This window comes from Coturnix japonica, chromosome 1, assembly GCF_054131305.1.
Source record: "Coturnix japonica strain WE chromosome 1, WE-NBRP24, whole genome shotgun sequence".
Classification (NCBI taxonomy): Eukaryota; Metazoa; Chordata; class Aves; order Galliformes; family Phasianidae; genus Coturnix; species Coturnix japonica.
Window position 1 is genome coordinate 32588229 of NC_140663.1, and position 72089 is coordinate 32660317.

A 72089-nucleotide genomic window follows, 5' to 3' on the forward strand; every position below is an offset into this window, starting at 1 on the left:
TTTTGAAAACTACTAAAATTTTTATGTCAGGAGCCACTTCTCCCTTATTTGTAAATCATTAAAGCTGAAAATGGTAAATATGGAGTGTACTTTGTTACTGATGTGACGTTATTGAAAGGAAAATGGGACAAATACATCTGTGTAACTGAGGCAAAAGTAAAGCAGCTAAAGATATGTAGTTATCTTACATCCACAATACATAACTCAACCACACGTGCTTATATTTTGATCAAAATGTAAGCAACAGAATCCTCTTCATAACATCAATTGAAACTGAAAATGTCCCTAAAAATGACCAATGCAACATGGGTGTGCCAATACAAAACAGATCAACGTCAGCTTTCTTTAAACTGTTAAACTTTATTATAAATTAAATTTTCTTTACAAAAAATTGCACATAATTGACCACTCTTAGGTTCTGATGCACTGGCATTTGCAATAGTTTCTTTAATCTTCAAGTTTAATAGTCTCTGCCATGAGTCCAATGCAGAAAAGGGCAGTAAGCAACCCTCTTAGAGCCTTCAAGTGCAACAAGCATACTTGTGGCCACGGCAGTTACACTTTCCTTAAGAGCGGCTGCTTTTGTTTTAAATCCTGTAATGAAAAAGTCTCAAAAAAAGGTTTAAAAAAGGAAAAACCCAAAGTGGACTACTTGCTTTTTACTGTAAACACAGCCCAGTAAATTAATCCCAAACACAGATCTCTCAGGCATCAGTGAGAGTGTCAAGTGAATCAGGAACAGCAAAACAAAGAAAAACACGAAAATAAAAGAAAAACATGGAAAAATAATGTCTGTCATTTTGATTAACTATACTTACGTACATGATGCTATGACAATCTGGCAGAACCCAGAAGCGAGGCCAGACAGGAGTTCATTTTTCCAGAGAGGAGGGTCATGTTAATTGTTTCCAGCTTCATGGAAAGCAGACCGGAGGCTCGATATGCTCAGCAATACTCATCTGCCTTATGCAGATCTTAGGCATAAGTCAGCCTGAAGAATCATTCAACTGATTTTGGCATTTAACAGAACTTATGGCTGACTGTACCCAGCGTTCAGAGATTCTTGCATTCTGTTCTGCAAGTGTTTAAACTTAAAAGCTCATCTAGGCTGACTCCAACCTCTTGGCACTTGGATACTAGTTTTCTCAGGTTATCAGTTTTACCTCCTCCTGACGCTTCAAACAAGAGTTGCTGCAAGAGATGGGGAAGCAGATATAAGATTTAGCCAAAGCTTGAGCATCACCACATCTAAGGATATGGGATATGCAGAAAATTTATAGGAAACCTCAAACTGAATCATAAGGAGAAAACATTACATCTTTCCATAGTGTTGCACATAGAGGTAACTTATGAAGAGCTCTCTGATATAAATGATGGACCTGTAAAATAAAAACAAATATTAAGTCAGCAGAAAGCTGTGTACTCAAATTCACTGCTTTAAAGCTCAACAGTCAAATGTAATACTTTTTATTTTTTAAAATCAGAGTTTTTCAAGCACTACGTTGCTGCCAAATGAAAAGGCAAGTTCACGTCTGACCTTAATTCTGACCCTTGTATGTACACGATTAATCACATGAAGACAACTAGTTTTCTTCACAAGACTCTTGCCTTGTTCATTGCACAGGATGGAACACGCTCAGAGAATAAAGTAGATTACTATGTCCCTTTCACCTTTTAATTCCGTAGGTTTTCTCCTATAACATCTATCATTTACCCATGATTTAAAACTGCTTGGCATTAGCTTATAGGTTTGCAATTCTAGCAAAGTAAAAGGGCTATTTTTTTTTGTTCCTTGTTTTGTTTTTTTTTTACTATGTTTTTTAAAGCCATTTTACATCTGGAAAGAAGAGAACCAAGAAGATTTAACGCAAACCTCCTTCAACTACTGCTATTTCAATACCGACCCTAATCAGAGTGTAATTGGTGGAGGGTTTGTTAGCATTTAAAACTTCCATAACCATTTGTATACCCTCACAGCAATCTTATAAATGAACTGCTGAAGGGAATGACAGGTTCTCCACGGACAGTAAATCCAGAATCTGAAGCATAACCCACTCTTCAAACAATATGTTACTTGTTTGCAATAAATTACAGTTATCTGCAACTGTCACTGGTTTGTGCAGTTGTCAATGTGCTCACTACATCCCTAACTGGGCATTTCTCCCCTCTCTTCCACTCTTCCATCCCTAAAAATAAAAGCAAATAACTGCGCTTTCTGTGCCTGTTTAAGAGATTTTCCTTCACAGTGCAAGGTTAGTCAGGTAGTTGCAGAAGAAAGCCATATGATTTCTTCTGGGTGTAATCCAACTACAATATTTTACATATGCTTTATTTCTAATTGGTTCATCTTTTTTGAGAGCTCTCTTTGGAATTCATTTGAAGTATTTTGCCAACTGAATAACTAAATAAAGCAGTGACCTTCTAAGTCAGTCTGACTGTATGTACATAGTGCCTGAAAATGTAGTCCTCCTAATACAATGACTGAAGCAGGGATCTGTGACTAATTGCAGATGACACAAAATCAATACAGAGACAGAATTAAGGTTGAGTATGCAACCATGCCTTTGATGTCTCCTTATTGAACTATTTGATCTTACCAACCAAATAACTGCCTACTTGGGAGTATTCTTTTTTAATGATGCTAAAAGACAGTAAAAAAAGAAAAAGACTTCGTAACTGAAAGTAACAGGAGCCACACTACCCATTATGTATCAGTTCAAGCTTTGTTTTAAAAGAAAAACTACTGGCAGAAGAGAAGGATGCTGAGAAGCAGGCTCTACAAGAATGACACGTAATGTGAAACCACAGAGAAGCAGCTCAGAAATGCCACAACCAAGTGGTGAATCACAAACCCAGGGCCTCCTGGATCCCCTTAGTACACAGCATCTTTCCACAAGCAGAACATTTTGAGCGACAGCACCAGTATCAGGAAGATCCATGCTGTTTGAGCTGAAAAATGACTCTGTTGCTGTGCCAAAAAACACTTATTTGTGTACAGAGGGATAAAAACACTCTCCACACAAATACTATATATTAATAAACTCATTTTAGGAGGAAAAAAGCAGATGGCTTTCAGGGAGATCGCTACTTCAGCCCTCTACATACATTTGCTTGGCAGAACCACCATTCCAACTCCTGTAAACAGTAGTTGTTAACATCTTCCAGCACGAGAATCCCTCCATTGTATTTGAAATACTAGTCATCCTAACCAGGTTAAACTAAAGAAAGTAGAATACAGTCTCCCCAGTTAAGAAAAGATACAAATAGCATACAGAAATACTAAAATATAATCCTTTCTACTCCAATTGCTAAAGGTATTTCTCACACTTGAAGCAAATGCTTCTGTGTTTATAAACAGAGTATTTCAAGTATCAAGAAACCTTGAGTTTAAGAGGACTGCTGCTTTACATAAAGCAAAGGAACAAAGAAATCTACACAACTTTATAATTATTCATTTTAGTAAAGTGCACTGACTTACTTCTCTTTGTCCCATTAGAAAGCACTCGGCAGCAATGGCTCTGAGAAAAAGAAACAAAAATATTTATTCTTGAATTATTTTAAGCGCCATTATCGGCAAAATACTGATGTGGAATGGATCTACGAATTCCTTGTGAAGAAACTGACTAACTTCCAATGATATTAATCTACAGTGAAAAGATAGGAATAGCCGTTTTTTAAAAACAATCTTACATGAGCAAGACATTTCAGTGGTTCCCCATTACGGACAAACACTGAAGAAAAAGATCAGTTCAGCATCACTGGATAATGGAGATTACTGCTATTGTGATATATAAAGGGGAGGGTAGAGAGGAGGAGACAGAAGTCAATAGTTGAATTTAAAAAGGCAACTTGTAAATACATCATTCATCTTAGCTGCGTAATATCCATTCACACAAGCTTCTCCAAGAGTGAAATTCCATTCACTTGTAACTGTAAAGACATGACGGTACCTTGTCTGTTGCAACAAAGTAACTGTTTAAATAAAGTAATGAGACTTCCAGCACAAGCCCAATTTGAAGGATGTTTCAGATTTACCTTTGTGATGTAAATCTTATAAACAAAAGTAATATCTATGAAAACAGATGTATGACTGTAGCATTACATTTTCCAGATGGCCAGGCATGTTGGGATATTATATGTAAACATCTTGGCTTGCAGTTTCAGAATTTGAACATTGCTCTCCTCCCAGTACTGCAGAAGTAGTCTGTAAAAGGCATTCGTGAGAAAGGAACACTGCTCTAATCACTGGAAGCAGAAAAGCAACGCAAAGATAAAAAACACATTATACCAAATATATTATACCTAATCTAAACCAAGAGCTGCAAGTAAGAAGAAAAGGCAAGACAACACACCAAGTACTGACTGCGAATGTTTTCAGAAAAAGATGCACGTTCATACAGTAACTACACACTATAAAATCAGAGAGATAATACGATCTTGGCACAGTGCAAGACTCGTTTTTAGCAACTGTACATTTGAAGAGAAATTACTTTTGCAGTCATGCGACTACAAGCTACTGTGCAGTCAGTTCTGCTCACCCATTTCATGGTATCAACTAAGGAAGCTGTAAGCTCCACCTAGACAGAGTTACAACTTGGTATAAAGTGCACCCATTCACCTTCCGACACCAAAAGGTAGGTGTGTCACATTCCCTCCCTGAGCCCAAACAAACTTTCTTTAACACCTAGCTTTGAAATCTCAGCAGCCCCTACTGATGACAAGCAGTATGTATGCAGGGTCTTTTCAAACTTATTCAACAGAATGGTTGTGAGTTCACGGCAGCTGAATGCACTGATATGAGTTTTCTAACCCTTGAAGAATACATATCGAAATATTGTTCAGTAACAGTCAGCAAGATGTTTACTTCAATTGCTTTTGTTTCCCTTAAGATCTTACCAAAATGATTTGGAAATCACTTGCTAAAGTGATTTCTCTTCGCTATAAAGCACCAAGCCTAAAGGTAACATTGTTATATACAGGTATATCCATTTAATCTTGCTCGACATTGAAGCTACACTTACAATAAACACAAGATTTTAATATACCACTAACATCTCTCTATACGCTTGAGATTTCGACATTTGGACTCATGTGCAAAATGGATAAATTTATTAAGAGTTCCTACGTCATTATAAACTCTGTAAAAAACTAGAAAGAAATGCAATATGAGGAAGAACTATCACTTTTCTAGTAGAAATCAAACCACACACATCTTGTAATCTTGAACAAAAAGCAGTAATTGTACTAACCAGGTGCTCATGTTGATTACGCGTATTTCTACGTACCTCAGTGCAAGTCCAGGATTAGCAGGCATGGTAGAACAAAACCTTTCCAAAGTTTTGGAATGTTGAGATTTTGGAATACAGCTCAAGTAGAAGAAAACTACCTGTAAAATTAGAATTATAGGTATTAGTCCGCTTTATAGATGTCTAATTTTTGCTAAGAATAATGGAGAAGTAAACGACAAACTTTGTGACCAAAAGAATTTAATGCCTGCAAGTCTTATCCCCTCTGTGGTACAGAAATCAATTCATACAGAAGCTAACACAACTAATACTTTAGTCCTTCCAGCTCATATTTAGTAAGCCAAAAAAAAAAAAAAGAAGCACTGGGTGATAGCAAAACAGGAGAAAGGATTTAAAGATCCAGAATAAAACTAACTGAAGTGCTCACTTTGATCTTTCCCTTACTATCCTACTTGTCAACCACTGTAACAAAAATTGCCAGCCTAAATACTACTTAAATCTTCCAGTATTAGAGCTCTGCATACCCCTCTCACTTAACCATCTCTTCTCACCTTTGCAGTTTCTCTTTTCATAAGGAAAGAATAGTTTGCCATTAATATCTGTATTCACACAATATTGAAACGTGTCACTTATTTAAGCTTCTCTCATCCTCTATTCAAGAAGTCACTGCTGGATACTTCCTTGCTTGGAACACTATACTCTCCTCAGATATATTTTTTATTAATTCTTAGCTGGCAGAGCACATACAGCAACAACTCTGTATTTTGACAATTAGAAATACTTGACAAAGGGGTATCCATCTTTCTGATTAAAAATGCCCACATAAATGTTTTTACCTTGTTGTGAAACTCGTAATTGGTCCAATAATCAGCAGCACTAAAAGGAATTGGGTATCGTGTGGGGACCGTAACCAGACATCTGTTCACTAAGTCAGTAAAAACCTTGAATTCCTGAACTTTGTTGCTGGATCCAACAACCTTGTTATTCATAAAAACAAGGTAACTGGAAGAAAAGAAAAAAAAATAGACAGTTCTGGTGGCCTTCACTGAATAGTTTGGAGATTAAACTACTTTCCCCCCCCAGCAACTTACTCCAGCCAGATGTTCTGAACAATTTCCTGCTGCATCACTGCACCAAGAGCTGCTTCATAAGCATCCAGAGCTTCACTAACAGTCGCATGAAGAGACTGGCACAAACTGTTTATATTAGAAGTTTAAAAAAAAGTTATATGTTATTAACACAAAGCACACACTTGTATACTAAAATGTTAGAAACAAAGAGCTTCCCCCATTCTGAGATAAAAATGAAAACTGCTTTTTGGTTCAACTGCACAATGGACTAATTTTATCAGACAGCATATTAAAACAGCTAAATCTCAACTGCTTACGAGGAATAACACAGCCTATACAGTTTAAAATGCAACTCTCAAACTATCTTCTATTCTTGTAATGTATCTCATATTAGTTCTTTTAGACAGTAAGAGTGCTCTGACAAATCCTGAAGCAACGCGCCCTCAGTTAATGATTAATGTTCTGCAACTGAAAACTCCATTCACCCAGAGCCACTAGCTGTTTTTCAGAGATATCTTAGAAAGCCTCACCAGTAGATCTGCCAAAGATACGGGATTTGCTGGTTTACAATGTCATCTGTAAGATGCTCTTTATAAAGAGGTGCTGTAAATTCAATCGGCATTGGAAAATTCAAGAGATATCTAAAAGAAAAAAAGAGGTAATAAATGGTAACATCACTTTACACTGAAGATTCCTGCATGGACATATCGTTTAGTGTAGAATCTCAATTCAGGAAATGTATTAAAAAGATGCATCTACTGTTAGAGATTAGCTTAGTGCTGCCCAAAAAGATTTATGTAAGAAAGTATTAGATAAAATTATAGAAATAATTTATATAGAAAGCATTTTATTCCATTACATGATGATACGATAAATGTTTCTTTCTCTGGCACAACTATCCCATAAAATACATCAAAACCCAGGATGCAATTACCTACCTACCGTCAGCTACACTGCACTGCCAATATTGAATTCAATGCAAACAAACTCAACCAGGAATAAAACCTAACACCCAACTTGGAGATAAAAACATTTCACAGCCTTATCTACATTTAAGCTTCAGCAAATAAGTTATTCCTTTGAAAGCCTTCAAAGGCAGCTAACTTTCTTTTACAGACTTCCTGAAGTTTTCAAGTATGCAAGCTTCCTATAGTTAAGTAGGTGCCCAAATTTCAACAACAATGAAAAGCATGGACCTCTGGACAGAGGCCTTTTGCAAATGCTCTAAATATCAAGTTTAAGGCATGAAGTTTTATGCTTCCAGCTTTGAAAAAAACAACTTAGGCATACAACACATTTGACTGATGCCCATTTTCCCCACATTCAGATATTAAACTTGCTGTTTCGTCTTTCTTCATCTTATGTCTTTGCAATTTAGTTATGAAAGCACAAACAACTTACACAAACCTTAGAAAATATCAAAGCATAATTCACTGAAGGTTACTACGGTTTGCCAAGCTAAATGCAAAAGAATTCCAGACTATCCTGTTTTTCAAGAAAATGTCACTATTACCAAAACTAGCACAGAAAATAGTATCATAAATGTACCTTAAGAGATCCATGCACTCATGCTGTTGGTAGGTATCCTCAAAGAAAGCTGCCACAAATTCTTGCAACAGTGGAAGAACGCTGCCTGACCTTTCCTGTTTATTGTTGGATTTTTAAATCAGAAAAATTAAATCAGACATAAACCTGAAGCTGACAAGAAAAACTTAAGCACAATAAATATTAAGTACTATCTATCTCTGGGCTATTTTGCCTTCAATCTCTCAATAATGTTTAAGTCAGTCAGCGAGTAGAAGGGAAAAAAGGAAAACTTAATACGGGACTTTACTATTATTGTCTATTACTCTTGGGTAAGGATACTAACAATGGATTAGAACAAATAGTTTGAGGTATAAGTTTATCGATGCATACAATTCCTTTGGTTACATAAAATCTTGTCACTAATTTTGGCAGTTCTATATTAAATTTATATAAAGATGAACAAGACATTACAAAACTATCATCAAGGTTAATCTGATTGATTAAGTGTATGAAATGACATACAACCCCCAAAACTTCCATAAAGCCAACAAAAACAGTTTTGGGGTGGGGTATTACCTGTGAAATAAGGAATTTACACAACTGATAAAAAATTTCTGCATTCTGAGGATTCTTCTCAAACGCTCCAATCCACACTCCACAGGCACTTTCACTCTGTTCCATCTGCAAATATAAGGTGGCCAAACTCTCCAAGAGCAGACAGTTGTTGGGGCAGAGCTCCAATAAAGATCTACAAAGTTCTGCCGCAGACTCCCACCTAAAATAAAAGGTAAAGGTTTAAGTTTAAAAAAGTAGAGTTGAGCACCCCTAACTGGAAGTGCCTGGAAATATCTTACCTCTCAAGAAGCTTCAACAACGCTATCATGTTCCTATAGAGAGGAAAGCATACAGCTATTCTTTTGTCAGCTTCAAGGCTTTCATCAGTACATGTTTTGACTGCATCTTCGAAACAAAAATAGCAGAATTAAGACCTTAGACCTCAAGTAATGTCAAGCGTTACTTAAAGCATCCCAGAAATCATCCCTTAATCACAAAAATACAAAAGTATGGGAAGTGAGAGCAGTGCTATCATGAGTTGTTATACCAGGAAGATGACTATTGTTGGGAAAGTTCAGCTTTTTTCATTAACATATCACAATGAAGAACAGAAAAAAAGTCTTTCAGGAGTTTCATCCCTCATTCATTTAAGGACAACAAAACAAACTCAAATGGAATAGCAAACATTCTACCAGTGAACTACTCAAGCTGACAGTGTATCATCACCTACTTAAAACTACACAGCAGTAACCCCAGTATAGTTGCTGAAATCAGTTCTATTGAGGCAAGAACTAATATGGGTATATTTTTTAACATTAAGAAAAAGCAAGTTACTAAATTCCAATACTAAACAGTACTAAACAATGACTACCTCCACTCCTACAGGAGTTGTATCTACAAGGATTATGCTTGAATATTTACTTGCACACCGTATTATCATCTGCAGCAGTTCAATATTAGCTTCACTAACACACCAAGTACTGTCATTCAAGCAATACCAGTATCAAGTCTCCCTTTGGTAGCACCTAAGGCAATGCCATTTTTTCTACTATCTTCATTAGACATCTTTTAAAAAATTATTACTGCTTACGTATATCCCAAACAAAGACAAACAGAGGCTTTGCTCTGCACCTTCTAAGGAAGCATACTAACCTCCCAGTAAAATAGCTTCCCAACTGATACACCCCACTAGGGATGGGGGGGGACATAGAAAGGTTAATAAGCACAGAAGCCTGACATTTCTAAGTCTACAAGAAGAAGCAATGACAATACTGTCACAAGCTACTGTTCCCTATCTTGGTAGAATATCATAGTTCAGAGAAGAAAAGCTGCAGCTTTCAACCGCAGATGAAAAAGTGCATGTATTAAGTATCTAAACCATGGAGTTTCCTTATTGTTCTGTTCAAATCAAGATGAAATATGCACCGGACTTAATCCCAGTGGTTTAACATATCAGCAATATCACACCACCAAAGAAATTTCAGAAGTTGTATAATATTTTTTCATCTGTAAAAAGTGAGTAATGTATTGAGTAGTTTACCTCCTTAATCTTACCTTCAAACATAGCTAACAGTGTATCAGGATCAGTCTTCACATCTTGAACTGTTTGCCATGGTATTAGAAATGGCTCTTTGTTCATTATCCTTGAGGGACAGACGTTAGCTGGATCATAGAACTTGACTGGGAGAATGCTGAATTCCATTAAATGTATGTAAGACAGCCAAGCCAAGCAACGGTCACTTAAAGTAAGGCGTTCTGATATTATCTTTTCATTTGCTGATTTTAAAGCATTCTGTAAAGGTTAGAAGAAATACAGTGTATGTTTTAACCAGAAAATCTTTTAGATATTAGATTTTTTCCTGTTTCCTTTCCTCATTCTTATGTTCCAAATCTTTCCTGTGGTGAACAGGAAATAATTCATGCCCAATCAAGATTAAATTTAGCTTAGCAAATGTATGACTATATTCAAGAAATATACAACTATATAATTTCTGCTGTTCCAGAGAAACCAATGAAGATCTTTGTTTTTTGCAAAGGCAACTAAACATGATTTTGAAACGCTGCATCTCCCAATGCATTTTCAAGCAGCATTCTGCTTCGCACTAGCATTCCCAATACACCTTTTTAAGCAGTCACGTGCAAAACTAAAACAGCCCAGTTACACTGTGAGATCTCAAAATCGTTAGAGCAAGCAATGAGACGAGATCTGAACACAGCTGGTCCTGAAAATAGAAGTGAATGTCATGGCTAGTGATAGGCCAACCTTTTTTTCTGGAAAAATGTAGTACAAGCAAAGAATGCACTTTCAAAGGAAATAAAAGTACTTAAAAACATAGGCAAAAATCCAAAGTATTTCTTGAGTAAGAGGTGAAAACTAGAGTTTCAACAACATTTCATTTAGCCACTCTTCAAAATATTTTAGAAAATTTTCTTTCCAGTTTCTGAAGAGAATTATCACTACTCAATTTCAAGTAGTATTTTCACTTAGATTTTTTCCTCTTATTTAATAAGGTTAAATAATCTCTCCTCACTGTAGCCTTTTTGAGTGACACATTACAGATGAACATCTACAAAAAAGTGCTTTTGTGTAATACTTTGAGTAAAGGTAAAAGAAACCAATCCATGTGCTCTCCTTGTGTTCTCTAGATTTCCATTTCAGCACAATTCAAACCAAACTACCAATAATACTGCCTTCAGAATAGCTGGTGGAGTGAGTCAACGCAGTATTATACTTTTCTATTTAAAACTGAACAGCCTTAAAACAATCAAGAAAAATGTTATAAGATATAGCAGGCAATAAATGCCCCCTGCTGGCAGGAATGAAAACCTCCTAGTTGAAATTACCACAGCTCCAACTTTTAGAACTTAGATTCTCAACTTTCTCACCTGGTCTGTGGGCTACACGTCAGCAACAGCAACCTGAATTCTCTCTACAGTAATAATAAAAGCCTGTGATAAAACTTTACAGTTCACAGGATCTCCAGCGCCTGAGATAACGGTCCCCAGTTTTTGATGCAGGGGTATAAATGCAAAACAACATGACACTATGATCTTCCAAAAAAAACCTAATTGATTTGACCATTTCTGCAGCAACAAGAAACATCTGAATACCTGAGGCAAGACACAATTCACAGGTCCCTAAAGAAGCACTCTACTGCTAACCAAAAATTAGAAACTAAAGTAATTCCATATAAGTACGATGAAGCATAATGCACACTACAAGCTATTAGCAACCCAATGCAACAGAAAACATGCAAGAAACATATATGCAAACCTGCAATTATATTGTATTTTAAAAGACAAGTCCCTAGGAGACTTCCTCTAACAAATATAAGATGCAACAGCTCTTCTCAAGTTAATACTAACAGAGTCACAGGCATTAGAAAGATGAAGGTATAAAGTTACCTGCAGCAGCAGAAGAGCATTCTGGTATCTTCCTGTAAACAAGCTTAAGTGAACTCTGTACAGAAGAGTCTCCAGCAGCTGGAATGATAAGAGATTGGGATTTTCCTCTCCCTCAGTCATTTCCATTAGGAACTGCAGCATCCTCCCACATACATAGTCTTTTCCATCAAAGGAACTCTCCAAATTCAAGAACTAGAGAAAAATAATTTATATTTAAAAAGAAAAACACTTGCAGAGCTTCATGGTTAAAGTTTAAAACAACATGAATAACATACTTCGAATAACTTATCTTACCACTTTATGAACAATTTTTCACCCTCCCCACAAACCTCAGAGAACACTTAAAATGTTAATGCTCAACTTCCAATGTCCTTCTGAACATTTACATTTTGCAAACTTACATACAGAAAACCCAGCAAATTAAACATCTTGATTTTAAATGATTGATTTTCCTAAGGAAAGGGTGACTATTTCTACAGAAATTCTGCAAACAGAACTTTGAATTACCTCATTGTGAACAGTGCAGAACTTTCACAAAGCTGCTCTAAGATGAATTTTTCCTTTTGCACTTCCCTACTTAACATACACAGTTTCTACAGTAGGAAATCCACACAAGTGACATTTTTTACTTACTGTCCACCAGATCTGATAGGACGGGGCATATTCCACTGCTGTTTCACACATTTCCTGTATCTCCTCCTTCGTGCCTCTTTTGGAGAAGAGTCTGAGGTAATGACACCAAATCTCAGGATTTTCTTTGTTGTTCTCAAGAGCTCGAGACAAAACATTTAGAGTAGAATCCAAACACTCTGACGATGAGCTGTGAAAATTGAAATTATAACATTTAACTAACAGACCTACAGTAGGTATAGTTTTCCCTTAATGTTATTTTCCTTTAGATTTCCTCCCTTTTTTTTTTTTTTTGTTTGGTTGTTTTGGTCTTTTTCTTACTACGGTTATCATTTAGAAAGAGTGTTCTATTCAGACTAGTAGCATTTCCTTTGTAGACAGGCCATTCCATTTCTATCCTATACATTTCAGGTGTCCCACTCCAATTGTCACCACTACTGAAATACATCACCCACCATTTCACTGTGATCACATCCTCTGTTTGGTCCCTGTGAATTCTGCTTTTCAGTAATGAATAATTTGTATCTTCATTGAAGAAAGCTCCTCAGCACCAGAAAAGAAGTTTGATTACAGTTTTATGGGTAAAGCATAAGATTAAAATGTAAAAAGCAGACCTACCCTTCATTCTGGTTCAAGTATTTATACGCAAGTTTAATCCAAAGCTGAACATTGCAGGGGTTTTCTTGGACGCTTGCCTCCAAGTTGGAAATGTCATCAGTCTCACTTGTAAAATATCGGATATCATCTGGAGTCACAACAGTATCAAGAGCTGGAATTCTTTTTTTATGTTCTGCAGGGTGGGCTGCAAATGAAAAAAAACAATCTTCTCAAAACAGAAGTGACTTGTCACTGTACAATTCATACGAGGAGTGACACTTATATATACACTAAGTGTAGCCATAGCAGAGAGCAAAATACAGTTACTTCAGCATCTTTAAACTGTTTAACATGTAGAAAATTGGTTGTATGTAACACATGAAAAAGATACCAACTAAGTGTCAGTTTCTTAATGACATCTATGTCAAATAAAGAACTATCTCAAAAAACATTTATACAGGAATACAGAGAATGCCAAGAAATCCCAAAGCTCCCACTTGAATAATTAGTCATATTTCAGGATGCTGATGCTCAAAGAAACTTCCAAGTCCCAAATCATGTTTAAAAGCAGTTTTGCTTTTTACCTCCAGATCTCAACACTTATGATTCACGCTGTCCAATTTAAGCTAACACACAGTGTGCTACTTTCTACAGGTCTGGGGAATAAAACCCACCAATATCTTTTGGTGAAGCTGTAGCATTTCAGGGATCTCTATGTTCCTTTTCATGAAAAGACAGGTAGGAATCCCATCTAAGCTTCCAGTTACACCTTATACTATAGTTTGTTGACAGTTTTTTTTGTGTGTGTTTTGTTGTTTATGTTTGTGACTTTTTTGGGTTTTTGTTTTTGTTTTTTAATCCCATACATTAAGGTCTACTTTTTGAGAAAAGTTACGTGAAGGAACTTAAGAATATATGCACACAGAGAAAAGGAAGAAGCCAAAACATAGATTTTCTTAAGAATCACTTTAAATACGGGGTGTTGGGAAGCGATTGCTATGTTTTTCTCCCAAGTATTCTTTTTTAATGGCTGCCATGCTTCTCAGTTACCATATTTAATAGGTCCAGACTGCTCCTCCTCACTACTGCTGCTATCTAAAAGAGGTTTTCTCCAGTACTTTGGTCTCCATTTCCTTTTATCTTTCCATGTTGTAAACGGAGGTGCTGTAAACAAGCAAAGCAGAAGAAATTGTCTTTTACCTGTTTCTAGTCAAGATTGAAATATCTTGCCCAGTTTCTGATAAAAAGCATTCTACAACTGCAATACAAATGTACAAGTGTTATAGTACTTAGAGTACTAATAGTATTTAGTTTCTCGAGTGCTTAAGTCAAATTTTTGACATGGAAAAAAAATTCTAACAAAATTAATAAAACTAAAAAACTAATAGAACTTAAGACTATTATATTATGGCCTTAAAACAAGTTCTATTCATTATCTATCAGAAGTATAATTTACCTGAACAAACTGACACACAAAAGGGAGTACTGTTGGTTGAGAAAGTCATAGTGTACCAAATGTAATTTAAAAAAAAAAAAAAAAAACACAAAACATTTTATTTAATTTATCAAGAAAGTTACTTACTATGACTTTTACTCTCGTTGACATTGCTGGCCAGAAGAACAGCCATTTGATCTACTGACATACGGTCTCTGTTTATACCAAAAAGTTTTTCAACGTATTTTTCTGAAACAAGAACAATCACATCTTAGGTAGGTAAGCAAATAGATAGGTAACTTTTCAACAATTTAACACAGTCTATGCTTAACTAATGAAATATGACTGCTTCAAGAGGTAAACTAATTTAACACGTGAAGAAGACGACAGGGCAAGATTTCATCCTAAGTTCTGCCCCCATCCATTGAACCACAGCAATATTTTGAGCAAATCATTCCACAAGCCACTATTGTAATGAGCCTCTACTGAGGACTGAACTGAACAACTACAGAAGTATTTTCCACGTTGTATTACATAATAAGTACTTACTCCCAGAACTTTTAATGGAAACTATCTTCAGAAATAAATCTTTAAATACAAAAGTAAGCAAAAATTTCTTAAAAACCTGTGGCAGTGCTGATTTCTTCATCAGTGCTTTTTTCTGAACAGCCAATCAGTTCTAAATTGTAAGACAGAATGTCCTGAAACAGCTGCTTTCGGCTAAGAGTGCAATCTTTCATGTGCTGCCTAAAATAAAGCAAAAAGGAATTAAAACATTTATCACAGCAACAATTTAATAATGTCCACAATTAGAAAGCTGACACTGGTACACACAAGGGTGAAATATAAAAAAAGGATATCTGTGATTAATAACATAGCCTGATTTGAAATTTCCCTTAAATGTTTCTCTGGGCCTTCTCTGAACTTAAGTCCACATCAGTAACTTAATCCTAGTCTTCATTATTTCAATACAGACATGCTTATTAGAATAAGATTCTATACACTTGCTTTGCACTAATAGAGCATCACTGTGTTTAAAACTTTCCAGTTCAAATAGGTTAGTCATAACAATATCACTTTGGTTTTATAGGATCTGTGGTATGAGTTGATGATAATAGCTGTGAGTTGATCCAAAAAAGCTTTTTTTAACTGCAAAAAGAGTATACTCCTATTGTATTTTTACAGTTTTCAAACTGAAATGGTCAATATGTATCCAGTTGTTCTTCTGCCAATTTCTTACACCACACAGTGTAATGCTGCTTAACAATTTTTAATATGACTTAACACCAAGCTTCAGAGGAGCCAAATAACTTAGTATTTTACCAGAAAACCAGAATGTCTCTACTACAATGTTATTTTCTTGTATAATTACTTAATATTTGCTATGTACTTTATGTCCATTTGCAGCATGATACATTTGTAACATGATTAACACTATCTATTGCCACTAAAGATTCATGATGGTCTAAAGTTACAGCAAAGCACTACGTAAGAGACCTCTATCTGAATTGCAAAGTAATCAAAAGGTAAAACATTCTCTAATAGTCTATGCAGCTCTTTTTAATATAAAAACTTGTACCTAAAAAGCTGTTTTTACTCATGGTTCAGATGCAAGTTTTCAAATTATTTTTACTGCAAACCAGGTATTTACAATACGATATCTAAAACTTTCTTCTCTAAGACTTGCCCTTAAAATCATAAATGGAGACCTTCTGAAAGAAATCTTGCCTATTTTGGTCTTAAATCAGACACCTCTATGGATCAAATGAAAGAGAACTCACCACTGGCAGTCGTCATCATTACATGTGCCTGTTAAATCAAAGCGGCAGAAACACTGTTTTGGCTCAATCATATTGCTATAGGTTACCGAACTGAGGTACAGTTTTTCCTTGGTTCGAAAATACGGACTGAACCTAAAATGAAATAATGAATTATTGTGAGAAAGCATAAAAACGAAGACATCAATTTTATTACATAAGACATTAAAAAGAGATGAAACATTAAAAAACCAAGCTATTTTTTAGTACTAAATCTCAGAATGTCCAGAACTCTACCACCAAAGATAGCTATGACCTACAGTATAAGAGATAGGTGGAAAACAGATGGACAGAAAGGGAATGGAACAGTATTTCTATAGATTCTGCTCTACTATTCTCTTCTCCCCAACATGGTAAATTTCAATCATGAAGTTCCCTAGCTAGAGAACACTGCTTCAGGAGATTCAAGTTTCTCATCACAATTCACCTTTCTGTACATGCATGGGTTACCAATGAAAAGCAATGTAGACTTCTTTAAAAATATGTGCATAAGTTAAAGTACCTGTAGGACTTAAATACTAGAAGAGGACTACGATATGGTCCAAATGGAAATGGTTTTGCTTCAGTTTGCTTATTCTGTGACGTAACAAAATCCATATCCACTGAAATTTCCTAGAAAACAAATGAAAAGGGATGTAGAAATTGCTGCATGACCCAAAATAAAAGCCACATTCATATTTAAAGCATTTACCTGACCACATAAGAGATCTTCCTTAGGTGCTACTAAGGCAGTACTTTTCACTAACAGTTCTTTCAAACTGTCAGCTTTAGCATAAAGTTTTTTCAGTTCATCAATGTTCAACCCAAGGAAAAGCTCAGGCTCCTCTGCTGCCTTTTTAGAAAGTTTGTTTATAGGTTCTTGTTTTGGAGTGTCCATGTGTTTAAGATTTGGCTTAGTGTAAGAACTAGATTCTCTGAAAGATCTCCTTCGTTCCCGGTTTGAATTAGACAGCACCTCATCATCAAAGTAGTTTTCTTCACTGTCCAAAGACAATTTATCCTGTGTAAGATCATGAAGTGATGGCTGAGGTAATGCAAATTCAGCTTCCTCTTCTGCCTGAGGTGCAATATCGGATTGTTCCTTGGTTTGAAGTGCACGAGCCTCCTTCAGTTTCTGAATCTTCAGAGCATACTCATACTCCAGTTGCTGCAGCCGTTTTTTTTCTAGTGCAATCAGTTCTGCTGAATGCTTTTTTGGACTCGATGCAGGGGAGTTCTCCAATTTCAACATTTTGCTTGGCTGAAAAGAAAAAAAAAAAAATCCCTTTATTTCATTTTCACATTTACTGATGTATTGACAGGAGGCAAATTAAACATGGGCAAGTTATTTAACTTAAGAGTTTATAAAAGTATTTTCAAACTCTTGCCAAGAAAATGTCAAAAAAACAGAAGGAAAACCAGCAAAAAGTCTCCTACAAATCAATTGGCATATATGCAGATTTTTCCAATACAGATTACCCTACACTGTGTGTAAGACTTGAACAGAAGCTCTGAGCATATTTAAAAGGTGAACTACAAGACAAGCATCCACAGGAAAAATAAAAGCAAAAATGTGCAGAAGTAGACAGGCAAACATATAGGCCCGGTTCTTTCATAATTAGTAAAGTAACAAAAACCCAATTTCTGTGCCTTTAGTAGATAGTTTAATGAGATAGTTAATGTCTTATAGACAGCAATTTCCTATCTTCAAAGACATAAAGATAACAGAACCTATTTCCTAATGACATTCCTTTGGCAAATACACATAGGCTATGAACAAATTTTTTTTAATGCTTTTTCCTCTATTGAACTCTCAAAAACAGAAGAAATAGATTTGGAAGATTCCTCCAGTGCTTTTGAAATGCTCTCCTGTTTTTCCTGAAATCCCATCTGAAAGAGGTTTCCTAATCAAAAGTGCTACTGCTTTTCAAGCACAACATTAAGAGCACTGCTCAGCAGCAGACTTACTCCAAGATGTTCTTGTTCCAGTTTTCGTTTCCCAATTTCCTTACTTGCTACCGCTTTTGCTCGAGCAAGTTCCTCCCCATATTTTAATGCCAGAGCTTTTTTGACTGTAACTCGTTGTTGAACCTTATGAATCTGGAAAACAAAATAATATGCAAGTTTTCAGATACGATAATAAAATACAGTCAGAAAGCATATGGGAATGAATTAATCATTCCTCCAAAGCAAGCCTACTGTCTCCAAACAATAAAGTTTCCTACTCCAAGTTTTCTAGTTACAATTAACAGAAATTCAGAATTTACTTGTTCCTGAAGCTTCTTGAGAAACATCTTATTAGCATTTAAGATCTTCTCTGTTGCCTGCAGCTGTTCAGCCAGTTTGTTAATTTTATTTTCAGCAATTCGAACGTTCTCTCTTTTCTTGGCTTCTTGTTGCAACAAATGTTTCAAGACAGATTCATCCTTCATCAACAGAAGTCTAGAGAAAGATAAGACATGTAACCATTATTTTCCAGAGAAATCTCTTGGAGATATCACCGCTCTATTTAGAAACTAAATTGTGCTTAGAGTGATGCTTACTGACACTCCTAGCAAAAACCTAAGTGTCTCCAAATAGTCTTAACATCCATGACACATTAAGCATTGGTATTACATAAAATAATTAAGTGTCCAAGTTTTCACCTAATTAGTACTGCTAAAACAAGGAAAGGTAAGCAAATGGCTTATCTTCGATACTCTTTTTGACATTTAGACATCCAAAACCCACATCTTGTTGCCTTGTGTTTCACAGCATTAGAGTTTTAACTGTTCTAAGCAAACAAGGTAGAACATGTGACAAAGAAAGAGACTCACTTGTTTCTCTTTAGCTTTGCTTCTGCTTCAGTTACTTGTTTCGTTGCTACTGCTATTCTCCCAATTCCATCAACTTCACCATCAGAATTTGCAGGAGATGAACTGTTCTTCAGTGGATCAGACTTAATTAAACGTTGCTTCTCACGACTAAAACAGACATTAAAAACAAAGACTTTCAGTAGCTTCAACATTAATTCCTAAATGCTCTAAAAGCTTCAAAATAAAAAGCAGCAGTGCAAGATCTTCAATTTAAAGAAAAAACCTTCCACAACTCAGACATCTACTGCAAGTCAGTTTGAATCTAATGACTTCCTTCAGACTCCTACAGTTGTCCTGTCAAAACCTGATAGTGGAAAGACTGTAGGCGATAGTAATGTTTTCAAAACCCATTTTTCTTTTAATCATAAAAACACATTGCCAAAGACCTACAAAGAACATACGTTTTACTTTAACAACAATCAAACCATTCTGTACCTTGCAATCTCTTCTTTCAGGAGCCTGTATTCTATCTTCTTATCTTCTGGTAGAGCCTCTGGAGTTCTCATTGGATCATTTTCTTTTTCTGATTTTGGAGGGGCCTTGATTCTTGAAGCCTTTTAAAAAATTAAAGTCATTACTTCTCATGCAAGTTTCAAATACAGCTATTATCTGTTTCTCAGCACAATCTTAAAGCTGTTCAAGATCAACAAGACTTCAAACCATCTGCTTATTCTAACATTCATTAAACACACTTTAAATTTAAACTGAAAAAATGGAATCAAAATATTCCAAGTTGTAAACAGCATGATGCTCCTTTAATCAAAAAAGATTTCAGTTAGCTTATGCAAATTACAATTTGATGATTCAGATAGGAGTAATTTATACACTCTTGGCCTTCTCTGATGTAGCACAAGTGATTCTTGATTCAACTCTAGAAGTTCAAATTCTGTAAACAAAGCAAAATAATTACCAAATAAACCTATTAAATATTGATAGTTTACCTCAACATTTCTCCTTGCTTCTTTTATCATGGATTCTAGTCCACCAAATACACTGTTCGTTGAGTTAGATGGCTCTCCATCAGACTCACTGTCGTCTGAATCATTTAATGTCACCACAACAGATTTGTGTTTTGGAAGCTGTATGGAAGAAACAATATATATATGAAAAAGAAAAAACTACAAAGAAATAATTGAACACATTTACAAGAAAAGAAAAAGGAAGATAAAATCCTTTATCATGGCATGGGATAGTACACTAATCCTACACTGCATGAAGAACTTGTGCATCTCCCCTAGCATCCATCCTTGATAGTGTAACATGAAATGTACATCAACATTTTCATCCTTCTCCCAAGTACCTAGAGCACATTTGTAGCTTCATGGTCATTATTTCCATTTATAAGGAGAACTACCTGACACTTTAAGTGTCACTTCAGTGAACAAACTGAAGGGTAACAAGGAATTCTATCCCAGAAATGCTGCAAAAAGACATTCAAGACCAGGATTTTGTCACACACTTGGAACGCCTCTTGTCCCCAGACAAGAGTGTCCTACACCCAGAGTTAGAGTTAGTTGAGCTCACAGTGAGCTGCTCAGGCAGTTAAACTGGCAGAACACAACAGTACATGGAGAAGGCAGGCTCCAAGATTAATCACTTTTTGACAGCATTACTAATTGAATCAGCACAAAGAATGATGTAGAAACAAGGAGATTAGATTAGCCTCAGATGTTCCAAAGCTACAGTTGGAAAATAAGAAACTTCAGCTCACATTTCCAGGACTTACTTTCCTATTTCCCAGTACAGGTCAAGTGAACTAAATACAGATTTAAGTTTAACTTTTACATCAGTACAAGACGTGTCTAAAGTTTTACATGCCTTATAAAGCACACTACAAAGCAGTCCTCTACTTTTAAGGGGAAAACAAAGTCCTTTCTTTCTGATATTCTCACAGTAAGGATCATATCCACTACTTCTGAATGTACTACAGTTGCAGTATCCGCACCACCACAGCAGAGTGGTGCAATTCCAATTTTTACCGGTGCAGTAGAACGGAACAAATCACTCATTTTCCCCCTCTGAATTATTCTCTGACTAGATTTCCACATAAATCTAACTTGATCAAATTGGGCTTTCCACCTTTCACCACGTCTTCAAATGTCCAATATATCACTTCCCTATCACTGGCTTTCTGGTATTCACAGACCAAAGCTGCCAAAATGGATTTGGCACAGTAGGGCAGCATAAACCGTCTCTAAATCTCCCCTTCGCTCTTCTTCTAGGGAAAAGTTAACAGTGGGGGAGGGTCAAATCCAGGTTCTTTCCAGGTGTTAAAGCATTGCCTTTCATCACTGCAACTTACGTGAGACATTATGTTACTCAAACTGCCTGACAGCTCCCCAGTGACATGCACTCCCTCATTTTTGCACCTTCAGTTAAACACCTCTCATTTGTGATATCATGCAGGACAACAGAATATACAGTTACTTAAGGATTTTTGTTTCATCACATGTTTAGTATTTAAACATGGATAAGAACACTTAAAAATGCAAGCAGGAGTGAAATGATTGTAATAAGGAATAACAGGCTCAAAAATCACGTTTTCCTCCAAATTTAGTAAAAATAAAATAAATACAAAGATACCAAACACTGATAGAATCATACTGCTCATTACAGATATCCTGCATGTGAAAGAGTATATGAAGCCAAGTTTCCTAAGATGCATTTTTCAAGGAATTGCTAACTTCTGTTCACTGCCAAAAACAGAACAGCATATTACATGGACTTCAATTTGGCACAACACAGGCAAACACTTTTTTATAACATGCTTCCAGCAATCCAAGATGTTTGCAGACACCACAAATCAAATGCTAACTGAAGTTAGACATACTATTCAAATGAAGTAGACTGGAGCTAACATAATGAAGGCTGCTGCTGTTAAGAGAGGAAAACACCCTCTTCTCCACCTTAAACCTGCACTGACAAACATGTCACCTGAAACATAGAATCACAAGGTTGGAAAGGACCTATAAGATCGTCTAGTCCAACCCTCCTCCCTTTACCACACCTACAGAAAACCCCTAAACCGTATCTCCTAGCTCCCTATCCAGATGCTTCTAGAACACTGCCAAGGATGGTGATTCCACCACCTCCCTGGGCAGCCTATTCCAGTGCCTGTCACCAGTTCTGTGCTGATGCTCACACAGTTCACTGAAAAAATAAAAAAAATAAGCACACTACCCAACCCCACCACCACCTCTGCAGAAGAAGAAGTTCTTTTCATCCCTTACAAAGTTTAGTTTTCTCATTAATGCAGAATGTTAAATAAGAAATAGGAATGACACTCCAGACAGTCTACAAGGAGAGATACCATCAGACCAGAAGCAAGAGAAAGACCAGCTTTTGAGGGGAAAGAGCAACTGAGGGATTACTCTGACTCAGCTACTACTGAAGGGCACACAGTTTCAGTCTGTGTTAATCTGAAAAAGGAATTAACTGAACTACATCTGGAGTCTTAGAAATTCAAGCTTCATAAACCTGAAGTTTATGCAGCTTTAGTAGAGTCAGCTATATCTACAGTAGCAAGAGGCACCAAACTGTATCTATTTCAAGCATCTTAATGTGAACTGACGCTAGCCTGGTTCCATGTAATAAACAGTGCAGCTAGAGTTCACTAGTACAGTCTCTGAACTTATTTGTTTGGTTTAACAGAAATGATGTTCCTTTCTAGAGTGAAAAGAGAAAGGCATTTTCCAGTTCAGATAAGCATGAGTGTGTTTTGACGCTCCCTCAAGCTGTTAAATTCTTAATTCAGCATCTACTTATTTTTAGAAGAGAACACGGATTAAAGTTACTAATGATTCAAATGTTTAACTGAAGCTCCACCATTCCATCCTGCATCCCTAGTAAAAATGAAGTAAGCCTTATCTATTTTCTCTTCACCCAAACTGAACTCAACCCCCATTTGCAGTCCTGTTAAGAGAAAGCACCAATATTTCCTTACTGTGATCACTGCTCGTGGAGGCCTTGGTACTCTAACAAACTTTGTATTTTGTACCCGTGGCTGAGATACAGTATTAATACTGACAGCAGACAAATTGCTTCTTGGCACAGATTGCAAATTATCCAGAACAGGAGGGGAAGGAGGACCACTGTTACTCGAAGTTTCCTATCAAAATAAAATAAAAATAGTCATAAAAATAATCATAACCCACAGGTATTTTACAATACAAATGTAAGCACAAATATTATTGCCTAAATCATTATTTCAAGTTTGAAGACATGCGTGAAATGGACTATCCAAATGTATTAGATAAAACTTGTATCTGCAATAATGCCAAAATGCAGTGATGTTAAAACAATCACAACCTCCAAAACCATAAAACTTGTTTCTCAAAAAGGATCACACGCACCAATCATATTAACCTCTAGAAGTTGCAGCCCTCCCAACTTCTCTCTCTGCAAGTTTGAAATGAAGTTAAACTGTCATGGTTTAATAATTTTGTAATTTTTGCTATCAGTATTCCACATCATAACATCATATTAAGCATGAATAATTTTACTGAATCTGCAACTTACAGAAGAAGACTACATCTCCCAGGGAACAACACGATAGGTCACGGGACCTGGACTCTATATTAACTCTGTCGCAGAACAGACTGACGTCTTTCGAGTTCTGGCGTTCAGGGGAGTGTGTGGGAGCCTTCAGCCGTTCGCCTAGATTCACAGTAGGCCTCTCGGTTACGGGACTCATTCTCTCTCCTATTTTGCTTGATTCGTTAGCTCAATTTCAATTATATTGTATTATATTGTGTTATCCTGTATTTCGATATAGTATTTAGTAAATAAGTGTGCCTCCTTAGATCGTTGCCGCTGTTTTCTTTTCCTAATTAATTTTTTTCCTTTCGGCCTAGGGCCCCTCCGGGGCCTACGGCCCCCTGTCACGGACGCAGGTGGATTTTTAGTTCAAACCGTGACAGATTTTGGTGGAGAATGCGGGCAAATTGAGTTGCTGTTTTTCTGTGTTTTCTTCTGTTGCTCTTTTAGCTTTTAACAGAGCTACGAGTTTTTTTTCCCTGTTAAGGAGCTATCTCGTGTTTGCGATTCTGCACCTGCGAGCTTGACCTTGAAAGTCCAGGCGGACTGCCAATACTCCGGTATATTTTATAAACACTGCTGAGCTTTGTTTTCTTTTACTTTTTCTCTCTATTGGAGGAAAAAAGATGTTTTCTCTACTAAATTTGTTTTACCAGGGACTGTGTGCCATTGGTTCCTTTTTTGAGACGCTCCGAACATATTGGGCCATGTTTAAGCTAGCCACTTTTTCTTATGGAGCTATACAATTGTATAATGAATTGAAAGCATGGTTAGCAATGCTCACTTCGTATCTGTATACAGCTCCAGAGGGAGCAACTAATGCAACTAATTATACAGAAATGGTGATTTTTAAGCGTGCTCCTCTTTCTTTCTATGAATCCTTTATGCAGTTCTTGAATGATCAGTGGGCCACACTCTTAATCTCCCTGATCTTACTGTTGATTATTGTAATAATCTCACTCAGTATCTGGATTTATAACATCCGGAGGAAGTCTTCCCTAGAACCAGAGAATACTGAGTGGCAGGGAATTGAAGAGATTCTCAAAGGACAGACATCTTCAGTGTTATGGAGCTTCACTCCTGAACACTTGAAGAATCCTGAGAGTTTGATTGCATATTTGAGGCAGGAATGTTGTGGCTCAGGCAGATCTCAGGAGGCACAAATGATTTTGGGCCTAGCTAATGCTTATTGGGCCTTAGTCAATACCATTCCTGAGAGAGAGAGTCTTAGAGCTGAGGCAGAAAAACTTTGGACTGAGAAGGTAGAGAGAGAAAAAGCTTTTGAAGCTGAGAGAAAAGATCTCCTGTACCAACGAGACTCAATCTGGTACGAGAAAGAGAGTCTTAGAGCTGAGGCAGAAAAACTTTGGACTGAGAAGGTAGAGAGAGAAAAAGCTTTTGAAGCTGAGAGAAAAGATCTCCTGTACCAACGAGACTCAATCTGGTACGAGAGAGAGAGTCTTAGAGCTGACGCAGTAAAACTTTGGGATGAGAAGGTAGAGAGAGAAAAAGTTTTTGAAGCTGAGAGAAAAGATCTCCTGTACCAACGAGACTCAATCTGGTACGAGAAAGAGAGTCTTAGAGCTGACGCAGAAAAACTTTGGGATGAGAAAAGCTCCCTGCAATCCCAACTCAACACTCTCCAGTCCGAGTACAGCGCCCTCCGGTCCGAGCACGACGCTCTCCAGTCCGAGCACGGCGCCCTCCGGTCCGAGCACGACGCTCTCCAGTCCGAGCACGGCGCCCTCCGGTCCGAGCATGACACTCTCCAGACTGAGCGCGATGCCCTCCGGTCCGAGCATGACACTCTCCAGACTGAGCATGATGCCTTCCAATCCAACTGCGACACCCTCCAGTCCGAGCACAACACTCTTCAGTCTGTGCATAATGCCCTCCAGTCCGAGCATAACGCTCTTCAGACTGAGCACAATGCCCTCCAGACCGAGCACAACACTCTTCAGTCCGAGCATAATGCCCTCCGGTCCGAGCATAACGTTCTTCAGACTGAGCACAATGCCCTTCGGACCGAGCACAACACTCTTCAGTCCGAGCATAACACTCTTCAGACCGAGCACAATGCCCTCCAGACCAAGCTCAACACTCTCCAGACTGAGCGCGATGCCCTCCGGTCCGAGCATGACACTCTCCAGACTGAGCGCGATGCCCTCCGGTCCGAGCACGACACTCTCCAGTCCGAGCACAGCGCCCTCCTGTGTAAGTGCGTCGATCTCCAGGTCAAACATGACTCTATTGACTCGTTGTACACTGACCTCAAGGCCGACTACAACGCCCTCAAAGCCAGTCGCAGCACCCTCCGGTCTGTGTACGACGAGCTCCTGTCTGACTACGACGCTCTCCAGTCTGAGCACGACGCCCTCCAGTCTAGTTATAACGTCCTCAGGGCGGAATGCGACACCCTCAAGTCTGAACCGTATGTACTCCAACTTAACCAACCACCGGGGGCACCAGATACAATGTTGGTTGCCCCTGTAAGAGGGCGAAAAACAAAACGAGTTTCAACTCAGATAGAGAAAATGCAGAAGGAGTTAGAAGAGCGGAGGGAGTTAGGAGAGCAGGACTCAGGAGAGCAGGGGGACTCAGGAGAGCAGGGGGACTCAGGAGGTCAGGGGGACTCAGGAGAGCAGGAGGAGTCAGAAGACCAGAGGAAGTCGGCGGAGCAGAGGTTGTTAGAGCAGTATAAGAAGATGTTAGAGGAGGAGAAGAAGTCAGAGGAGCAGAGGAAGTTAGGAGAGAGAAAGTTAAGAGAGAGGAAGAAGGAGGAAGGTCGCCTGGAGGAAATAACACAAGCGTCAGAGTCAGGGTCAGAGTCAGACGAGGAGCCAAAAGCTAAATTTTCTTTACGAGAATTTCTCGAGTCCAAACTTATAGATGGGGCAGCCTCATCAACACAGCTGCCAACATTAACACCTGGGACTCCTGATAGAGCAAAAGGTGAGCAAAGTATTACGACCATTATTGATCGATCTTTTAAACTGAGTGAAATTCGAGATCTGAGAAAGGATTTCACACGTCAGCCAAAAGAAAATATGGTCACTTGGTTACTTCGCTGCTGGGACAATGGTGCCAACAGTGCGTGGCTCGATGGCAGTGAAGCTCGCCAACTGGGTAGCATTTCCAGGGACTCACGTGTGGACAGAGGTATAGGCACATGCCAAAATCAGTCCTACACCCTCTGGAAGCGGATGTTGATAGCGGTAAGAGATAGATTCCCCTTTAAACGGGACTTGGAGCCTGAGAAAAAGAAATGGACTGATATGGAGAAAGGTATCCAATTTTTGAGAGAAAGGGCTCTGGTGGAAATGCTCTACAGCCCCCAGTTCAATCGTAACAATCCAAACCAATTACATGATCCTGAAGCAGTCCACGTTCCACGACAAATGTGGCGTGACTTTACAAAGGCAGCTCCAGAAAAGCATGCCAGTGCACTTGCATTGGTATATGGCAAAGGGGAAAGAAAGCCCCTTGTAAATGAGCTAATTAGCAGACTTCAGGAGCTTGAGTTATTTATAAGCGCTACAGAAGTTAAGCTTTATACTTCAGCCATTGTCCAAATGGGAAAAAAAATAGTAGAAAGGTTAGACAAAGTGGAGGAAACACAAAGTGATATTATTGACAAATTGGCTAATGTGCCTGATGTAGATGAATCCACGGTGGTACCAGATGATGGAAACCAGGATTTCCACGATCGCCTATTGAGAGAGCTAAACAACATGAGTTCCTCTCGACCTGTATCATCGAAAATCTCAACCATAAAAAAGAGACGTCCTCGTATTCAAGCAAATGACAACGATAAGACACCTCGTATTCAAGCAAACGACAATGATAAGACCATACGTTTTGCTTTGTTGTATTTCTTGAGTAATCATGGGGAGGATATAAAGAAGTGGTATAACTCATCCACTTCTGCACTTCAGGCACGAGTGAAAGAATTACAATCCAAAACAACCACCAAGGTGAACTCTTCCAAACGGGGGAAAGTTCCAGTCGCTGCGAGTCAACGAGGTAAACAATAGAGGGGCCCTGCCCCCAGCCAGGGGGGGGAAAGGGACAACAGAGTATACTGGACTGTGTGGATTAAGTGGCCTGGCACATCTCAACCACAGAAATATAAAGCCTTGGTGGACACTGGTGCACAATGCACCCTAATGCCCTCAAGTCACCAAGGGACACAACCAATTTATATCCATGGAGTGACTGGGGGTTCCCAAGAATTGACTATGTTGGAGGCCGAAATAAGCCTCACTGGTAAAAACTGGCGAATGCACCCTATTGTGACTGGTCCAGAGGCTCCATGTATACTGGGAATCGATTACCTTAGGATGGGATATTTCAAGGATCCCAAGGGGTATCGATGGGCCTTTGGGATAGCTGCTGTAAACACAAATGGTGTTAAGCAGCTGTCAACTTTACCTGGTCTGTCAGATGATCCTTCTGCTGTGGGGTTGCTCCAGGTAAAAGACCAAGAGGTACCAATTGCCACCAAAGTGGTTCACAGACGGCAGTACCGCACCAATAGGGACTCATTGCTCCCCATTCAAAAGCTAATTCGCCAATTAGAAAATCAGGGAGTGATTAGCAAAACGCACTCGCCTTTTAACAGCCCCATATGGCCAGTGCGTAAAACCAGTGGGGAATGGAGGCTGACGGTAGATTACCGTGGCCTGAATGAAGTTACACCTCCATTAAGTGCTGCTGTACCAGACATGCTAGAACTCCAGTATGAATTGGAGTCAAAAGAAGCTAGGTGGTATGCCACCATTGATATTGCTAATGCCTTCTTTTCCATCCCATTGGCTGCAAAATGTAGGCCACAGTTTGCTTTTACCTGGAGAGGTATTCAGTATACCTGGAACCGTTTACCCCAGGGGTGGAAGCACAGCCCAACAATTTGCCATGGATTGATCCAAGCTGTTTTGGAACAGGGTAATGCTCCTGAGCACTTGCAGTATATTGATGACATTGTGGTGTGGGGCCATACAGCAGCAGAGGTTTTCAAGAAAGGGAAACAGATAATCCAAATTCTTTTGAAAGCTGGTTTTGCCATTAAGAGCAGCAAGGTGAAGGGGCCTGCCCAGGAAATCCAGTTCTTAGGCATAAAATGGCAAGATGGACGTCGTCACATCCCAGCAGATGTGATTGACAAAATCACTGCTATGTCTCCGCCCACAAATAAAACAGAGACCCAATCTCTTCTGGGAGTAGTGGGCTTTTGGAGAATGCATGTCCCAAACTACAGCCACATAGTGAGCCCTCTCTATCAGGTAACACGGAAGAAGAATAATTTCTCATGGGGTCCTGAGCAGCAGCAGGCTTTTGAGCAGATAAAACAAGAAATAGCCCGTGCCGTGGCCTTGGGGCCAGTACGGACGGGACAGGATGTGAAGAACATCCTCTACACTGCTGCTGGAGAGAAAGGTCCCACCTGGAGTTTGTGGCAAAGAGCCTCAGGAGAGACCCGAGGCCGACCCCTAGGATTTTGGAGTCGAGCATATAAAGGGTCTGAGGAGCGCTACACTCCAACTGAGAAGGAGATCTTAGCCGTGTATGAGGGGGTTCGGGCTGCTTCTGAAGTAGTTGGGACAGAGGTTCAGCTTCTTCTAGCACCTCGCTTGCCAGTAATAAACTGGATGTTTAAAGGACAGGTTCCCTCCACCCATCATGCTACTGATGCCACTTGGAGTAAGTGGATTTCATTAATTACTCAACGAGCTCGAATGGGAAAACTCAGCCGTCCTGGAATTCTAGAAGTGATCATGGACTGGCCTGAGAGTAAAAAAATTGAAACACCACCTACAGAAGAGGTATCACGTGCTAAAGAGGCACCACCATACAATGAGCTACCAGAAAACGAAAAGAAATTTGCCCTGTTCACAGACGGATCATGTCGTATTGTAGGGAAGCATCGCAGATGGAAAGCTGCTGTATGGAGCCCCACACGACAAGTTGCAGAAGCCACCGAAGGTAAAGGAGAATCAAGTCAATTCGCAGAGGTAAAGGCTGTTCAGCTGGCTTTAGATGTGGCTGAACGGGAGAGGTGGCCAATGCTTCATCTTTATACTGATTCATGGATGGTGGCAAATGCCTTATGGGGGTGGTTGCAACAGTGGGAAAATGATAATTGGCAACGAAAGGGTAAACCCGTTTGGGCTGCTGAACTGTGGAAAGACATTGCTGCCCGAATAAGGAACATTGTTGTAAAGGTGCGCCATGTAGATGCTCATGTGCCTAAAAGTAAGGCTACTGAAGAACATAAAAATAACCATCAGGTTGATCGAGCTGCCAAAATTGAGGTGGCTCAAATAGACTTGGACTGGCAGAACAAGGGTGAATTATTCCTAGCTCGGTGGGCCCATGAGACTTCAGGTCATCAAGGAAGGGATGCAACATATAAGTGGGCCAGAGACCGAGGGGTGGACTTAACTATGGACGCTATTGCTCAAGTTATTCATGATTGTGAAACATGCGCCATAATTAAACAAGCCAAGAGGATGAAACCTATTTGGGGGGAAGGGCGATGGCAAAAGTATAAATATGGAGAGGCATGGCAGGTTGATTATATCACCTTGCCACGATCTCGCAATGGTAAGCGTTATGTACTCACCATGGTGGAGGCAACCACTGGGTGGCTCGAAACATACGCAGTACCCCATGCTACCGCCCGAAACACCATATTAGGGTTGGAAAAGCAAATCCTGTGGCGGCATGGCACTCCGGAAAGAATTGAATCAGATAATGGGACCCATTTTAAAAATTCCCTTGTAACCACTTGGGCCAAAAATCATGGCATTGAGTGGATTTACCATATTCCCTATCATGCACCAGCTTCTGGTAAGATTGAACGATTCAATGGGTTATTGAAAACTATGTTGAAAGCAATGGGTGGCGGAACGTATAAAAATTGGGAGAACCATTTAGCAGAAGCCACCTGGTTGGTCAACACTCGAGGATCTAGTAATCGTAATGGTCCTAACCAATCCAGCTCCCTACGTACCGTGGAGGGAGATAAGGTTCCTGTAGTACACATAAAGAGTGTGTTGGGAAAAACAGTTTGGGTCCTTCCAGCGTCTGGAAAGGGCAAACCTCTCCGGGGTACTGTCTTTGCCCAGGGACCTGGGTGCACATGGTGGGTGATGGACAAAAATGGGAATGTTCAATGTGTACCACAAGGGAATTTGATGTTGGGGGAGTGCAGCCAATGATTTTCCTGTAGATATATAGGTAGAGTCTCAGAAAATATTTCAATTAGGTACAGAATAGTTCAATTAGGTATAGGACTTAAGATAGAGTGGATTAATGTTAAGGAAACACTTTTTCTCTATATACCTTAATTAGGCATTCTGTAAGCAAGTTTTCCATCTGGACTCTATATCCTGCACTGGCCATGCATGTGTAGAGCACACATGGAAAGAAGTATAAGTCAAAAGGAAATCTGCTGTGGTGGCTGGGAAGGGATGAGTGCACCTTGATGTGGGGGACGCCCTACTAGCGCTGCCTTTCCCCTCTACCGCTGACATGTTTTCCTTTTTCTGGCAGTTTTGCCATTTTCTCAAAATTAATAAATAGTAAATTAGGTTATAGAGTTTTGTTCTCAACTTAGGGATTTGTATGGAATAAATATAGATTGTTGAGAAAAAAATAAGGTTGCTGATTATTCACAATTATACATATAAGTGTGTAAGTATGTATAAATATAATGTAATGATGTAGAATAAGGGGTGGAATGTCATGGTTTAATAATTTTGTAATTTTTGCTATCAGTATTCCACATCATAACATCATATTAAGCATGAATAATTTTACTGAATCTGCAACTTACAGAAGAAGACTACATCTCCCAGGGAACAACACGATAGGTCACGGGACCTGGACTCTATATTAACTCTGTCGCAGAACAGACTGACGTCTTTCGAGTTCTGGCGTTCAGGGGAGTGTGTGGGAGCCTTCAGCCGTTCGCCTAGATTCACAGTAGGCCTCTCGGTTACGGGACTCATTCTCTCTCCTATTTTGCTTGATTCGTTAGCTCAATTTCAATTATATTGTATTATATTGTGTTATCCTGTATTTCGATATAGTATTTAGTAAATAAGTGTGCCTCCTTAGATCGTTGCCGCTGTTTTCTTTTCCTAATTAATTTTTTTCCTTTCGGCCTAGGGCCCCTCCGGGGCCTACGGCCCCCTGTCACGGACGCAGGTGGATTTTTAGTTCAAACCGTGACATAAACAATAAACAGTTTTGCAGAAAATCCCCATTTCCTCCAGCATATTCAAGTTTTTGGTGCTTAAGAGTTTCATAATCCCCTCATAAATAAACAGTAAGCTGCAAGTTACAATTCAAAGGCAATCCCTGGAGTTGGTTTTACTTTCGTTTCTTATCAAGTGGCAGAAATTGATTTTTAAGAAATTAGAAAAGCAGCTTTCAAACTCCAGCAGGTCACATCTAAGTTTTGGTCAAGATTGCCACCTAGAGGTTTACATTTAAAAACCACGGAGTACCTCAGATCTGAAAGCCCGTTTGTTAGCTAAGGACTTGAGTAATTCTTCTCTTAAGAGCATCTCCTCTTCTTCTTCCTCATCTGCAAATGGAGGTTTTGGTGGCTGCTCAGGTTCTTCAGGTGGAAGAGGTGGAAGGGGTGGGGGTGGCTCAAGAGAAACACAAGAAATACCCTCCATATAAAGTTGGCTCAAGGACGGGAGAGGCTGAATGAAAAATGAAAATAAAGAGTTTCAGGCTTCAGAAGCTTACTATTTCTTTACAGTTATTCAGCAGAGGTTATTCCATATAAACTATTTCATGGTTTAACATTAAACTGCAGTGAATTTAGACTAATGTCAAAGAATGTAGCTAAACACCTGTAATAACCCCATAAAATATGGAAACAACAGTTACATTCGGAAGATGAAAGCAGTGATGACATACAACTATAAATGAAAATTCAGAACCAGAGATAGTCTATCCACAGAAATACAGCTGATCCGACAGGTTAGGCCAATGGATTGTATTAAAGCAGTGTTAAAAAGCAGTCCCAAAAGGGTTGTACAAGTCTATCTTGCCAACAAAATTCCACACTTCTTCACTCAAAACAACTTAGAGGGCATCAGGACAAGGAAAAATAAGTGCCTCCTTTCCTCTTGCTTTCCCAAGAAGAATAAAAAATGTTCAATGAAGAAAAGAGGTGGGGAACAACTTTTATTCTCATGGTACTCTGTGGTACAAAGACTGATAAGAACAGCCAAAAGGCACAAAGTGTGAAAGGACTGTCACAAACTACACAGCTTTTTTCCCCCTAGGTAACAAACTTATTTGCTAAGAAACCACGTAGCACCACTAAACAGTCAAGAGGAAAATTTTATTCAATACAGAAAACTACAACTGAACAGGAACTATCATTTCAAAACGAATCAAAAAGCCATCAAATAATTCATGATTAAATGCACGTTTGATAAAATTCCAGCATTAGAAATAAAATGCAAATATTTTCAGAAACGCATTCCTTTTAAGGTTACTTACTGGAATTGGAGGTGGCAGTGGCAGGGAAATGGGTGGTATTGTTGGAGGTGGATAATATCCTACTGGACATTCAAAGTAAGGAGGTTGTGCTGGAGAGGAAGCTGTAATAATAAAAACCAGTTGAGCTTAAGAAATACTAAACTCATACTTTTACTGAAACAGATTTAATGCAGCAGCAGCACATTATTTCCTTTTAAATAATCAGTGCTTTGTACGTCAGCATGAAATGCAGACAGTGCATTTAATTCATAGACACACAAAAAAGTGACATATGAAATGCAAGAACTCCCAAACAGTACTGCTGAGGTAGTAAGAGAGAAATCATCCCAAATCATATTTTCTTTACTAAGTCAGAATCTGCATTCTTAAACTACATATCTCAGTAGAGCAACTCCTGGCTGCTGCACACTAAAACCTCAGTACAAATAAGGACGGATGCAGAACAGAAGTAGAGTTCACACTGAATTCTGAAGTGCATCATTAGAATTTGAGATGCTTCATCAAGCAATGAGTCATGTAGCAGAGCACTGCTTTAGCAAATTAACATATAACACAGATTAACAACAATGGGAAAATAAAGAGAAAATAAAGAAGATGAAAAGCAGATGAATAAAAATTACTAATATAGCATTTTGATAAATTGAGCTCTTGCAACACTACACCTTTTTCAGCATTTTCACATGGAATAAGAAAGCCTGACTAACTTAAAAGCACCTCAGAGTCATTAAATATTTCAGGTTCTAATAGATTATTGAAGTCATTTGCCCTAACACAGTGGTTCAACACAGTGCTAAAGTTTGCTAAGTGATGCAACCACTCAAGTATATTTAAAGGACTGAGTTCTCACATTTCAAGGCAACCCGTTTCAGCATTCAATTGTTCTCTTTGTGAAAACATTTGCTCCTATATCTAAAATTTCTTTTGTTACAATTTAAGCATTTTCTTTTATCCTTCTGCTGCCCAGTCCACAGACAAGTGGGCTCTATCTTCCTTATAACTGCCCACAAGGTAGTGGAAGACAGCAATAAAGAGCTGCCTCAGTCTTCTCAACACAATCTCCGCTCTTTTGGTCTCTCTTCATAAATGTTTCAGTTCCCAAAAAATGTTGAGGTCCTCTGCTAGACTCATTCCAATATGCCATTAGTTTCCAACTATATGCAAGATAAAGACAAATCAGTCTCCTAAATTCTCTAGAGAGGGGAATAAGCACTTCCCTCAATCTCTGACCACTCAGTTCAGCTACTATAGCCTCAGAGCTCAAAAACCCAGGCTGCAGCTTGCCTTTGTCACCCAATGCTACACTGCTGACTCATGTTTCATTTAACACCCATAGTGAGACCAGGCCCTTTTCTGCAAAGCTGCTGTTTACTTATGGACCTCAGCTTTCTATAGACACTGCTTTGGAATGTTAAATATATATATATATAAACATAAATATAAAAAAATCACAGTACTGCCATGAGAACAGCATAACCTTGCACACCTTCAAATGATCACTACAGCAGAGATAGAAATGAAGTAAGAGTCAATCTTAGCATGTTAGTGCCTATTTTTTTTTTATGTAAGCTGGTATTGTACATCATAATCCAAAATAACTGCTCATTTCCTACCTTTTAATCAATCATGTTATAAATAACTGTAAGTCTTACCTGGAGAGTTAGTTTCACTATCTGTATCCATAGCAACTTCATCGTAATTATCATACTGATATATGCCTCCTGCACTATCTGTAGACGGTTTATCCAAAGACCATCTCAAGTCCGTATCTGAAGACTGAAAGCAACAAGAACTGTATTTTATTTAGCTGTTCTCATGCTATTATTTTAGAGCAAACATGTTTATAAAAAAATCTTAGAGACAGGCCCTTATAATAGTCTTCTAATTACTTTATAAATACAACTTACTCAGCTTACTGGAAAAAATTGAATACTAACTTCCAATCACATCTATTGCAGGTAGTGACTTTAAGCAGACATACTGGTGGTACAGCAGTAGAGGTTGAACCTTCCCACCAATATCCTGCTCCATGTTGTTGCCATACAACAGATGGCAGCAGAGAAGCAGTCAGACAGATTGATGCCTGACATCAAAGTATGTATGAAGCAACGGTGCATCATTAAATTCCCCCATGCAGAATAATGGCAAACACTGACATCCTTCACCACTTGCTGAACGCTTATTGGAGACCAAACAGTGTGTCTGAGCATAATGAGACAGTAGGTGGTACATTTCAGCAGCAGCAACAGTGGAACACCTCCACTGGTGCAGATTTTGATGAATGAGGCAGAGGCTCTTGTTCATCACTTAAGGTGGTGACTATGCTAAGAAAGTGTTTAGTAACTGAGAATTTGCTCTATCAAACAGTGCCATTGTGCTCTTGCATCTGTTGTAGTTTCCATAGAAAGAGTACTTGGATTTTAAGGGGATAAGGAAGGGTTAGTGAGAGTGAAATCAGAAGGAACATAAAGACAGGAATCAATCATGAATCCCAAACATACCACCACATATGACACTACAAATTCATTACCCTGCTTCTTGATCTCCTTTTTCCTCCAACTAGCTTCATAAACCGATTGTACTGCTCTTCCTGATTTGAGAGGTCCCTGATTTTTCTGATTTCTTCTTCTCTTTTTCTTCTCTCCTCTTCCTCTTCTTGTTTCCTCTGGTCTTCCTCTTTCTGACGCCTATCTTGCTCCTTTTGTTGCTGTAACTTCTTTGATGTCTTTGTCTGTTGTTTCCGCAAAGTTTGTTTGCCTTCAAGTAAAAAAAGATAAGTGATTAACTCAACTTTAAATAGTTTCCCAAACCCTAGAATCTTCAGGAGCTTTGAGTAGATGAAGACCACACCAGAAGGATTAATGGCTCATTACTCACTGGTTCACACAACAACATACTATGTCTTTTTTCAGAACACCTGTTATAGTCTCTCATTTCAGTAACATTAACTTATTACCTGTAGAACTTGTCTTCTTTGTTGAATGCGCTTTTGCACTGGCTTTGACCTTCTGTGTTACAGTTTTCGTTTTTGTTAATTTTTCCTTGCTTTCCTTCATCACCTGTTGTTCCTTCTGTTGCCATTTTTTACTGGCAGACTGAAGTGCAAGAAGCCTAAGCTGCAATTCAGACATCTCCTCTTCCTCCTCAAGCAGTTTCTTGAGAAAAAAAAAAGGATGACACAAAATCAAGAAGCGTCACTTAAGTCATTTAATAAGTGAATCTTTTTTGAGAGTCTATTTTAAGTCTGCCTTTACATTTCTTACAAAAAGACAAATACTCATCTAATGGTAAAGTGCTGCTCCCGCAAAAGGAATTACTTCTATCACTGAAATGTTTCTGGACTACAGTTTTGAAAAAAATAGTAAGAAATACCATAAATCAGTGATACCTTATTTACAGGGGACTACTTTCTTACCTTTTCAGATGTTACATCTGAACTGCTAGGCTTCCGCGTTGATGTTTGTTCCTTGTCTTCTGTACCTTACACAAGAAAATGGTTTTGAGCAAGATGTTTCTCATGGAACAACAGAAATATATTAGAATTACATACAGAAATTAATCTGTACAAGTATTTTATAAATATCATTGGTAGACTGCATAAAACAGAATTGCAATTTTAAGTATATATGCACTAATGGTGCATCTGATGAAATTTGCATCATCAAGATAGCATAAACCCAAGGCATGTTTTGACTCTTCAAATAATCCTCAGGCTGATACATACTTCCCCAGGAAGCAGAGCAGAACATATCAAGAAACAAGATGAGAGTAAGACTTCTCGCTATCTGTTATATCCAGCATCTTGTATCAGTTACTGCTCTGAGCACTGCAGATTCCACTGGCAGATATTTTGAGTAATGGGTCAGTTGTTTGCAGAATGAAATAAAGTCTCAACGCTGCAGTAAGAATGTACTTGGTTCATTTCACACCAAATATAGAATCAATCTATGAAAGTGAAGAGCAAATAGTAATGCTTTCCCCATAAACATAAGTATACTGACAAATCGATTTGTTAGACTGCCCAAAAGCCATGAACCTGTTTATTATATGTTTTAAATATTTACATCTAGCATACACAGTGCTATATCATTTAATAAATCTAACTGATCTGAATTAACATGATCAGTAGTATTATTATAGTATATTATAGTAGCATTATATACACACTATTTGTATATATATATATACACACACACACACACACAAATAGTATATTTAACATTGTAATGTATAATTATAACAGAAAATATATACAACTATGAACAAAGAGACGCTTTGCAATCCACTCCTGTATCAGCCTTTCTTCACAGAGACTCCTCACCAAGAACGTTAGATCAGTGGAATGACCGCACTCAGCACAGCTTTCATTCTTCTCAGTATTTTATGCAAAGTCACTAAGAGGTTGCTTAAAATATACTGTGAACCTATACCTAAAACAGTGCACAGTGTATGTATGGACACGCATGCAATTTTTTTAGTAAGAGAAAAATAATAATTTAATGCCCATGTGCATTCTAAAAAAATCAAAGAAGTTACTATATCAAGCAAATGATCCCCCTCATCTCCCATTAAAAATTAAGTGCTTTCTTAAAGAATATCAGAATTTTTGTTTAATTAATGAGGAAAACACAAGGGGAAAAACACCTGGAACAACATGGCTTATCTAGTAATTATCAGTCTTCTCTAGCTCTGCGCTAGTTTTTCATTTTAAATAGCCTCTCCCATCCAAATTCTCATACTAAGTTGCACAGGAATCAATCACTCTGACTTTCAGTTCTAGTCCTACCTTTCTTCATGTTCCCACTAATTACTCACTCCTATCCTTAGCCCATTCATTTAGCAATTTGTCTCTTCCCACTCAAACTGGTAGTTTAGGCACACTGACAAATTAGCTACCACGAGATGACAAGCGATATCCATTAGCACATCCTCCAACACAGTAAGCATCATGCAGCAGATCTACATGGAGGCTCAAGTTAGGAAATTTAAGCTAACTACCTCAGTTTGCTCAACTTAAAAGTAACTTCAAGGACCTTTAACGGAGGTCTTTATCTGTCAAAAAAAATAAACAAAAAAAAGCATACCACAACCATGCTTTCAAGCAGTTTTGATTAATTACATAGAAGGGGAAGGCAATACAGCAAGTCTTACTGTACTTACCGTATCACTTAAAACTAAAATACTAAAACGTCTCAATTACAATGTTATTTAGTACAATACTTTCAAACAATAAATATGATAAACCAAGGCGTGCAAAAAGAAATACAAAACGAACAAGCTACAACAACTTTGTAGGTATTTACCTTGAGTGGATTCTGTGACTTCAGATTTCTGTGACGACTGCTTTGTTCCTTCTTTGACTTTTTTTAACTTGCTCCTCTCAGCCGGAGTGGGCAGTTTTTGTCTGAGAGGTTTCAGTTCAAATGCCTGAAAGGCCATAACCGGATTTTTCTCCTCAGGAGAAACTTCTTTTATAGCATCCGTTTTAATACTGTCGCTTTCTACAGTTATTTGGTCCTCAGCGTCTGCTGATTTACTATCATCTTGCTGTTCATTTTCTTCCCTGTTGCTCAGAGCCAATCTTTCATCTTTGTTAATGTACTCAAGCTCCAACTGTATCTGCTTATACTTCAGGAGCAGATCCTCAAAACTTTCTTCCACAGAGTTCTCACTTTTAGAAGAGTAGTTCTGTTTTCTAGATGGAGACCTTCCAAAAGTTTTGGCTGAATTACAGGTTAAGAAAAGTAAGATGAGCACATATAACATTCACATAGCAAAGTTGTGACCAATGACAAACAGAACATAAATTCTCATTTAGTTCCCTCTTAAAGATAGCTTGAAAAATAACAACAGCAGCACATAAAAGACGTGTCACTGTCAAATATGGACCGCTACAATAAACACTTATATCATCAACTTAAAAGAATATCCTAAAATTCCTGAGAAGCCTTCTCTGTCTTGGAATAAATGCTGTAAAGCTGAGAAGGTTCCATATTACAAAGAGTAAGCTGAACTTCTAGAGGTCCTAACTCTAGTTCTGGCTCCCCAGCTGATCACCTGAAAAATACGGGTTTAATTCCTTCTCAATGATTTTATCCTTCCATAAAATAACATCTACCCTACAGCACAATTTCAGACTGCAGAAACTGTAGCTCAACAAAGGAGGTAAAGTATCACATAACCAACAGCTGTGGGGAAAGAAAAAATGTTGGCTGAAGACCTGCAATCAAAACACCCAACAACAAGAGAGGATTTGGAAGTTTAATTAGTCAGAAAAAGTTGTCAAGAAAACTTGTATCCACTGGGCACAGGTAGTCATGTTGTTAGTGGCAGGCAGCGGAAACATTCTTAATGAGAGTCTTATGATGAAAAACTATTCTGCACACAGCTGCCCTTCAACGTCCCACGTTGGACAAACACCCATAAGTACCACTGAGTTTAATTACAGTTCCTCCTACCATGGAAAACTTTCTCTTAAAGTTGAAAGCTAAACGATCTAGTAAAATAATTACCCCCAGGAAAAAAAATTATATAGGATACTGGTCAAGTTTGACTCATTCAATTTATAATATTAGCTCTGACTCAAAGAAAGTTATGGGAGATGCATTTTCACCAACATGGTGTCAATATTTTGAGTAAAACTAAAAGCTAAAACAGGTCACATTTATCTAAGAAATCCTGAGAAGAAACCAGCTATGTTTCCAGTTGACAGAATACATCAACAACTTGGAATATTTCACTATGTTTTAAGTCTAAACTCTTGCTGTTTATCCTACATAAACAAATCTGTACAACAAAATGTTTCCTGCTCTAACAATGCTCTCCTAAGTGTCAGCGCATAAATCCACAAGGCAATCAAAAATTGGAGGAGTTCTACAAACACATTGGAAATACATCCAAAATGAAAGAGCTTTGTGAAAAATAGCCACAAATTAAGTAAGAGTTGTGTCAAACTCACAGGGTTTCTACTTCTAACACAACATTTGTAATTCCGTAAGTCACAGGAAAATCTGAAGCTAATTAACCTATTAAACACAACTTATCAAAATAAATCTTAAAATGATTTGATAATTTCAATACTGACAGTTTCTGGAGACATGTGGGGTTGGGTAACAGAAGACAAAGTTCAGAGGAGTTTTTTTAAGCTTGGATTAATGAAGTTGTTAGAGCTTCCAATGAGGTATTTATAAGAAATGTGGCGTTTGCTGTAGTTTTGGATTTCAGCTGTGATAGTTAATTTTCTTCATAATCATTGGTATAGTGTTTATTTTGGATTTAGGATGAAATAAGCAGTGATAACACACTGATGTGCTTACACAGAGACAAGGACATTCCAGTTTCTCAGTCTGTCCTGACAATGAGAAGGTGGGAGAGGACAGGACTGACCTACATGGCCAAAGGGATGCTCTGTGCTACCTGCCATTGTGCTCAGCAATAAAACTGGGGGTAAACAGCCTGGGTTAGGGGGGAGTTACTGCTGCTCCAGGGCTAGCCAGCCATCAGTCGGTGGCAAGCAATCATGTTTTGCACCACTTTCTTTTGTATTTATTTTTATTTCCTCTTCCACTTCCCTCTGAGTTTATTAAACCTTCTTGATCTCAACCCTCAAGTTCTGGCCTTTTTACCTCTCTCAGTTCTCTATGTCATCCCATTGGGTCACATTCCACTGGTACTTAGCCACCTGCAAACTTAAACCACAACAGTGTTTCATGGACGTAGGTTTGCTGGGCTCTTTTCTGCATACAGCTGTAGATAGAGTGCAAAAGTAGGTGAGTGATATTAGAGGCAGACAGAAGTGCATTAGAACAACAGTTCTATCAACACTGAAGAACCTACAAACTACAACCATAAAGAGACCAACTGATGAGATAAAAAATTGTGAGGTCAGACTTCAACAGTAAACTAAGTCACACTATGGCCCCGTGTTTCAGACCCAGAACTCCACAATTCTCTATGTAAGAATTTCTCCAGAAGGCTCATTCAACAGCTCCACACTAAAGTAGCTAGGAATTAGAAAGATAGACCTATTAAAAGCTGATATCCAAAGAAAAATAAAAAATAATTATTTAACTGAACGTGATTTACTCCTATCCATTTACATTTCTGCTCCTACAGAGTGCACACAAAGTAATGGTTATGTGGGCAAAGAAAAAAAGCCACTGCTTGTTAGCAGACCTTCACGTTTCTCACTTGCCCTGTGAAATTCCAAATATCACCCCATGCACTGAACCTCCCTGTACAGTCCATGTGAAGGTTTCTTCTGAAATCACTTGCTAATTGGAAACTTCCTCCACTCACGTCAGCAATACGGAAGTACTTCTATATGCAGGGATACTGTAAAACCAATTCATATAGACAGCAAAGACATGAAAAATACAGCATTTATATTTTAGACAGAAAATCATGGATCTTCCTTAACTAACCCACTAGAACCAAATGTGACTTAAGGGGCATTAGAAAATCATCTAAAATACTTAAAGAGAGACTGCATCTTACATATTAGTGATAAAATGCTTCCTTCATTTTCTCATTTTGTTTGAAAACTGAATTATCAGTTTCTGAATGGTCTCTTAAAGTGTCCAAGAAGACTGTATCTGCATCAAGCACTGTAAGGTCAGCTGAGAATGACTAACACACACCTGCCCTGCAAATTACACATTACACAGAAAGTAACTATTTTCTGGTACTTTGAGTAACACTGCAAATATCATCTATTTTCAGCACTGGCACGCTGTGCAACCTTGGGCAGATCACATCTTCATTCCCTGCCTCCAAGATAAGAAACAATCCTTGAAGGAAGAGTTACCAAGACTTAAGGAACGCTCTTAACATCACGAGATGAGATTAGGAACAGCTCTTTACCAGTAATTTACATATTCCCTCTGCATACCAAAAAAGAACGGCTGACACAGATACATAATCTTGACTCTAAAGTAGCACAGGGACCCAATGAGCAGCTTTCGAAGCCTTATGTCCTAGCACAAGTAGGGAAAATAAACCCTATTCTTGGAGATGAGCAGCTCAACCAAAAAACAAGTTGCAGCCTTTGGCCACAGTGGACAAAAAAGCAGCATAAGATTCTTGAAAGCAACTTTTAACCACTAATTCTTTTGCCCAAGTTTTGTTGGGTGGTTTGTTTGTATTTAATATCTGTGTTCTCAGGTAATTATGCAGCTGTATTAAGTCACAGTGCCAGGCTGCCCCAAAGTTACAGCTGCTATCAAAATTGTTTTTTCCTACAGTGAATAGTTCTAGAAAATGTGAAGAGCTTTTTCCACTGCTTTTGCTATTTCTGCTCTTTATGGGAGAAAACTGATTAAAATGACCTCACAAAACTTATCCAGGAGCAACTGGTAGAGAACATCTGCAAGAAACACTGGGTGTGGCTTTACATAGAAACAGGGCATTCCACGTTACCCAGACTCCCATGTAATGCACATTCCGTGCACAGAGGCCCAAGTGATATCTAAACTGATGTTGGCTTTGGCTACACATAACCTTGTTAGAGCTATAAGGGAGCCTGCTTTGGCAGGGGGGTTGGACTCGATGATCTCTAGAGGTCCCTTCCAACCCCTACAATTCTGTGATAAGTGAAAATGAAAGAAGAACAGATCCTTCATTGCCCAATAAGGAAAATTAACCAGCTTAGCGTTTGTTACAACTAGGACACTTCAATCACATAGTGTCGCACTAACGCCGCTTCTCGAGGCTCACTTCAGCAGCACCTAAAATCCAACAGAACAGGGCTTTGTTTCAGGCTATGTTTTTCTCTATCCCTGGTCGGGCAGGGCAGGCTGCAGCGCCGTCCCAGCCTCCCACTATGAGAGGCAGAGCCTAATGAGCCGCGACCCACCCAGCGCCCTGGGCCACGTAGCACCACCCGCCAGCGCTGTCCACCGTCCCCCTGCTATAAAAGGATACATTTCCGAGGCGAGGGCTCCCTCCAGCCCTGGCCGCCGCTGAATCCAGCGCAGTTTCCCCCTCCGGGCGGCCTTCCCGGCGGGTTGCCGCCCCGTTCGCCACCGCCCCGGCTCCTACCCCAGCGCCATCCGCCCCTGTAGGGCCGGCCTCGGAAACGGAATCGGTCCAGGGCGTTGTGGCTGCGCTCCCAGAAGGAGAGCCGGGGGCCCGTGTCCGAGTGCGGGCCAGACGGCATCCGAGGAGCGGGCAGAGGAGGCGGGTGTGAGCGGAACGAGTCCTTGGGCCGGTAACCGCCGTGGCCGTGTAAATGGCCCATCTCGGGCGGGGGCTGGTGCCGGGACCGAGGGAAGCGCCGAGAGGACGAGAGGGAGATGCCGCCGCGGAGGCCGGGAGGCGGCCTGCGCCTCGAGTACGGCCTATTGCCCGCCACGACACCGCCGGGCTCGGAGCCGCCGCCGCACGGCCCGGAGCCGTTGTTGTCATCGTCGCTGATCTCACCGTCTTCCAGCTCCCCTTCTTCTTTCGGGGAAAGCCCGCTAGAATCCAGCGCTGCCTCTGCGGGTGCGGCCTCCGCGGCCGCCATGGAGCCCAAAGCGACGGCGAGGCGCAGCCGGTTTCGCTCCGTGCGCAAGGCGGCCCCACGCCTCGCCCCCAACACAGCCGCCCACCCAGCGCAGCCCCGAAGCGCGAGGAACTCTCGCGAGACCACACCCTGCCCCCGCTGCCCTGTTACGCAACGACGCAAAGAACGCGAGGGTTGGAGACGGCTTCTCCAAGCTTGGGGCATTCTGGGTAGCGTAGTTCCCAGCGTGGCGGCGGGGTGTTCGGGCGCCAATAGAAAGTCGAGCCGCCATGTTGGTGGAGGGGCCGCCATCTTGTTGAGGGGAAGCGGGCTCCTTGGAGAAGTAAAGTGGTGAAAGAGTGGTCCGTGTGTGGTCATTATTTATTCGCTTTTGAATCTTGAAGAAGACTTGATGCCCAAAACTATGTGCTCAAGGCTCTTTGCATCTCTTTTGAGCCAAGGGGACTGTCATGACTATAAGTCATGACTATATAGTCATATACATATACACTATAAGTCAAATACATGACTAGAAGTACATGCTCTCCCAGTGAAGTGGCTTATTACAAATTCAGAGTCATGGAATCTGTATGGCACATCATTTCATTTATATGATATTCTCTTCTTTTTCCTCCATTATAGGGTTATGAGGCGGGCAATTTGATTTCTGAATTTCCAGAAAGAAGATGATCCTTCCACTGTATTCTTCACTATTTAATAAACTGATTAACTGATAATGATCTCTACTATAAAGGGAATAAAGTGGCATGAGGAAAAAGAATGTGTTGATCTATTGAGCTATTGGTAATAGGTGAATGGTTGGACTGGATGATCTTTTAGGTCTTTTCCAACCTTTGAGGTTCTATGATTCTATGATCTGATATATTCAGGACCTACATATTATATACAAGAGTATACAAACATTTGAAAACTGCCTTTCTGGAATAAAACATGAAGGATCTTCCACATTTATCCCATAGGTAACAAATGGAGAAATTCTGTGTGTTTTTTTGCAGTTTGTAAACGTAAGATGAAATCCAAAACAAATAAATTCTCTCTTTGATATATTTGACTTCATACATTTGAAGGATATATAACATAGCTGCTGGAGCACCATTTTTATTTTAAATGCTGAACGTATTCTCAATACATTCAGATGGAACAATTTAAAATATCAGAAAGCATATGTCTTAATAAAGAACATGGAATTTGATTTTGCCTTTAACATATTTCCTGCATATTTTCTGCATCTCTAGACACAGACAAAAAAGCATTGGGGAAATAGTATGTTTATGAAAATGGACTTCTATAATTCAGAGTGGAGCCTTGTCATTTGAAAGCACAGTCTGAGATTTCTTGCTTTTTCTTCCTTTTTCTTGCTTTTGTTCTTCCTATAAACCCCTCTCCCACTGTCGGTGGGGAAGTGAGTGAGCAGCTGTGTGGGCTCATAGCTGTTGGGCAGGGTCAACCCACTGCATCAGGACACATAACTATATGCAGCTTATTCACATGTTATTAATATGTGCTTATTCATATTCATTGGCTTTTCCTACTCAAACTTGTGGCAGTTTGAACTCTAATGATTTGTATATGCTTCTCCAATACATGTTCCTGGAATGAACAGAGTGCAATGCCTTTTGTTTGATTGATTGTTTTCTTCTTGGTACTCAATAATTGTAATTTTAAATATGACGGGCACCATGTGAATAATGAGGATTAGGTTTTCTTCTAATTTAAGAAAACATAAACTGGCTAAAAAATGGGTTTAGGGAAAGGGTGAGGACAGAGTATGTGAGTGTTAAATGTTTCTTTCATAAGGTTTGGGGTCTTACATTTTATGATGAAGGGATTCTGCAGAAAGACATAGATTGTATTTGAATTTCTGAGGATTATGAGGTTGATCCGTAATTTCTCACTGTGCTAACGGCACAATTCCACATTGCTTTGCATTTCTGTTCCTGGCATACTTCCATATTGCCTGTGTGTTTTCAGTTTGATTATTTATTGAATTAAGCAGACAGCTATGTGAAGAAATCTTCCTGAGATGGAAGAGGCTTAGAGGCTTATACCTAAGCAGGAACATCCAACTTCAAAATGATCATTAATTGTAAACAAGTTCTTAGTGAACACACTTAATACCTTCAAAATACATGCAAAATTGAATAATCCATTACAGGAGATAGTAAAATTGAGAAGAAGAGAAAAAGAAGGCATAGCTGCACATCCAAGCAAACTACATTAAGGGCCTTAAGAAACTTTCCCTTGTCTGAGTTGAAAATACAAGATAAAATATGAGATACTTATATGAAATATGAGATAAAAATGAGATAATTTACAGAAGACTATAAAAGCTTTTCAAATCAGAGAGTAGACTATAATCTTTACCTGTTTTGCTGAATTAATATTCAAAGTGAATCAGCCACATTGGTGCTCACTCAGTGACAACAAATCTATTTCTGGGGACTGTTGAATTATTCACTTCCCATCAGTTACTAATGAAGACTTCTTTAAAATGTGAGGATGTCAAGGTTGTCACATGAGCTAATAACAGTGTCTGGTGGAGAAGCTGCAAGTTCAGTCTTTCACTAAGTGTAGACAAGAAGATTTTTTCTTTTGCAAGACTTTATTATTAGGAACAGAGAAGAGTTACTGCAGATAACCTTAAATGGAATACGTATATTCAAGGAGCAGTTAACTTCTTCCAGTGATATGTTCTTAAAAAGAATTCCAATTGCCTCCAGAGATCATAATGTCCTTTCCTTTATCATGAGATCAACAACTGAGGAACTTGTTGGCATTTGAGACTCTAAACAAGCCTACCTCTCTGCAAGGACTCATAGAAGTGAATGACATGCAAACAAGGTCAGAAACTGAACTGTAGAATACATGCCATCATTAAGGAAAAGACAACTTCAGCTGAGTTTGTATTGTACTCGAACCTAGTACATCTAAGTTAACACCGAAGACTCTAGTGAGTACATTAAGAATTTTTTTTGCCCTGTACAGGGATGAAATTCCTTAATTCTTCAAATTGTATGTGTGTGTAATCATGGTTGATCTAAATACAAAGCTAGAGATATCCTATAGTGGTTTTATTTATTTGCCATGTTAACATAAGCATGTTTTTTTATTTCTGTTTGTTTTGTTGAAGTATCTTGGAGTCAGATTCCTCTTCAGATTAAGAGAAATGTTATTTATGGCACATGGATGCTACAGTTGATGTCATACTTGCACTGGATGACAGGTCTCATGTCTGCAGTCTTTTTTCTTGAGTACTTCCAAAATACTTGAAAGAGATCATCTGCTAATGTTGCAAATCAGCATGTTTTTAAAGAGTAAAATCAAGTGTAGCTTTTCTATCAAATGTAAATACTGACAGGGGCTGCATGCAAAATATCGGATTGAGAAAGAAGTGAAATAACCACACATTTACTTCATATGAGAGCTTTCTTTTTATGAGGCAGATGAAATTGTGCTACAGCATTTTCATCAATATGAACATCCAGTATCTTTCATAGGATCATAGAATCATAGAACCACCAAGGTTGGAAAAGACCTAAAAGATGATGCAGTCCAACCGTTCACCTATTATCAATAGCTCCCACTAAACCATGTCCTTCAACACTACATCCAGTCGCTCCTTGAACACCCCCAGGGTTGGTGACTCCACCATCTCCCTGGGCAGTCCATTCCACCCATGAGAAGTAATACTTCCTAATATCCAGCTTGAATCTCCCCTGCTGCAGCTTGAAACCATTCCCTCTAGTCCTATCACTAATGACACAAGAGAAGAGGCCAACCCCCAGCTCACTACAACCTCCCTTCAGGAAGTTATAGAGAGCAATAATGTTTCCCCTGAGCCTCTTCTTCTCCAGGCTGAACAATCCCAGTTCCTTCATCCTCTCCTCATAAGGCCTGTGCTCCAGACCCCTCACCAGCTTTGTTGCCCTTCTTTGAACACATTCCAGGGCCCCAATGTGCTTTCTTAAAAGCACAATGGAAATGATTAGAAGCAATACACTGAGGTGTTCTGCATTTTTTATCAGTTCTTAACATTCCTCAACATGAACATCTTTTAAGTACTATTTCCTACAGCATACACTCAGAGCAAATGATGACAAAACAAGTCTTGGACACAAGTCATAAGTTAGCTGTTACAATGATAACAGGAGCCCCTACCTGTAAGATTTTTGTTTGGATGGCGAGAATGGTGAGTTATAAGACAGTAGTTGTTTATTTGTACTGGTCATGGCAACAGAGTTGATAAAAATAAATAACTATCGACTGGGAAAGAAAGTTTTCTTCTTTACTTGTTCTTCATAACTGCATTTCTGGGTGACTGAGAAGGCATATCTTTAGCTTGGGAGCCAAGGACTTGTCATTTCACTTTATATAACTTCCACATATTATATAAGTAGTAATTTCTCAAGTGCAAAAACTGCAGAATGTATCACCCCACTTTTCATGCGTTATAACAAAATGCTTTTCAACTAAGTCACTCCCTGGTGTCACAGAATAAACACACAGCCTATTTTGCAGATTTAGGTCAGGCAGAAGTGGGTTATTTCTATAGCTATGGGAGACAGCACAAAGTGACAGACAGGTCTTCCGTCCTGCATCAATACAGACTTAAAAATATGAACATTTACAGCAGATACGATCAGCTTTGTAAAGGGACTGATATGCCAGAGCAGCCTCTGTGAAAGAGAAGACTTTGGCACAGCAACTGTGCTAGTGTGTTCCTCATGACTCTTGAGTCTACAGCCTTGTAGTCTCAACATATCCCTGTTCAGCTTGCTTGTCCTGTGACACTGCTGTGTCCTTGACAATCTTTTAATCACAGGGAGCCTGCTGTCACCTCCCCACTTTGAGATTTTATTCTCCTACTATCTGAGAGACCCTTATTGTGCTACAGACAAGACACAGGCATCATGGTTCTTCTAATGAAGACTGCTGTCTTACCTGTTGTCTTTGCCTGTAGTGTTCGGTATCCAGCATCATCAACTTTTGGATTTCACCTTCTCTTTCCACCTCTGTTTACTTCACAAATCCCGTTTGCAAGGCTGGGATTAGTATGGTTACAGCAGTAACTCTGCATTTCTTAATACTGCAAATACAGTTCAACCAACAATGGTAATAAGAATAAAATACTGTACAATTTATTTTTACCTAGGAACCCTAACTTTTTAGATGTTTATAGGGCAGCTCCACAACCTCTAATTATTGGATTGCTCCACTTTGGCTGTCTCTTTTTTAATGAGTACACTCAAATCACAGAAGGTTTCAAAATTGCCTGGGATATAGGTAAAACATGTTTCACTACGAGCCAGCATAATGCCACGTTTTGTCCTGTTTTGACTGTACAGTATCAGACATTTCAGTCCTTATGTGGTAAAAAGGATCCACACTGTTATTGACAATTTGCTTTAAATAATAGCTGGCAAATTACTGTTCTTTTAGTGGTTTTTGCCACCTCATGCATAGGAAGCATCACAGCCCAACAGTTTTCATATTCTGAGATAGCTCACATTTTCTGATAATATTCAGAAGGGAGAGGAAAAAAATGTTGAATAGCTGGTGTTATTACATAACATGATCCAAACCAGTCTTGTCAGAGCTAGGGTTTGCAAATATACCCTGAATAGCACAGGCTTTTAAGGAAGCAGGTATAGAAGATGAGTTGAAATCAGTTCTGTGAGTTGTCAAATAACTTCATATTGTTCTAAACATTCACAGTTTGGGTATGATTACTGTGCCCTGTGTAGTATGTTGCATTTGCTTTCAAGTAGCGACTGTTCTCAGGAGCATCCAGTCCCAGGTGGAAAGCAGAGTTGGAGCTTCACGCTTAAATGTATTGGATTGACTTGGATCCGTTCCACTTACTGTCATCAGATAATCTTGGACAAGCAATTGCTGCCCTGTGGGGATTCCAATCTGATCTTTTATCTAATAAATTGCATGCTATAGGACACATGGGGACAGCTTCATTAGAGTGGTGAGGAACACTGAAACACACCCAACATTTTGCAATATCTAAGTCATTCTTGTGATGATAAGCCAACTCAGACCACATAAAAAGTCAGTCCCCTTCTTGCTTATTAGCTCCCTTCAAGTACTGAAAGGCTGCAATGAAGCTTCCCCAAAGCCTTCTAAACAAGCCCCAGTATCTGGAATTATTCTGGCAGCTTTCATGTGCATCTTCATTGCAAGAGGCAGCTCACAGTGCTGTGGGGTTAAGGGTAAAGCAGCAAACAAGAAATGCTGGCTGAAAACTGGAGTAATATTTGTTCTCACTTCACCACAGTTTGTAAATATGCTGGGTGCTCCATTTTAAATGGAGGGATGTAACAAGGTGAGAAATAGCAAGAATTAAAAGAGAATGCAGGATTTATTCTTCAGCTTATTCGAAACAGTGAAAATGCTGGAAAATTAAAGAATTTCCAGTGCTTTGTCTAGCTCTAAACACCTGTTGTTTGCACTGTCTTCAGGAAAGCTCAGGAAGCTTCACTTGGCAGAATGCATCTTTAAAACTGCAAGAGAATACATGATAGGGGACTATATTTGCAAAGGCATTAACTTGAAATACAGAAGGCTTTGTACTGCTAAATAGGGAGGCATGGGTCCAGCCCCTGGCCTCAAGGCCAGCTTGTGCTTAGGACTAGCCCAGTCCTGGGAGATCTCCAAGACACAGCTGGTTCGAGCAGTCCAAGTGCAGCTGGAGAACAAACTTGCAATTAAGCAATGTGTGGATTATGGAGAGGTCAAGTGTCTGAGCTGCTTCAAGGCCCTGTTTATATATTTAGCAGTATAAAATTGTCACCAAGGTCTTCTTTCTTAGTTAACAGACAAAGAAAAATGTCTCAGCCAGTTGTTTCAGTTCACTCAGTGTTAGCTGACTGCAGAGGGAGCACACAAAAAAGAAATCGTCTTGCTTTAATTAATAGGAAGAGAGTGGCTTCTATAGGCTAAACTTGAATTTTGTACGTGCATCACGAGTGTCCTAAGACATGAATCAGCGACCATCATAACCAGTGGCTTTTAGTTGTACAGAAAGTTTTCCATTACTAGTTGCACTCAGGATCCTGGATGGAAGCACTTGTTTTAAAGTGCATCTGTGTGATAGTGCTGACTCTGTAATGCAAACTCTTAAATTGCAAGAGAGAAATGTAAAGCCTTTGACAAAACATCTTTTGTGTTTGAATTTTTAGGAAAAAAAAGGGGAAAAAAAGTAAAAAAAATGGTTTCTATTTTAACACAAATACTTTGCTTACAAAGACTGGGTCAACTAAATCTGTAGCTGATACAAGAGAAATTAAATATATAAAATAAATTCCAGGTAGGTTAATGGACTCACATGTGGGGAGCTCAAGAAAGTAGCATTAAAGCAGGCTGACTGAAATCTCAAGACAGAAGAATGCAAAATGTATGTAAAAAAATCATGACCTACTAAAATAACCTAAGATGGTAACTATATTCACTTTTTATTCTCTTTAGATTTATTCTGATAAGGTCTTGTTTGAATTCAATTCCTTTTTCGTTTCTGCATACATATTATCCAGTGCCTACATCATCAAGAAAAAAATGTCAAGTGGGGGAAAACTTGGCAGCCATGAGTAAATCTCTTCTTGTTATGGTGATGACCCAAACTCCCAAAAACTGAAGTATTTTACATCTACATGGAAAAGCAGAACACTAAGTTTTGTTTATCCTTGTTATGACAATGTTGGAGAGCATGTGCAGACTCCTTTCACAAACTAAGAATGTACTTGTTGTGGGCAGTTAGCACAGCAAGTCAAAACCACAACCTTTTCTGAGATAAAAACAATGGCACCTTAAGTGTTTGTCACAGTGATAGGGCACTGCAACTTCAATACCAGTTTATGACACTGGGTGGATCTCTGAATTCAGAACAAGAAAAGAAACCCTTTACTTGACGCTGCCTTGGTGGGAGAGATGTGAGTTGGGTTCCACCCCATGAGTGAGCTTCTTGATTTCTCCACTTCAAATCTACTTTGTGGCAGGGTGTGCTGCTGTGGCATCACTATCACTGCTGTTTGTGGCTGAAGTAATGTGGCTAAATTATCATAGTAAAGAAGCAGAATAGACAGTTGAATGTTCCTTCTGATGAGACTTAGTTGTATAAAATGTTGGGAATCTTCAATTCTTTGTCACAGAACTTGAGTTTGTCTTGCTTTTTAAACACTTGTTCTGAAACTGGTCTGAGCAGAAGTCTTGAAAGTCAAGGGAGATTTCTGCTTACCTTTTGAGTGTACATTGTTGTAGCCACATCTCTTATGTAAAACTTTTGTTCTTTACTTTTTATTTATTTGTTTGTTTGTTTGTTTTCCAGAAAATCATGACATTTCTTGAATACTCACCCAGTTTCTATAGTGAGAATGTTTTCAGACCTACAAGTGTTTTAGGTTAGATATCCAGGTGTTTGTCCTGAGTGGGTGAAAATTCTGAGCTGACAAAATTGAAACTACTGTATTCTCATATGTGAAGTATTTCCTGTTCATTATTGAAGTGTATATTATATTTCCTGCAGTCCAGCTTGTTGCCTCAGAGAACTCATATTTTCATCTATCTGCAATCTGTGTGGCACATAACATACATCTGGTTTAACAGAAAACTGAACAACTGTCCATGTATAAAGCAACATATAATTATTCAGATGTATGTATAATGTATAATTCAGATGTACAGTAGATGTACGTAATTTACAAGCTACTGTAAGTCTAAGAATTAGTTTTGAATTTGTATTCTAATCTTTCTATCCTTATAGCAGTGTTGCACCATAAGGAAGAGAAATAGCCTACTTTAAAAACATAGTGGACACCACTGTTGTCCATAGTACTTTTAATAGGCTACTACTAACGTGTAGGGTTTCCTGTGTCCTGAGACTCTTATGATCTAACTGCTACAGAAATGCAAAATATGTAATTCAAAGAGAAGGAACAACCTTAGTACTTACTCTGTATCTTTATGTCTGATGCTCTTGCGTCTCAGATGCAGTATAACATTCATAGTGTTATACCAGTATTGTCTTCACATCATAAATCATTCAGTTTAAAATTCAGATTGCTTTTGATACTAGATTTTCTGCTAATCCATGCTTTAATAACCTGAAACAGTGAAATAAAGCTGCTTTGAAGTTGATTTATGAGGCATTTTGCACGCTCCACTAGATTTTATATAATGGATTATACACTTAACAGAAGAATATATAACTGCAGAAAAGAGTTTAGAAAGCTATTTTTCTGTATTTCCCTAGTCAGAACTGAATTTTGTACATAAACGGTAACATCTGTTGTGTTAATCAACTGAAAGAAACATAAATGAAGATTACATTCAATTATGTATGAAGTGATTACTACCTTTTTTTTTTTTTTTTTTCAATCAGAGCTACCACTAACACATCTTTTCAGCTACCACTAACAACCTTTTCAGTAGTGCGTGGGGATAGGACTAGGGGTAATGGGATGAAACTACAGCACAGGAAGTTCCGCATGAATGTGCAGAAGAACTTCTTTACAGTGAGGGTGACGGAGCACTGGAACAGGCTGCCCAGGGAGGTGGTGGAGTCTCCTTCTCTGGAGACATTCAAGACCTGCCTGGACACCTACCTGTGTGACGTGGTGTAGGGAGCCTGCTTTGGCAGGGGGGTTGGACTCGATGATATCTAGAGGTCCCTTCCAACCCCTACGATTCTGTGATTCTGTAATTCTGTGATCTGTATTCATCATATAATTCAACTGAAATGAACTTACACATCACTGGAAACATGAATTGTACCACTTTCATCCATGCATCTAGTCATCTGCACTTCTCTGTTGTGTGTCTATCAGCCCAGCTGGATTTTGGCCAATTGCTGGTCTGTCTATAGTTGAGTATCTGAGCATAATTCATCCTCGGGTTTGAAGGAGTTATGTAAACAAGGCAAGGCTAACCCAAAACCCAGGGCTTTTCTGATTTATCACTCTGAAAGAAAAGTTGTTGCTAAGAAAAAATATCCATTTTCTATATTATTTTTTCAGGAGCAATTAAAAAAAAAGTGGAAATTTAATAGGGAACATGAAGCAAAAAAATGCAGGGAAAAAAAACATTTAATCAGGGTTTGAGAGCCATTGTCTTCTTTAATCAAACAGCAATTTCCACTTTTTGCTTTTAAAATAGTAATTAGCAAGAAAATACATCAGCCTGATGGTGTTAAACAGCATCTGCCTTGAGATTTGGGGTCAGATCTGCATGTTGTGTATATCTTGTGTATATCACCCTATATCTTCACTGACTTGAACAGCATTGAAGCCATAAATGGCCCATGCTTGAGTTTATGTAATTCTCTGGTTTGTTACAAAAGCATCCTGCCATCTTCTACATAGAAAAGGCAGAATCATTTGCTTGGAGCAACTGAAATAATGTTGGAAAAGACAAGTAGAAGATATAAAGTTGTGCCGTGACTGGAGAACTGGCAACTGAAACATTATCACCTATTGCCTATGCTGGCAGTTACCCCTACTAAAGCTCATGGTGCAGTTGAGTGCAGTTTTATCTCAGAAGAAAAAAACAGCATGATAAGCAACTGCTTGAAATATCTTAGTCACATGGATGCTGTGTTTTAGTATTTCAAGGAAAATACAGTTTATCATCTTATCAAGGAGATTATCTTTGAAACGTGAGTTGCATATTTCCCTGTTTCTCTTCACCTGCAAATGACATGTAGATTGGTATAATTTTAAAGCCTCTAGCATGAAACATACTTAGATCCACCAAACAGTTGGACTTGACAGCCTGTTGGTGTGGTTTCTCTATAGGGAAGAAGTGTTTAGCAATTTTATGATTTTCTTTCTTTTTCATTTCACGAAGTGCTGTTGTACTCAAATGAAACCATACTCCTTTCAGCTAATTTTCTGTCAGCTCCACATTCAGGACAGAATGTAGAAAAAACTCATGTAATACAGATATCCCTTAGAAGATACAGCAGTCTGGTGGTTTGAGTAGTCAATTAAATACAGTAAATCCAGCTTCAAATGTTTGTCTCCCATATTTTTTATAGAACTGTCATGCCTATAGTCTAAAATCTTTTGTGCCAAAGTATGCTGCAGCCTCTACTTTCCATTTGTTCATCCAATCATTATCCCTTCTCCATTCCTACCAATGCTTTTCTTCTGCTGGCATCATTAAGTAACATTCTTCCTGTCTCCTTTTCTTCCTGAGGGTTCTTCCCATGCTCAAGTCCACCTCCACTAGAGTTTCCCAGGGATTCTGCCTGCCACTGTGAAAAAACAGTGTTGTTTTAGGTTTAGATTGTCCCCACTTCCCCGTTCTCTCTTATAAATGATTTTAGATGTGAAGAAACCTTGTCATCTTAAATCTCCAATTCTATGAAATACCTGGGAGGTAAATGTTCTCTGAAAATCTTAAATTTAGCAGTGTGATCTATGCAGGAAAACATATGTGCCTAGATCCATCACTTCTACAATTTACCTGAAAAGATTGAACTGCTAATTTGAGTCATTATATATGACAAGTTACACCCACTTGTGTTGAGGCAGAAGTGGAAGCACAAGGTTTCACAGGCTAAAAATGTATTTATCTTAGTTATCCTGTATCATTTTAAAATTATCTGAATCTAAAAGCCAGCCACTCCTCTTCCCTTGCATAGATATTATTCTGTCAACACAGACTATGCTGTTCCTCACAAGGTGATACAGAACAGGGCAGCCTTGAGCCATTCTCATGGCTGTTTTATCCACCACATGTAGGTATTCCTTTCTCAAAGCAGTTTTTATGTCCATGAGATAGATACTTCCTGAAGGAGCCTAACCTTGCCAATCCCATAGAGATGAGCTCCAGATGCCCTTTGACCATTAATATGCACTAAGGTTATGCTGCAGTTGGACTTGATGATCTTCAAGGTCTTTTCCAACCTGGGTAATTCTATGATTCTATGTTCTGCACCATCTCAAAGTCCTGTAATCTCTACCTAGCACCTTGAATTACAGAGGTGTGTGCCTTGGGCTAGACTGTGGATAAAAACAAGGATCCCCTCAACACTCTAATTTCTGAAAAGAGTGGAAACTTTTTCTGGAACCTGAAAAGACCAAAGGACAGAATAAACTGACTGATGTGAACTCATAAATATTGTTCAAACAAAGGATGGCCTTGTTCAAGGATGGCCTTAAATACATTGATTGCTGCTTTGGTCACAGTGGACTTGTCTATCCAATGCTGGTTAGCCACTGAAAGGGCTTTCATGTTTTTTGTTTTTTTTTTAATATGAGTGATAAAGTAGATAAAGACAAACTAATCGCGTAGTAAAAAGTAGGTCATGTGTAATAAGCATTTCTAAAAAGAAAGCGTATTTTTGCTGCATCACTTCAATATATAAAGTTATCCTGGAATATACAAGAGTTTCTGGGCATGTTATGCCACAATAAATTGTTTTTGGCTGAGTAAATGTGAAAACAGAATGAGCAGAGCACTATCTCTGAAAGTATCTGAGAATCTCAGAGATGAGGCAGCACAGGCCTGATTTCATCTAATCAAAGAAACTGGAACAAACTGATCACTACTCATGAAGTTTAAGTTTTAAGACAATAAAAGATGCTCACAGAATCACTGTCAGTTTGGGAAAATTATTACGTAGATGTGCAAAAAGAAAGCATAGGACAATCTTTTGTTAAGTTTCATAGACTAACTGTGATCAAGATAGCAAATAGTAAACGCATTTCTTGCTTTACAATCCAAAAACTAAATTCTTAATTAATAGTTGTTTTTTTTTTCCTATATTTTTAATCAGTGACATTTTTGACTGCCTCAGAAATGTTATGAATTCAGCTGAATTCAACTTGTCAACTTTTGTGGTTTGAAAACAGCTGTTCTCAATTTAATCAATATTTCCAAAAGTGACTAATAATTTTAAGTGCTCTACTTGAGGCAGAAATTAACCAGAGACAGAAAATAGGCAGAAAAGTAAAGAGCAGAATGGTTAGTTCATGAAACTTTGAAAATGTTGTGCTGTAATACACCAGATCTACTGAATTCTAATACATTCACGAGAATGAATGCCAAAGAGTTAATTTTAATTAGCATGTTATATGCAATAACATGCTATTATCTTCACTTTATCATGTTGTCTTAGCTCATCTCACATTCCTGTCTCCTATTAATTCACCATGATTATTTTTAATTCTAGACTCCATGCTGGTTGTCTTTTTGTATCCTATAGTTCTCTGTGCAAATACCCAGGGGGCTTATAATGACCCTATACTGTTTTTAGATTTAAACTTCTCAGATTTTTCTTACCTCAAGTATGTATTTGTATATGAAAGTATAGGGAGAAACTTTCAAGCAAAGAGCTGTAGATTTATTACTTTCCAAAACGTGTCTGCTTCCTTCAGTTTCCAAATATAGAGTTTCATGTTTCTTTCTTTTTCACTTTCTAATCTGTCTGTAAAATTAAATGTTTATTAAGCAACTGCAGGAAAATATGTTGGTTTCAAATAACACACAAAGTCACATGTAACAGAAGTCTCTGAGCCGGAGTAGGAGTCAAAGTCAACATTACTCTTGCTATGGTTGCTACAGAATTCATAATTGGAGTCACTTTGTTCATGCCAGGCACTTAGAGCTATTTTGCTTTTCTTCCTCTTGTAAACTCCAACAGCAGGAGCACCTGTGGCTTTAAGCCAAGCTGTGAGGTCTGTGTATAAGCCAGGACAACATTGTGGCATGTCTCTCTAAAGTGGCTCTGGTGCTTCTTAAGTCAGGTATTGGGAGCATTGCAGGAAGATGAAGGACCTTCCACAAACATGCCTCCTTTTTGCATTAGTGTGTGGGTTGTGATTCATCATGGCCACATGGTTGTACAGTCTCCTCCAGAAATTCCAGTATCCAGTCTCTATTACAAGCTGGAAAGCAAAAAATAAGCAGTAAATTAAACACAGCAATATTGCAGTTATGGGCTATTTGAATAAACATTTAAAAAACATATTGGAGTTGATTACCACTAAACAAGCAGCTACTTGTTCAGCCTCCAGTCTAAGCTCAGTTGGTAAAAAAATTCAGTTGCTTAGGTTATAAAAGGAGAATCTAAACAACGTGTAAGAGTTATCCTTCTAAAGGTGTCCTGATCTCACAAAGTATCCCACAGCTACTCAGCCCGGGATTTCAGATTCATTTCTCAAACGGAGGTTTAATGAAAATTTTGGAGATAAGAACCACCAGTTCTTACCTGAAGATTAACCATTAGAATTTTCAACCCTAAAAACTTCTGTTCTTCAAAGCTTACCAATGCCTGTAACTTATCATGTTGCCTGTTCAGTGTAAAAGATTATTTGATTTACTTTTACCTATTACTCAGCTCCTCAGTGAATATTTACATATTCTATCATGCTGCTGTTTCAGCTCCCCAAAAACAAGGGCCTGAGGTTACTTCATTGATGTTGATACAATGGCCTACTTGTAACACTATAAAATTTAGGGACTTTTTTCCATCTACTTTCAACACCTTTCTACTTATAGAACATGTTACCTTGAACGTCTCTTCCGAACTGCTATAAATCTTGTTTATTTCAAATAAAACATATTTCTTATTTGCCACATAGCAAAGGAGGGGTGGAGTCACTAAATGGCGGAGCTACCCATCTTTCTGTGGTGCGCTGGCAAAGCTTCTTTGGTATGCAAGAGGGAGACGGGGAGTTCTCTAATAACTCGCGTTGGCTTTATTTATGGCCATGTGTTTTGCAGGTAATTCTGGCATGCCCTCAGAAAAGCCACCAGGCAGGTTTGGCTTGTTTTCATCTCAAGCTGGCTTTAGGAGATGCTTTAAGTCTTTAATGAACTTTGCCATGTTCCAACAAGTTTCAAACTTCATTTAAAAAAATAAATAAATAAAAATAAAAATAAATACTCGTTCCTGTTGTTATCAACAGTCATTCCTCTGTCTTATTTCTCAAACAAGCAAAATGGATTTCCACATAGCAAGCATTACTTCCTTCGAGATGCACATAACTGCTGTATGCGGGCACAGAGAGGAGCCCACAGGCACGGGGGAAGCACCAAACAGACCCACATCACGCTGGCAGGGCTATGACACCGGGATGGGCGCTCTCGTGCCCTCACGAAGCACACGGGAACCTCTTTTTACAGAGGGCCATTGGAACAGCCAGCGACCAGCTACTAACAACCCGACCAGGGCAGGGCTGTGGAGCGCCGCCTCGCCCTCTTTCTCCACAGGCGGAGGCGGGCTGGGTGTCGCATGCGCGTTGCGGCGCTGGCGGCGGGGCGGGATGGTAGCGCTGCCTGCGGGCCTGGGCTGCAGGTCGGTGTCGGAGCCGGGTGTTGGGGGGAAGGCGGGGCGGACACTTCACCACGCTTTTCGTCTGCTCTCATCGCCGTTGCCGCTTCCGTCCCCGAACTGACGCGGTTCGGGGCTGTGTCGGCTCTGGCCGCTCGCGGGGTAGCGGGCGGGGGGCGGTTGCGGGCGGCTCGCCGGGAGCCCCCCGTGGAGCCCCCCGAGATGTCCGTAGGTGTCGGGCGGGCGGCAGGCGGGCGGGCAGGGCGGCAGGGCGGCAGGGCTGGCCGCGACACTGACGTGCCCTGTGCCTTGTGCCTCCCCGCAGGCGGCCGCACTTTGGCTCCCTATGACAAGCAACCAAGACTTCTTAAGGGATTACCTCAAGATGTTGGCGAACATCGTCGTCCTGAGCCTGCTCATCTCGGTCTCTCTGGCGTTCTGGATCGTGTCCATGACTGCGAGCACATATTACGGTGAGTCCAAAGGCTGCGGCCAGTCGGCTGGGCCCACAGCCAGGCCCCCCCACCTCACCCCTGGGGACGGGTTTTGGGTGTGGATGAGGTGTCTGTAGGGCTTTTCCAGCTCGAGAAGGGCTGGAAGCCCGAGTCCCAGCGGGAGCTGTGCCGTCCTGTATTGACGGTAAGGATGATGGATAGCGAGGGGCTCTCTGGCCTGCAGAAGTTTTAGAAATGCACTCGGAGACTTTGAACAGGGCGTTAGGGAAAGTGTGCTGGGGTACAAGGGAGAGAAATGGGAATCAGTGCCTCAGGAGAGGGATGTGCATGAGGAGTTGCTGAGGTGGGTACCCATACGGTCATCTCTCTCCTGCTCAGGTAACCTAGGTGGGCTGTGGGTTGTATATGGTTGCAGGGACACAAGCACTCTTCTGTGGGCTGTCGCTTTTAGTAAGACCTTTTTTTACAGCAAACCCTGAAGAGCTGAACAGCTTTCCTGTGCAGGTGAACAGCTGTCCCTAATGCATCAGCTGCTTTGCCGCAGGAGGAGCTCCGGTGTCACTGCAGAGTTGCTCATTGCCTAGGGATGTGGTAGGAGCATGCCCAGGTGCCTGCTGTCACCTTGGGTTCAGAGGAGATAAAATAAATAACCCTACCAGTATATGCCCACTCTTGTAGTGGCTAATTAATGTGACTCTGTTTTCCAGTGCATCAGTTTTAAGAATGGCAATACTCTTAGATATATAGTCTGATTTTTGTGTTGTTCTGTTTGGATCCAGGAGTTGGACTTGATCCTTATGAGTCCCTCCTGTCTCAGGATGTTCCATGATTCTGACTGAACAGAATAAAGGGGCTCTCATTGTTCCATACCGGGTTCTTTTATCATCAAGTGTCACACGAGCGCAAGCTGTGACTATGGCTCAGCATGGAGCTGTGTTGGGAAGAGTCAGGTGGGGGCTAGGGAAAGGTTCTGCACCAGAAGGTGATGGGCATGGAACGGGTTACCCAGGGCAGCGGGCATGGCCCTGAGCTGTTGGAGCTCAAGGACTGTTGGCCCTCAGATATTGGGTTTTGATTTGGATGGTGCTGTGTGGAGCCAGGAGTTGGACTCAGTGATCCCTGTGGATCCCTTGCAATTTGGAATGTTCTGTGACACCTCCACTTCAGTTTGTAGAACTTGACACAGAGTAGGTGTACAGAAACAGGCTTGACAAACAGGTTTTGTGAATTATTTTAGACCTAGCAGAGTTGGTGTTTTAGTTTCAGCTGAGATGTGATTATTTTCTTTAGAGTGTCTGGTATGATGCTGTGTTTTTGGTTCTATGTATAAAGTCGCTGCTAAGCAGTGATGTACAGAGCCAAGGCCTTTCGCAGTGAAAGGCCCAAGATGCGGGGAGGGAGCAGAAGTAGAACAGCTAAATTAAACTGGCTAAAGAGATACTCCATAACATGTCATCAAACAGAAGTTTTGAAGGGGTGGGAATTCATCTTCCACTGCACAGAGAACTAGCTGGGCATCAGTCAGTGGTTAGTGAGCAATTGCTTGTGCAACACTTGTTATATACACTCATATATATACATATACATATATATATGATCATAACTATTATTTTCTTCCTTTGCTCTATCTTAAGTTTTATCTCAACCCAAAAGTTCTGTTTTTTTTTTTCCCTGATTCTTTCCTCCATCCCACTGGGAAGAAGGGTGAGCAAATAGCTGTGGTTCTTAGCCAACTGCTGGATTAAGCCACAACAGTCAAACTTAAGCAGACTCATAACAGTGTCATTTTTGCACATCTGCTCAATAGGGATAGCTCTCTCAGCTTTTCCACTAATTAAGGTATTTCTGCTCTTGCTATGTAACAGGAAGGTGTAGGGTGGAGAACCCTGATACCACATGAATCAGGGGCTGATGGAAGTGAGGGGACTGGAGACAAATCCTCACTCTTTGCAGAGAGATTGTGGAACAGGAACATAGGACATCTGTTTTCCATTTGTCCAGAACTATGGAAAGACCTTGGTTTGTGAAGGGGAATTAAGCTTATAGTAGGAGTGGACGTAATCAAATAGGGAAGAGAATTGTGATGTGGCATTTTTCTTTGAGTTTTTGAGCCAGCTGTTTTACAGGGCTCACCTCCACACCATCTGTGGCACTGAGCTTTTTCAGTGCATGTAAAGGAGGTCGTTCCATCATGGAAACCCTTGTGCTGCATTGACAAGTGCTTCTTTGCCAAATGCATTTGCCCTGCTTTCCTCCAAGGAGCCTGGATAGCTGCAGAGCTGTAGGTACCGCTGACACAAGCACTCATGTTACAAGCCAACATGTTCAGCTTTCCAGTGTGGCAAGCAGCTGTGCCTGTGTGCAATTTCTACTCTATCAGATAGGTCAGATGTAATGCCAGATCTGTGGTGTCATATATTTGTATAGCAGATATAATAGTTTCTCATGTTTTGGTATTGTTTTAGCTCAAAAGCCACATTAATGATTAGCTTTACTGTTTTTTAGTGGGCTTTTTTAAAACTGTCATGACATCTTGCTGAGATAATCTCTTTAGCAGTTATAGCAGCCATTTCTTGTCATACTTTCAAGTTTTTATATTCTAAAATATGTACTTCACAGAATCACAGAATGACCCGGGTTGGAAGGGACCTCGAGGATCATGTAGTTCCAACCCCCCTGCCTGGCAGGGCCACCAAACATACACATTTACTAGATCAGGTTGCCCAGGGCCCCGTCCAACCTGGTCTTGAACACCTCCAAGGATGGGGCATCCACAACCTCCCTGGGCAGCCTGTTCCAGGACCTAACCACTCTCCTAGTGAAGAACTTCCCCCTAACATCCAACCTAAATCTTCCCTCTTTCAACTTAAAACCATTTCCCTGTGTCCTGCTATTGTCAGCCCTTTCGAAGAGTTGAGACATCTTTCGCAATGACATGTATGTCTTATAATTTAAAGTAAAAATGAGGTGATGCAATATATATGTACATATGTTAATGTACATATATTAATTACTGCTAGGGCAGTAGATAAATAGAGTCAGTTCTATGATTAATAATGTTAAACCCACTAACTGGACAGTAATAACTCCTTTTTTAACTTACAGCTTTTATTTTAGCGAGTGTTCTGGAATTTGAGAAGGAAATAAATATATTTAGGACACTAAAGATAAATCATCTACTTAGAAGATAAGTTGCTATGGACACTGGTGCTTTATGGAACGATGTGGAATATGGCGGTTCAGTGGGATGTTGTTTTTCTGTTTGTGTTTCTGTTCTGAAGAAAACAGTGGTTTAACAGGGGAGCCCAAGGCTTGCTGAAATAAGCTTAATTTTCAGTTCTTTTACAGTTTTAGGTATTCCTAGTTTACTTTGAAAGTTCCTAGGGCTGCTAGCCCTTCTGGTTAATGTAGTCATAAGATCACCCATTGTGTTATAACAGATGTTTCTGCAGATGCTGAGGGATATAAATTCCTTCCTGTTGAGGAGATAGTCTGCTATGGGGAAGAGAAGAACCCAACAGCAGCCTGACGATGAATAAAGAAGTTGAGATAGCAGTGGAAGCAATGGAACAAATGTTTGTGTTTTACACCATAGCAGTCTGTAATTGGGATAGTGCGTGGCTGAAGAGGTCAGTAGCTTGGTTCAGTACAAGTAGCTAATGCAGGAGAGGGGAATTGCAATGTGCAGGTTACCTAATATACCCTCATCCATTTGTTGTTTTGTTGTTTTGTTTTTTTAATGAAACATGTTGTTAAAAATTAATAATTTGCTTGCAAAAAAAGAAAGTCTTTATAATTGTAAATTCACAGTGTCTCCCTGCTGTAAGTACTGCATGTGCTTCCATTCATCCCATCTCATGGTGTCCGTAGCAGAAGGGAAAGGAATAAGTATGAGCAGCGCAGGTAATAGCGTCCATTTAAAAAGACTTAACAGGTAACGACATTTCACTGTAGAAATGGGCCATCTGTATAAGTTGTGAATGGCAAGAATAATGCAGATAGGCAATCAGGGAATCACAGAATCTTTTCACATTCAGTAGGTCAAAAACTGTAGCAGGTGTCCAATGATACTTGAGGCAGCATTATCTGAGTAGTTGGGCTTCATGAAAGGCTTTTATAACTAGAATTCAGCTCTGCATGTGGCTATGGAGCTGAAAACAACAACTGGCTTAAAAAGGGGATTGGACAAATATGAGGGGAGATGACTTTAGAAATTACAACAGAAAAATTCCAATAAAAAGAGGAATATAAGTCATATATCTTCTTTACACTCTAATATTGAGCATGTGCAGCTGGCTGCTGCCAGGTGTGGTTCTGAGTCAGATGCAGGTAGATACTTGACTTGATGCAGTGTGCTGGCTTGTGTATTCTCAACCTTGATCAAAAGGCACCGTCATAGTCATGAACAATTCAGATTTATTTAAGTTCTGAGCAAGTCAGTCGTCACATGATCTGTGAGAGGAATTCTTGCCCTGATTTGTTTTCTTGAAGTTGCTTTGTAGTCTCTACACATGAAAGGAATGGTAATGCCTTATTAACTGCGGCTTTACTTTGTGCTTTATTCATATTTGAAGCAAAATTCTACATACCTGGTTGTGGGTGTGAATTTGGTCTAAAGTCTGAAGTTATCTCTTTTATTCAGTTAGGTTTCAGCTGCTCTTAACATTTTGCATATTAATTCTGGGGGTTTCTAAATTCTTTTTCTAGAAAGAAAAACCTCATTGTGTTTATTTCTAATGAATTTGCCATTTATTGATTGTTAAGTTTAGTTACTTTAATGTATTTTCTGTTTTCTTTGACAGCTGAATAAAAAAGAGTACACAATTACAGGTATTTTGATCTTCCTTTAATAAAAATCCTTGGTTTTGAATGGTAAAGAGGTTTAATCTCTGTTGAGGTCAGACTTGAAATATATTCATGGAGGGAATTATTTTTCAGATATAAAGGCACTAAGGATGCACTTGTAAGGATGATGTGCAACCATTTCATTTTATTTACCAGGCAATATCCGACCGATTTCTCCATGGCGCTGGCTTTTTTCAGTCGCAGTTCCTGTAGTGATTGCTACACAGGGTTTTAAGAAGAGGAGTCTTGATCACAGTGGTGCATTGGCAGGTATGTTTCTTCTGAGATTATTAAGCTAAAGACTCAATAAACTGAATTAAGGTCCCTTTTACTGTGTGTGATATTATTTTAACACCATTCTACCTTGTGCAGTGTAGATGTAAGTATACATACCTTGAGTTCATGCTGATATTTATAGTGTTATAAGTTAATTTTTGCAGCTGTTTGCAGTGTATTCCATTAATATTGTCATTAGATTTACATAATTTTACGAGATTGTTTTGAACTCACATACAATTTGTAGTTAAATCTTTATGGTTTTGTTTCGCACATCTAGAGATAATAAAGTTGAAGAGGCAGGGGTAAGGAAAAGCCATGCCAGCAGCCTGCCTGTGTGATAGGAAACCAGTAAAGATGGCATGGTTCTCCTTTCTCTAATATCAGCATATTTGCCGCCCACAAATAAGAAGAAAATTAAGGCTGTTCTTTGGTTCAAGCCAATGACTGTTCCAACTACATTTTTCTTGGCCATAAGGAAAGAAAGTCCTTGGTGTTCACTGAAATCTGATGTAAGATCTCTGGTTGAGGTGGCTGACCCTTCCTTGTCTTGTGGCATTGTCTGAGCTGATGGTCAGTGGAAAGAAACAACCTGTCATCTATTCCTCTTATGTCACCCATCTGCAAATCCTGTTCTGTCTGTGAGTTCAGTGGGAGGATTTTCTTGGTTTAGAATCATGTTTTCTTTCAGTTGTGAGGAGCTGAGGGCACCAAGAAGTAGACCTTCTCTGTGGAGAAGGAGGTAGGAAACGAAAAAAAAAGTCACATCCAGCAGCTCAAGTATTAAAGAAAATAACAGAAAGAAAAAGGTCAAACAGTTTGGAAACAAAAGAGAATGAATGGCAGGAAGTGTCCTAGTGTGTGGGTGGGGGGGGAATTTGATTGTTAAACTGAAGATAAACTTCCAGATAGAGAGATAGTCCCAGCTATATACTTCTCACGTGAGGAGTCGAGTTCTTTAGGCAAGTAACTTTTCTCTTTTCTTTATTGCTCCATCTTCTTCACTGCTTTACTGATTTGTGGCAAGAGAACCTCAGATGCTCTAGCAGTAGCAATAAAATTAACAATTTTAGTAGTTAAATTTATGAGAAAATAATTAAGGTAACTGATATTGTTCAGTCAAGATGTCTCTAGAGTTCTCATTACAGATGTTAGATGCTTCATTAATTTCCTTATTGCACGTTTATCTTAGGTTTATCATGATGTTCATTTATCATGAAGTTTGTATTCAAGCATCTGAAAGTACTTAATTGCTTTGCAGTTGTTACGTGAAGAAATCTTACATACTTTCTTCTTTACAGGACTGGTGGTTGGATTTATCCTTACAGTTGCCAATTACAGTTTCTTCACTTCTTTGCTTGTATTTTTTGTCACTTCTTCAAAACTTACTAAATGGAAAAAAGATATAAAGAAACGTATAGATTCAGAATACAAAGAAGGTAAGCCCTGACACTCTGGTTCCTTCAGATCCCTTGTGAAGAGTTCATACTGTGTATTCCCCTTTCTTTCGAAGCATCAGATGAGGTGTAATACCCAGAATAGGGAACACTTGTCATTCCCATTCCCTTATCGCCATGAATGCAAGCAACTTACCTTTTGAAAATGTGCAGTTTTTAAATCTAATTTTATGTGTGCGTATTTTGCTTTTGTCTCTAGCTGTTGTATTTTGAGGTGTTTTATCTGAAAATACTAAAATTTTCATTCCGTCACTTCAGGTGGACAGAGGAATTGGTTGCAAGTATTTTGTAATGGTGGTATTCCTACTGAGCTGGCTATCTTGTATATGATAGAAAGTGGACCTGGTGAAATTCCAATAGACTTTTCAAAGTATTACACGGCATCATGGATGTGCTTATCCCTTCTGGGAGCTTTGGCGTGCTCTGCTGGTGATACATGGGCATCGGAAATCGGGAGTGTTATGAGTAAAAGCAAGCCAAGGTTAATAACAACCTGGAAACAAGTTCCAGTAGGTGAGATACTATCTGTTCTATATTTTCCATCTCTTATTGTTTTGCTGCTTTGTTTTTTGAATTATGCACCCAACTTGGAAAGTTCCAAAAGAGCCTCAAAAAAAGCCCAAACATTGAAAACAGGTTTGAAAATGCTAAGAGGGATGTGTTCTCCGACATGCAGTTTCCTGAGTTGTTTTCCTTTTGTATATCATCTGTGAGATGCAGGTTTACAGCAGTCAGATACCAGGTTATATTGAGAAGTTTGCTATCAGGTTTTGCTTCATTTATTGCTAGAAAATATTTCTAGATAACAAGCCTCAGGGACAGGGAAAGTAATGATAATACTTAGGGTACAGTGATACCAGTTAAGCATCTGAGCAGCTTCATGAGGATTATAAATAAAAGCTGTGATGGCAGAGCCTTCTGGATAGATACGACTATGAGCATAGTAAATTTAAGTCTGTAAAAAGAACAAAACTGTAAATCGGCTTGATTTTCTTTGATTTAGGTACTAATGGAGGAGTTACATTGGTGGGCCTGCTCTCAAGTTTTCTTGGTGGCATGGTAGTAGGTATAGCCTACTACATAACACAGCTCATTTTTGTAAATGATCTGGATGTGTCGGCTCCACAATGGCCAATTATTGTGTTTGGAGCAGCAGCTGGATTACTGGGATCAATTCTTGATTCATATTTGGGTGCTACAATGCAATACAGTGGTAAGAATTCTCGTTTTCTTCTTTCTTCCTTTTCTGATATGACTTAAAAATATTCTATTCTTTGTAGATCCAGAAAAGTCCAAACCAAAATGGAGCGTTTAACTATGTGAGGAATTCTTAAATATACTTCATTATTAAAGATGAAGCACTGAAGCTCTCAGACTGTGTTTCATTCTTCTAGTGAAGCAAATTAAGATAATGTGGGAAACTTACCTAATGCATGTCTGCATTTGTCATCTGTTTTCTTACTTGCTCAGCAACTTATGTAGTGAGCTACAGAAGGGACAGTGTGCAAGTTCCACAGATTCATTTCCAAATCCTTAAGCACTTCTGGACTGTGTATACTATGAATGCATGCGTATGCTATGTTATACATGCTATGACATAGATGAGTAAGTGCTGTTCGTGGTGTGCATGCTATTAGGTTACATCCCCCTCTCTGCTTAACGTGCTTTTCCAGACTGTATTCAGTGTGCTCTCATGAGAAGTGCTCCAATCTCTTCTCAGCATCTTGAAAAAATGAATATGGCAGTAATAACAGCTGTGATACTGTGGGTATCTTGGAAAACATGATGCCAGTGTTGCCTATACCTTCTCTTGATGTTTTACCTACTGGTAATTTCAGTTTATATAACAGTGTTTTGAAGAGGAAGTCCTTCCCTACCGTACACATCAAGACTTTCCTTAACAGCTTTGCAGGTTTGCATCCAGATTTTCCTGTATCTCCAAACTGAGATTATACCAACTGTGTAAATAACCAAACTACAAAAAAAGACTTGCTGAAGGAACTGTTTATGCTCTGAATCTATAATGTACGTGCATTTGTGGTATATGATGATGTTTCTGTATTGTGGGCATTAGCAGATACTCCAACATACAGAGAAAAACAATTCTAGTTCAAAATATTGTCATTTGTTTTGGAGTGTTTGTTCATGTCAAACTTAGGTTTATACATACACACACACCTGATCAATATTGCACTGACCTATGAGGGGCCATTTGAAGCAAGCATGCTAGAATGCTACACTTTTACCAATTTATCGAACTGGACAAAGCATTGGATAATGAAATGTGCACAGTAACAGAAAATGGGGTGTGGTGCTACAATACTGGGAACGCTGTGGCACAGCGGGAAATTACTTAAGTTATAGGAATTAAATGCATAGTGGTATAAAACTAAATACAAATGTTAAATTCAGGCTCTATCCAGACCTTGTTTTCTGTCAGCTCAGTTAAAAGTGTTGCTTCCATAGTTTTCTTTTAAAAACAAATGATTCTTCCTAACACTCAGTTGTTTCTGTTCTGTTCAGAACCGCGTCCTTTGTTTTAATGGCTCCCCCAGTAGCTTCTTCCTCTTCTGGCTTAGCTCATGTTTCCTACCTTTCTTTGTTGCAGGGCTGCATAAAGAGATAAACAGACTCGGTAGAAGCACAGCTTCTGAGAGCTTTGAACTTAAAGTACTGCATTTAGATTCCATTCTTTGAGCCTACCAGATGCAGCTAACCATAATCTTGGTTAGCATTTTACTGTCTTTTCTTACAGGATCAGACAATGTAATGGTAAAGAAAATGTAGGAAGTTGCATGCACGTGGTTACTGTTTCTTTTCATCTGCCTTGCCTTTTTAAAACAAAGTCTTTATCTCTTCCCAGGTTTTGACAAGAATACCAGCATGGTTGTCAACTACCAAACAAGAGACTGCCAGCACATATCTGGAAAGCCTATATTAGACAACAATGCAGTGAATCTTTTTTCATCTCTGCTCGTTGCTCTGGTGTTTCCAGCTGTGGCATTGTGTTTTTGGCCAAGACGTTGAAATGACTCCAGGCTTTGGACATGTGATCAGTTATATTCAGTCTTTCTTAAAGACTTCTAAGAGTCCTCTTTGAGCACTCTGAAAGAAAGGGATCTGAACATTTGAGAGAGCGAATGGATTTCCATCTCAACTTATGTAAGCTTTGTATGGCAGTAGCCATCTATCAGGACAAGAGGTCTTGTCAGTTTTGCTGTTGCTGCTCTTTGAGTGGGTGCAGATCGTTGCCAAGTGAGATAAAGCACTTTGTTTGTCCTCCTGAAACCAAAGGATTGGCTTCAGTGGTCTCAATGGAGGAGCAAGAAGCTGGAAATGGAAGTCTGGTCTCTATTTACCCCAGGGTATTGGAGCACTGAAGCTACTGTCCAAGCCAGGCACAAAGTCCTCTGTAACTTTGTGTAGGCGGATAACACACTTAGAAAGGAATAATTCTGGTTCACTGTTTCCTATAATTGAGAGTGTGTAAAGTTTTATGGAATTATTTTGGGGAGGGAAAAAAAAAAGAGTTAAGCCTTGTGGCCTATTCTGTACCCTGATAAAACTTTTCCTTCCCTGAAAATAAGTTTGTTAAAAATAATGCTATTACATAATGTTTGGAGCAAAAGACTATGTTTAGAATTTAAAAACACAAAACAAAAATGTACCCAGTAAGAATAATAAATTTGCCCATGTTTATTTGAAATTGTTATTTCCTAACTAATTAAATATATGAAGATTATTATCACTATTGTAATGCAATAGCTATTAAATTATCTATGATTAAATTTCAAAATTTTAAATTCCCATTCACTGTTTTATAAAGGTGAGATTGTCTCTGTAAGCAAAGAATTGCTTCATAACATTTAGTGTTCTGAGCAAACTGTATTCTTTGGTTCTTGCACAGCAGTGTGAGTTTTTGTTTGAGGTTGTTATTCACAGATGAGTGTCTCAACCAAAGAAGCTATGGAAGTTATCCTCAAAGTGAACAGAGGGAGTCTCATTGACAGATCATTTCATAGAATCACAAGGTTGGGAAGGACCTACAAGATCATCTAGTCCAACCATCCTCCCGTTACCATTGCTACCAGAAGCTACTAAAACAGATCTTGTAGCTCCAAAGGGAAGCGGAAATTTAATTTTTAGTGCTTTGTATTCTGTATAGATGATTCCATCTCTCATCGTTAATTATAGAAGATGTGGAAGTTACTGAGCCAGCATAGATTGTATTTAAACTTCCTGTATACCTTCATAATACTTGGAGACATTCAAAGCATAGAGCCCATTCTGTTAACTTAAAAGCTTCTTATTTTTATCTTTAGAGGGGTAGTTGAAGATTTGTATTAAATAGCTGATGTTCAGTTTATCTTTCTTATTTTTTTACTATCATGTTGTGTGTGTTGCCTTGTCCAAATTCATTTGAATCGAACTCTGCCCCTTTTTGAGAATATTCAGAAATTTTAATACCTTCCACATGGGGTTTATTGATTTGAAATCTACTCTGTAAGTCTGAAATTCAGCACTGGAACTGAGTAACTGTGTAATCCAGCTTTTCAAAGGTATAAAAGCTTTCCGAATAGAGCAAGTTTGTGTAGTCGCTGTATGTCGGCCTTTATGTGGAAGAGCACACAATTGTAGAAGGAATATACGCCCTTAATCTATAGCAATGTATACATGAGGTTTTTATAGGTTGAATGGATTTATGCTGCTTCTACATAAAGGCTGAGTTAGTTGGCTTTTAGGATTTTATTAGTACTTCTGTAATGTCTAGAATTAAGAAATGCACATTTTTGTAAGATAATTTTTCTTTCAATCAAATGCCTTGGGTTTTTTAATTATTATTATTTCAGTTCTTGAAACAAAGTCTGTTTTCCTAAACTGAGGTGGACTTAGCCTGCTTTTCACTGCTGTTCGATACGACTCTCCTTTTAAAAATAACATGTCACGTTGAGAAGACTTGTGTAGTTTTAAGTCCATAGCAGCATGAAATGCTTTGATCTGTTATCATCTGAATTAATGTGATCCCATGAGAGTCCTGCAGGAAGGACCTTCAAAGGCCACTATTTGGAATTTCAGCTTTGTCTTATCTTCATATTGGTGACATTGAGTTGTTTATGAGATTTCCGCTCTTAAATCTTCAATATTTAGAAAGATCAGAGTACTCCTGAACTCCAGAAAGGACAGTGTTAACTCTAGGTATACTATAACAACTGAGGTACAGCTGATGCTAATTTAGTTACTTCTTTTCAATAGAAGTTGCAGGGAGGAGGATACAGTGTGTGGCTGTACTTTTTTTTTTTAATTGAGAAGTTTCTGTTGTGAAACATTCCTCATTTTTTGCTTTGATTTTTAGATGTGTTGGAAGTTCAAGTAAAAGTATGACAATGGCATAATTTATTTTTAATAAATGACATATGGCAATCACTCTGTGTATGAGAAGTCTTCAGACAGGTCTTGCTTAGGCTTGTTGTCCTGATTCCCCTGAGCACTGAAGGGTACTGGTATCAGAGTGACCAATATTCAGAATTACTTTGCAATTTCAGGATCTGGATAATTAAAAACAGATTATCCAGATCCTGAAATTGCAATAAATCATTATTTTTTTTCAAGTAGGAGTTAACCTATTCTACAAGAAGTTGGAGTGTTGACTTAGAGCTTTGTAGATATATTGCACTCTCTTCTTCTGGCAGTGCTTCCAGTGCTGCCAGGTGTTCTGTTGCTTCACACCAGGACCAACCTGTCTGAGTTGTCTGCATCTTCCAACATTACTGTAACTGGGTAATATCTTTCTATTTAAATGCTTGCTTTGTTTATAAGGGATGTGGGATGGAGGAGCTGTGGAGCTTTCAGAATTAGGGGCCTGCTGCAGTGTGTGAATAAGAGCAGGGACGTGAATTCACTCTGACTATGTGGAGCACTACAGCACACCCAAGTCTGGAGCTGCCAGTAAGTATTGCAAGTCCCAAATAAAGATGAAACATATAGAAATAAAGCTGTCAGGCAAATGGTGTGTTTAACTTACGTACTCTGTCAAAACTCTGAGCCAAAACAAAACAAATTCCAGCAGGACAGAATTTATTCAGTAGCTTTTTCCA

General features: G+C 39.1%; 2 protein-coding genes and 1 long non-coding RNA gene across 10 annotated transcripts; 1 reads left to right on the forward strand and 2 right to left on the reverse strand.

Annotated features, from left to right (window-relative positions):
* Positions 1-340: 340 nt before the first annotated feature.
* On the reverse strand, positions 341-43779 carry ZFC3H1 (zinc finger C3H1-type containing). 7 transcript variants are annotated; one of them, XR_014942359.1, is made up of 35 exons: positions 43099-43779; positions 38481-38900; positions 36593-36657; positions 36134-36332; positions 35708-35934; positions 34830-34953; positions 33181-33281; positions 32166-32369; positions 23060-23224; positions 20058-20195; positions 19552-19670; positions 19078-19224; positions 18529-18703; positions 18230-18361; positions 16974-17522; positions 16785-16894; positions 16247-16378; positions 15091-15212; positions 14613-14714; positions 14081-14194; positions 13052-13235; positions 12437-12623; positions 11804-11995; positions 9953-10190; positions 8698-8803; positions 8420-8618; positions 7865-7959; positions 6847-6957; positions 6338-6442; positions 6083-6248; positions 5286-5386; positions 4103-4245; positions 3479-3518; positions 1286-1379; positions 341-1191 (listed from the first exon to the last, which is right to left on the reverse strand). XR_014942359.1 is itself a non-coding variant. In XM_015855866.3 (35 exons), the coding sequence occupies exons 1-35, from the start codon at positions 43679-43681 to the stop codon at positions 1054-1056; spliced, it is 5949 nt and encodes a 1982-aa protein (XP_015711352.2). In that variant the 5' UTR covers positions 43682-43779; the 3' UTR covers positions 341-1053. The 7 variants fall into 7 exon arrangements, 4 of the variants coding, with proteins under 4 accessions (XP_015711352.2, XP_015711341.2, XP_015711360.2 ...); XM_015855866.3 differs by having other exon boundaries at positions 1317-1379; positions 4103-4204; positions 36593-36651; XM_015855855.3 differs by having other exon boundaries at positions 1317-1379; positions 4103-4204.
* Positions 43780-53776: 9997 nt separating this feature from the next.
* Positions 53777-59471, reverse strand: LOC146762349 (uncharacterized). Its single transcript, XR_014942380.1, has 2 exons — positions 59341-59471; positions 53777-54935 (listed from the first exon to the last, which is right to left on the reverse strand). It is a non-coding gene; the product is annotated as an uncharacterized LOC146762349 (long non-coding RNA).
* On the forward strand, positions 58932-71418 carry TMEM19 (transmembrane protein 19). Of its 2 annotated transcripts, none has more exons than XM_015855831.3 (7): positions 58932-59189; positions 59287-59434; positions 64418-64531; positions 65839-65976; positions 66253-66507; positions 66998-67207; positions 68858-71418. In XM_015855831.3, exons 1-7 carry the CDS (start codon positions 59184-59186, stop codon positions 69019-69021), a joined length of 1035 nt encoding a protein of 344 aa, XP_015711317.1. In that variant the 5' UTR covers positions 58932-59183; the 3' UTR covers positions 69022-71418. The 2 variants fall into 2 exon arrangements, with proteins under 2 accessions (XP_015711317.1, XP_085393021.1); XM_085536895.1 differs by having other exon boundaries at positions 58932-58985.
* The last annotated feature ends 671 nt before the right edge of the window (positions 71419-72089 follow it).

What these genes read in the sequence shown, in the direction of transcription:
- TMEM19 (XM_015855831.3), top strand. An exon ending in GACTGCGAGCACATATTACG is followed by an intron (nt 59,435 to 64,417) that starts GTGAGTCCAAAG and finishes TTTATTTACCAG; the next exon opens with GCAATATCCGACCGATTTCT. An exon ending in TGCTACAATGCAATACAGTG is followed by an intron (nt 67,208 to 68,857) that starts GTAAGAATTCTC and finishes ATCTCTTCCCAG; the next exon opens with GTTTTGACAAGAATACCAGC.
- ZFC3H1 (XM_015855855.3), bottom strand. Translation starts at nt 43,681, where the DNA reads ATGGCGGCCGCGGAGGCCGCACCCGCAGAGGCAGCGCTGGATTCTAGC. An exon ending in TAGTGAAACTAACTCTCCAG is followed by an intron (nt 33,282 to 34,829) that starts GTAAGACTTACA and finishes TTATTATTACAG; the next exon opens with CTTCCTCTCCAGCACAACCT. An exon ending in TGCCTGGCCATCTGGAAAAT is followed by an intron (nt 3,519 to 4,102) that starts GTAATGCTACAG and finishes TCTTTTTCTCAG; the next exon opens with AGCCATTGCTGCCGAGTGCT.